The sequence below is a fragment of the Nicotiana tabacum genome, chromosome 22 (assembly GCF_000715075.1).
Source record: "Nicotiana tabacum cultivar K326 chromosome 22, ASM71507v2, whole genome shotgun sequence".
In the NCBI taxonomy this organism is placed as follows: Eukaryota; Viridiplantae; Streptophyta; class Magnoliopsida; order Solanales; family Solanaceae; genus Nicotiana; species Nicotiana tabacum.
Genome location: NC_134101.1, coordinates 2214642 through 2286730, shown reverse-complemented (window position 1 = coordinate 2286730; position 72089 = coordinate 2214642).

The following is a 72089-nucleotide window of genomic DNA, read 5'->3' as shown; positions in this document are numbered from 1 at the left end:
GAAGGAACCTCCACACTAGAATCGCAGACATAAGCCAAATAAGCTAGACACCCCTTCTCGACCATATGCCGAGCCTACACATAAGAGATAACCCTGTTGGCAGAATGGCCAAGATTCCCTCTCCACTCTAATCGAGGCAACCCCTGCAAGGCTAAGGTCACTATCTTGGCGAGACAATCTAATATAGCATGATAAGGTGATAGTCAATGCATACCAATATGACATCAAAATCAACCATGTCGAGAAGTAGAAGATCTACACGAGTCTCAAGACTCCCAATGGTGACCACACACAAATGATAAACACGATCTACAACAATAGCATCTCCCACTGGTGTGGACACATACACAAGAGCACATAAAGAATCACGGGGAACAACCAAATAGGAAGCAAAATAAGATGACACATAGGAGTAAGTAGATCCCAGATCAAATAGAATTGAAGCATCTCTACTGCAAACTGAAACAATACCTGTGATAATAGCGTCAGATGACTCAGCCTCAGGCCTGGCTAGGAAAGTATAACACCGGGGCTGGGCCCTACCACCCTGAACTACGTCCCTGGGATGGCCTCTAACTGGCTGGTCTCCACCTCTAACGGCCTGACCTCCACCTCTAACAGTCTGGCCTCTACCTCTGGCTGCCTGACCCTGAAACTGACCATGTCGACCTGAATAACCACTCTGATAACTCTGGAGTGGAGGTGCACTAATAGGAGCTGGAGGTGCATTGTAGGCTAGCTGATCGGAATAATGCATCTGAGGGCCACGAGCACCTGAGGCACCGTGGGATGCCTGGAGCGCTGAATGAAATTGCCTGGGAGGATGGCCTCTACCAAAAGTACTCTTGCCTATAGATGAGGCACCGCTGAACTCACCGGAATGACGAGGTATTTTGTCAGACCCCTGACCTCCCTAAGTAAGAACCATTTCGCCTCGTCTGGCGACATTAGCAGCCGCCTAAAAAGAAATCTTACTCCCAGTCTCCTTAGCCATCTGCAATCTGATAGGCTAAGCAACTCCATCAATAAAACTCCTCACCCTCTCTCTCTCGTGGGAAGCAGAAGAATAGCATGACGGTCCAAATCTAAAAAACGGGTCTCATACTGAGTAACAGTCATACTGCCCTATTGGAGACGCTCAAACTGACGGCGACGCTCCTCTCTCAATGTGATAGGTAGAAACTTCTCTATGAAGAGCTGAGAGAACTGGTCCCAAGTAAGAGCAGGCGACCCAGCTGGTCTGGTCAACAATTAATCTCTCCACCACTTCTTGGCGGAACCAGCCATCTGAAATGCAGCAAAATCGACCCTATTGGTCTCCACTATACCCATGTTTCGTAGAACCTCGTGACAACTGTCAAGATATTCCTGGGGGTCCTCTGAAGGGGCACCACTGAAGTGAACAGGAAAGAGCTTGGTAAACCTGTCTAATCTCCATAAAGCCTCAGAAGACATAACTGGCCCATCTCCGACCTGTGCCGCAATAACCAGCTGAACTAATCCGACTGGCTGAGCTGCTGGAGCTTGATACTGGGGAGCTATTTGCTCCGGAGCAGGAGTGGTGGGAGTCTGGGCTCCTCCTCTAGCCTGAGAGACTACTGGTGCCATGGGAAATATGCCAGTCTGGGCCACACTCTCCATAAGGCCCACCAAACAGACCAAAGCGTCCTGAAGTACTGGGTGGCAATGAACCCCTACGGAATCTGAGCTGGTCTGGTAGGAACAGTCTGGGCTGGAACCTCCTCGTCAAGCTTTATATTAGGCTCCACTGCTGGGACTGCTGCTCGGGCTCTAGGCTGAGCCCTGCCCCTGCCTCGGCCTCTGGCATGGCCTCGGCCTCGACCTCTGCCCCGCGTAGGACCTGCCACTGGAGGCTCTGGCTGATGCTCAGCTGAATAAGCGGTACGTGGTCTCGCCATCTGTGAGAGAATAAGAGTAGAAGAGTTCAATCAGTATTGAGAAAGCGAAAATTGCATGACAGAGAAGAATAGAAGTGAAACTTGTTCCTAAACTTCATAGACTCTGGAAGATAAGCACAGACGTCTCCGTACCGATCCTACAGACTCTACTAAGCTTGCTCGTGAATCATGAGACCTAGGACACCTAGGCTCTGATACCAACTGTCACAACCCGAAATTTCCCACCGACGGGACCGTGATGGCGCCTAACATTTCACTTGCTAGGCAAGCCAACACTAGAGAATCATTAAACCAATTCCTTATTTCCATTCAGTAAATAACAATAATTAACTAAGATGAAATATAAAAGGTGCGGAATTTTATAAAACTGTATTAATTACTAAAACCCGGATCTGGAGTCACAATTCACGAGCATTCTAAAATTTGCTACAAGTAATAGTCTGAAAGAAATAAAACTGTCTGAATGAAAGAAACAATAGAACAGAAAAGATAGACGGGGACTTCAAGGTCTGTGAACGCCGACAGATCTACCTTGAGTCTCTGGACAACGGACCAATAGAAAAATCTCGATCAACCCGAGCCGATATCAAAATTTGCACAGAAAGTGCAGAATGTAGTATCAGTACAACCGACCCCATGTACTGGTAATTGTCGAGCCTAACCTCGACGAAGTAGTGACGAGGCTAAGGCAAGGCACCTACAAATCAACCTTTACAAATTAACAGTGTATATACACATAACAGAAATGAAGAACTAAACATGAAATGTCGGGAGGGGAACATACTGGGGGGAATACAAGATAAAGAACTACAACAGAATAATCACCAGAGCAGTCAATATACCATGAATCAACAGAAATAGTGAATACAATAAGGAAAAATGCACGGCATCACCTTTCGTGCTTTTACTCTCAATCTCACCATAAAATTAATAGAAACGGCACGACATCACCCTTCGTGCATTAACTCTCATATCATGGCACGACATCACCCTTCATGCATTAACACTATCATATCATGGCACGACATCACCCTTCGTGCATTAACACTCACAATATGGCACGACATCACCCTTCGTGCATTAACTCTCATATAATGGCACGACATCACCCTTCGTGCATTAACACTCACAATATGGCACGACATCACCCTTCGTGCATTAACACTCTCCCCTACCATAATGTATTGCATAAATAATAACAGGGAGATAGAATAACAAGTACAAACCTTACTTCAACATTTGGTTCCATAATATCAATCTCAACTTTGAAATAAAAACTCAATTATCACCAGAAAATCCGTAAACATGATAAGAACGATAAATTAAACAACACTAGTATAACACATAGCAATTAGGCATAAGAATGAGACAATATAAGAAAAACAGAAAACATGGAAAACAGGTAAATTGGCGGCGCATAAGTACTCGTCACCTAACATATATGCCGCTCACATGAATTTCACTTAGCAAGTAATCTAAGGTTCCTAATTCCCTCAAGTCAGGGTTAGACATAACATTTACCTCGCTCTGAAGGCTACTTAATTCTCAATCATAGCTTTTCCTCTAGAATTCACCTCCAAACCACTCGTATCTATTCAAAAATGACTCAATAATATCAAATACTGCTAAAGGAATCAATTATATACCATAAATTAAATTTCCCAAATTTTCCTCCAAAAGGTCGAAAAGTCAACCCCGGGTCCACTTGGTCAAAACCGGAGGTTCGGACCAAAATCCATTTACCCATTCACCTGAGCCCGAATATATAATTGGTTTTGGAATCCGACCTCAAATTGAGGTCTAAATCCCCAAATTTCCAAAATTCCTAGTTTCTACCCTAACCCTTAATTCTACCATAAAAACTCTAGATTTTAGGTTGATAATTCAAGAAATGTAATGGGTAATTGAAAGAAAATGGTCTTTAGAATCACTTACCAACACTTTGGGGAAGAAAATGACTCCTAAAAATCGCCTCTACCCATTTGGTTCTTGAAAAATATTGAAGAAATGGCTTAAACCCGTGTTTGATTCTGTTTTATGCACTGGGCGACAGTGTGCATCGCGTTCGCGAGGCCACTGTCGCGTTCGCGAAGGGTACTGGCTGCCAAGCCTTCGCGTTCATGAGATCCTGCTCGCGTTCACAATGGCTACTCCCCCCTGGCCTTCGCGTTCGTGAGGCATTGCTCCCGTTTGTGAGGCATTTCTCGCGTTCGCGATGAAGGAATGACCAACCCTCCCCTAGGTGTGCCTAATACTACGCGTTCACGAGGAGCTTGTCGTGTTCGCGAAGGGTAACGCCCCCATCGCTTTGCGTTCGCGACGAAGCCTTCGCGTTGGCGAAGAAGAAAACTTCAGCTACCCAGTTTACTCTTCGCGTTCGCGAGAGTACCTTCGCCAACACAAAGAAGGACATGCCAGAACACATGCTGCAGCAAAATACCAGATTTTCAAAGTCCAAAACATCTCGTGGCCTATCCGAAACTCACCCGAGCCCTCGGGGCTCCAAACCAAACATGCACACAAGTCTAAAAACATCATACGAACTTGCTCGCGCAATCAAATTGCCAAAATAACACCTAGAACTCTAAATTTAGCACCAAATCAAATGAAATTCTCAAGAACCCTTTAAAGTTCATATCTACTCAACTGGACGTCCGAATTACGTCAAATCAACTCCGTTTCTCACCAAATTTCACAGACAAGTCTTAAATATCATAATGAACTTGTATCGGGCTCCAGAACCAAAATACGGACCCGACACTAACAATGCCAAACATCAATCAATTCTTAAAAATAATTAATTTTCAGACTTTTAAATTTGCATAAAAAATTCATAACTTGAGCTAGGGACCTCCGAATTCGATTCCGGGCATACGCGCAGGTCCCATAATTCGATACGGACCCACCAGGACCGTCAAAACACGGATCTGGGCCCGTTTACCAATAATAGTGACCGAAGTCAACTAAAATCAACTTTTAAGGCATAAATTCTTATTTTCATCAATTTTCAACATAAAAGCTTTCTGGAAACATGACCGGACTGCGCACGTAAATCGAGGAGGGTAAAAAAATGAGATTTTTAAGTCTTAAGAGAGCAGATTTGAGTTCTAAAACATAAGATGACCTTTTGGGTCATCACAAAACACCCGACTGTCTCACTTTCCCTGTGCATTACATCTACCCGAAGCATAAACTCTGAGTCTTCCCAAAGCCCGAACATGAATCGATAAGGCCAAATATGGCACACATTCCTCAAATCCTTTTCTCATATTACCGCTGATGTTTTCTTTTCTTAGTCGTGATGACCCACCAATACACCAATAACCAGAAACCACAGAAGTTGACACTACGTAATCCAATCATAGACGGTGGGGCTCTCCCACTTAGCTTGAAGCTACAATTACAAAATTCCGAAATCCACCGAGATTCTTTCTTCATCGTTGACATGATCCTGCACAAGCAACTCGCCCAAATTTCTCTAAATCCTTCTATTAACCTTTAATAAACACTCCGAACCACTAGCCACATTTACATATTAAATCTCTTACTGGGTAGCCAGTAAAATTCTTCGCAGAAGCTTCGTCAACCCCACGCGATCGCTAACCTGCTCATAGGAGATAACCCACCTGTGGAAATTACATGTCTCCATAATCCAACGTAGCTGCACTAGGTGCAATTACTACAAAATCAGTAGATCATCCTGAGTCCGAGCTTATTCACCAGTTGCACCAGTCCGTTCACTCCTCATGGACGTCAACTAAAAGTGCGACAATACATTCCAATCCAAAGTCATGTTGTATCCTTCTTCATATCAAGAAAATCCCTCCTATTGTATCCAATCTTCCTCAATATAGCAGCTAATATTACAACTTAAGTCTGTAGACCTAGTCACTGTCCATCCTAAATACCAAATTACTTCAAACTTTCCTCAAGCCGTGTAGTTATCCTACCACATAACTCATATGCTACCTTGCCACTCTCCCACTTTAGTCAACCATCTCCTTTAAGAAACTACTCAACTTCTATTTTCTTACACTTGGCCTTCTCGGAACCTAACCACCACAAGAGACCTTCCACATGTCCTTCCTCATCCTTCGCTGCCCAGTTGTTGCCTTAACTAAAAATCCGTCTCTGTAGCACTCGAACCAATAGGTCGTTACCAGCTTTAAACCTTTCCGAGGATCATCCTTCTTGAGCCATCAATACTAGGAACACCGCTTCGATCCTGAACCACTGCACACCGTGACCTCTAACAACTGCTTCACCTACACTAATTCCTAACACCCTGCCATTAAGGCGAGTTGAAGAAAACTATAGCACCGGCAAACCTTAACGCATTTAACAAGGCGATGACACCACATCAAACTTGAGAACCCTACCACGCTCGAAAATATCAGGCTTCGTTACTCCATCAATCCCAAACCTAAAAATTCATAGTCCGATTGCCTTTTCTCTGCTAGAAATAAAACATGGAACCTCTGAGTCATGTACTGAGAAAAACCTTCTTTCAAGTCGTTTACTACCCCGACACATAGACATGCATTTTACTATTTCATAAAAATTGTGCGATAACAATGCACGAATCATCATAACAATCAATGCCAAATCTCAAAATCTTAGGTAGTACTGATACTTAATTTGAAATGACAGAGCGGCCTTTCGCAAGGCAACAACAATAGCCCAATTAATTACACAAGGAGAAGCATCCTGCACTACATCTGTAGTACCATTAAAAATTTCCTCGATCCCCAATTTATAACAAGCGCTTCACGTCGCATAAGATTGAATAGGAAGGAAATGAAGGCATAAGCCTCAAAGGAATCGAATCACACGATGAGGAATCAAAAAGGGAAGTATTCCTAACAATCCTGTAGCCTCTCGAAGATAAGTACAGACGTCTCCGTACCGATCCGCAAGACTCTACTACATTTGCTTATGACTCGCGAGACCTAAGTGAACCTAGTGCTCTGATACCATGTTATCACGACCCAAAATCTATTAAAGCTCGTGATGGTGCCGGACACCACTGTCAGGCAAGCCAACAATACATACTTAGCTTAATTACCCATTTTAATGGATTTAAAATCAAAATTTCTTCAATGAAATAATAAAAATAAAACTCATAGAGTAAATGATAAATATTTTTAGCAGTTAAATTTCTAAACAACTCACAACCATTCCCAAAACCCGGTGTCACAAGTGCATGAGCATTTACTAGGGAATTAAAATTTAAAATACAGCATCTGTCCAGAATATAAATTTGACAGAAAAATATAATATCTCTGAAGGAGACTCTGTTTGTTGCGAATCGTAATACAGAATGCAGCTCGCCTATGTCCCCACAATTATTAACCACACCTCTGCGCCCACAAGGCCGCTAGACATATATGTACATGCACAATAAAATGTGCAGCAAGTGCAGTATGAGTACGAAAACAACGTGTACCCAGTAAGTATCAAGCCTAATCTCGAAGAGGTAGAGATGAGATGGATGACTTTGATACTCACTATGGATCAATAGTATTAAATAATCATAAAAATAGAAATAATTATATCAGCGTGATTTACAGAGTTAACAATAATTTTATTAATCCTGCAGAAGTAATTAAATTCCTTAAATTCCAATAAATTTTTAATTTATCAATTAGCCTCATTTACAGAAATAACAATAATTTCCTTAACAAGCAGAGATAAATAAATTCTTTAAATTCCAATAATTTCCAAATTTCAATTAGCTTCACAAGCTGAAATAAACTATCAACTGATGGTAGCCAGATCTCAAATCAATCTTTGAAAATACCTTGGCACCCTGAAGCTGATCAAATAATTCATCAATCTTCAGCAATGGATATTTGTTCTTGATGGTGACTTTGTTCAACTGCCGATAATCTAGACACATCCTCATCGATCTATCTTTCTTCTTCACAAATAACACAGGTGCACCCCAGGGCGAGACACCAGGTCTAATGAAGCCCTTATCAAGCAAATCTTGCAACTGCTCTTTCAATTCTTTCAACTCTGGCGGGGCCGTGCGATATGGCAGAATGGAAATAGGCTGAGTGCCCGAAGCAAAATCAATGTAGAAATCAATATCCTTTTCGGGTGGCATTCTCGGCAGGTCTGCAGGAAACACCTCTAGAAACTCACGAACTACCGGCACCGAATCCATGGAAGGAACCTCCACACTAGAATCGCAGACATAAGCCAAATAAGCTAGACACCCCTTCTCGACCATATGCCGAGCCTACACATAAGAGATAACCCTGTTGGCAGAATGGCCAAGATTCCCTCTCCACTCTAATTGAGGCAACCCCTGCAAGGCTAAGGTCACTGTCTTGGCGTGACAATCTAATATAGCATGATAAGGTGATAGTCAATGCATACCAATATGACATCAAAATCAACCATGTCGAGAAGTAGAAGATCTACACGAGTCTCAAGACTCCCAATGGTGACCACACACAAATGATAAACACGATCTACAACAATAGCATCTCCCACTGGTGTGGACACATACACAAGAGCACATAAAGAATCACGGGGAACAACCAAATAGGAAGCAAAATAAGATGACACATAGGAGTAAGTAGATCCCAGATCAAATAGAATTGAAGCATCTCTACTGCAAACTGAAACAATACCTATGATAACAGCGTCAGATGACTCAGCCTCAGGCCTGGCTGGGAAAGTATAACACCAGGGCTGGGCCCTACCACCCTGAACTACGTCCCTGGGATGGCCTCTAACTGGCTGGTCTCCACCTCTAACGGCTTGACCTCCACCTCTAACAGTCTGGCCTCTACCTCTGGCTGCCTGACCCTGAAACTGACTATGTCGACCTGAATAACCACTCTGATAACTCTGGAGTGGAGGTGCACTAATAGGTGCTGGAGGTGCATTGTAGGCTAGCTGATCGGAATAATGCATCTGAGGGCCACGACCACCTGAGACACCGTGGGATGCCTGGAGCGCTGAATGAAACTGCCTGGGAGGATGGCCTCTACCAAAAGTACTCTTGCCTATAGATAAGGCACCGATGAACTCACCGTAATGACGAGGTCTTTTGTCAGACCCCTGACCTCCCTAAGTAAGAACCATTTCTCCTCGTTTGGCGACATTAGCAACCGCCTAAAAAGAAATCTTACTCCCAGTCTCCTTAGCCATCTGCAATCTGATAGGCTGAGCAACTCCATCAATAAAACTCCTCACCCTCTCTCTCCCGGTGGGAAGCAGAAGAATAGCATGACGGTCCAAATCTAAAAAATGGGTCTCATACTGAGTAACAGTCATACTGCCCTATTGGAGACGCTCAAACTGACGGCGACGCTCCTCTCTCAATGTGATAGGCAGAAACTTCTCTATGAAGAGCTGAGAGAACTGGTCCCAAGTAAGAGCAGGCGACCCAGCTGGTCTGGTCAACAATTAATCTCTCCACCACTTCTTGGCGGAACCAGCCATCTGAAATGCAGCAAAATCGACCCTATTGGTCTCCACTATACCCATGTTTCGTAGAACCTCGTGACAACTGTCAAGATATTCCTGGGGGTCCTCTGAAGGGGCACCACTGAAGTGAACAGGAAAAAGCTTGGTAAACCTGTCTAATCTCCATAAAGCCTCAGAAGACATAACTGGCCCATCTCCGACCTGTGCTGCAATAACCAGCTGAACTAATCCGACTGGCTGAGCTGCTGGAGCTTGATACTGGGGAGCTATTTGCTCCAGAGCGGGAGTGGTGGGAGTCTGGGCTCCTCCTCTAGCCTGAGAGACTACTGGTGCCATGGGAAATATGCCAGTCTGGGCCACACTCTCCATAAGGCCCACCAAACGGACCAAAGCGTCCTGAAGTACTGGGTGGCAATGAACCCCTACGGATTCTGAGCTGGTCCGGTAGGAACAGTCTGGGCTGGAACCTCCTCGTCAAGCTCTATATTAGGCTCCACTGCTGGGACTGCTGCTCGGGCTCTAGGCTGAGCCCTGCCCCTGCCTCGGCCTCTGGCATGGCCTCGGCCTCGACCTCTGCCCCACGTAGGACCTGCCACTGGAGGCTCTGGCTGATGCTCCGCTGAATAAGCCGTACGTGGTCTCGCCATCTGTGAGAGAATAAGAGTAGAAGAGTTCAATCAGTATTGAGAAAGCGAAAATTGCATGACAGAGAAGAATAGAAGTGAAACTTGTTCCTAAACTTCATAGACTCTGGAAGATAAGCACAGACGTCTCCGTACCGATCCTACAGACTCTACTAAGCTTGCTCGTGAATCATGAGACCTAGGACACCTAGGATCTGATACCAACTGTCACGACCCGAAATTTTCCACCGACGGGACCGTGATGGCGCCTAACATTTCACTTGCTAGGCAAGCCAACACTAGAGAATCATTAAACCAATTCCTTATTTCCATTTAGTAAATAACAATAATTAACTAAGATGAAATATAAAAGGTGCGGAATTTTATAAAACTATATTAATTACTAAAACCCGGATCTGGAGTCACAATTCACGAGCATTCTAAAATTTGCTACAAGTAATAGTCTGAAAGAAATAAAACTGTCTGAATGAAAGAAACAATAGAACAGAAAAGATAGACGGGGACGTCAAGGTCTGTGAACGCCGACAGATCTACCTTGAGTCTCTGGACAACGGACCAATAGAAAAATCTCGATCAACCCGAGCCGATATCAAAATTTGCACAGAAAGTGCAGAATGTAGTATCAGTACAACCGACCCCATGTACTGGTAATTGTCGAGCCTAACCTCGACGAAGTAGTGACGAGGCTAAGGCAAGGCACCTACAAATCAACCTTTACAAATTAACAGTGTATATACACATAACAGAAATGAAGAACTAAACATGAAATGTCGGGAGGGGAACATACTGGGGGGAATACAAGATAAAGAACTACAACAGAATAATCACCAGAGCAGTCAATATACCATGAATCAACAGAAATAGTGAATACAATAAGGAAAAATGCACGGCATCACCTTTCGTGCTTTTACTCTCAATCTCACCATAAAATTAATAGAAACGGCACGACATCACCCTTCGTGCATTAACTCTCATATCATGGCACGACATCACCCTTCATGCATTAACACTATCATATCATGGCACGACATCACCCTTCGTGCATTAACACTCACAATATGGCACGACATCACCCTTCGTGCATTAACTCTCATATAATGGCACGACATCACCCTTCGTGCATTAACACTCACAATATGGCACGACATCACCCTTCGTGCATTAACACTCTCCCCTACCATAATGTATTGCATAAATAATAACAGGGAGATAGAATAACAAGTACAAACCTTACTTCAACATTTGGTTCCATAATATCAATCTCAACTTTGAAATAAAAACTCAATTATCACCAGAAAATCCGTAAACATGATAAGAACGATAAATTAAACAACACTAGTATAACACATAGCAATTAGGCATAAGAATGAGACAATATAAGAAAAACAGAAAACATGGAAAACAGGTAAATTGGCGGCGCATAAGTACTCGTCACCTCACATATATGCCGCTCACATGAATTTCACTTAGCAAGTAATCTAAGGTTCCTAATTCCCTCAAGTCAGGGTTAGACATAACATTTACCTCGCTCCGAAGGCTACTTAATTCTCAATCACAGCTTTTCCTCTAGAATTCACCTCCAAACCACTCGTATCTATTCAAAAATAACTCAATAATATCAAATACTGCTAAAGGAATCAATTATATTGCATAAATTAAATTTCCCAAATTTTCCTCCAAAAGGTCGAAAAGTCGACCCCGGGTCCATTTGGTCAAAACCCGAGGTTCGGACCAAAATCCATTTACCCATTCACCCGAGCCCGAATATATAATTGGTTTTGGAATCCGATCTCAAATTGAGGTCTAAATCCCCAAATTTCCGAAATTCCTAGTTTCTACCCTAACCCTTAATTCTACCATGAAAACTCTAGATTTTAGGTTGATAATTCAAGAAATGTAATAGGTAATTGAAAGAAAATGGTCTTTAGAATCACTTACCAACACTTTGGGGAAGAAAATGACTCTTAAAAATCGCCTCTACCCGTTTGGTTCTTGAAAAATATTGAAGAAATGGCTTAAACCCGTGTTTGATTCTGTTTTATGCACTGGGCGACAGTGTGCATCGCGTTCGCGAGGCCACTGTCTCGTTCGTGAAGGGTACTGGCTGCCAAGCCTTCGCGTTCGCGAGATCCTGCTCGCGTTCACGATGGCTACTCCCCCCTGGCCTTCGCGTTCATGAGGCATTGCTCCCATTTGTGAGGCATTTCTCGCGTTCGCGATGAAGGAATGACCAACCCTCCCCTAGGTGTGCCTAACACTACGCGTTCACGAGGAGCTTGTCGTGTTCGCGAAGGGTAACGCCCCCATCGCTTTGCGTTCGCGACGAAGCCTTCGCGTTGGCGAAGAAGAAAACTTCAGCTGCCCAGTTTACTCTTCGCGTTCGCGAGAGTACCTTCGCCAACACAAAGAAGGACATGCCAGAACACATGCTGCAGCAAAATACCAGATTTTCAAAGTCCAAAACATCTCGTGGCCTATCCGAAACTCACCCGAGCCCTCGGGGCTCCAAACCAAACATGCACACAAGTCTAAAAACATCATACGAACTAGCTCGCACAATCAAATCGCCAAAATAACACCTAGAACTCTAAATTTAGCACCAAATCAAATGAAATTCTCAAGAACCCTTTAAAGTTCATATCTTCTCAACTGGACGTCCGAATCACGTCAAATCAACTCCGTTTCTCACCAAATTTCACAGACAAGTCTTAAATATCATAATGAACTTGTACCGGGCTCCAGAACCAGAATACGGACCCGACACTAACAATGCCAAACATCAATCAATTCTTAAAAATAATTAATTTTCAGACTTTTAAATTTGCATAAAAAATTCATAACTTGAGCTAGGGACCTCCGAATTCGACTCCGGGCATACGCGCAGGTCCCATAATTCGATACGGACCCACCAAGACCATCAAAACACGGATCTGGGCCCGTTTACCAATAATGTTGACCGAAGTCAACTAAAATCAACTTTTAAGGCATAAATTCTTATTTTCATCAATTTTCAACATAAAAGCTTTCTGGAAACATGACCGGACTGCGCACGTAAATCGAGGAGGGTAAAAAAATGAGATTTTTAATTCTTAAGAGAGCAGATTCGAGTTCTAAAACATAAGATGACCTTTTGGGTCATCACAAAACACCCGACTGTCTCACTTTCCCTGTGCATTACATCTACCCGAAGCATAAACTCTGAGTCTTCCCAAAGACCGAACATGAATCGATAAGGCCAAATATGGCACACATTCCTCAAATCCTTTTCTCATATTACCGCCGATGCTTTCTTTTCTTAGTCGTGATGACCCACCAATACACCGATAACCAGAAACCACAGAAGTTGACACTACGTAATCCAATCATAGACGGTGGGGCTCTCCCACTTAGCTTGAAGCTACAATTACAAAATTCTGAAATCCACCGAGATTCTTTCTTTATCGTTGACATGATCCTGCACAAGCAACTCGCCCAAATTTCTCGAAATCCTTCTATTAACCTTTAATAAACACTCCGAACCACTAGCCACATTTACATATTAAATCTCTTACCGGGTAGCCAGTAAAATTCTTCGCAGAAGCTTCGTCAACCCCACGCGATCGCTAACCTGCTCATAGGAGATAACCCACCTGTGGAAATTACATGTCGCCATAATCCAACGTAGCTGCACTGGGTGCAATTACTACAAAATCAGTAGATCATCCTGAGTCCAAGCTTATTCACCAGTTGCACCAGTCCGTTCACTCCTCATGGACGTCAACTAAAGGTGAGACAATACATTCCAATCCAAAGTCATGTTGTATCCTTCTTCATATCAAGAAACTCCCTCCTATTGTATCCAATCTTCCTCAATATAGCAGCTAATATTACAACTTAAGTCTGTAGACCTAGTCACTATCCATCCTAAATACCAAATTACTTCAAACTTTCCTCAAGCCGTGTAGTTATCCTACCACATAACTCATATGCTACCTTGCCACTCTCCCACTTTGGTCAACCATCTCCTTTAAGCAACTACTCGACTTCTGTTTTCTTACACTTGGCCTTCTCGTAACCTAACCACTTCAAGAGACCTTCCACATGTCCTTCCTCATCCTTCGCTGCCCAGTTGTTGCCTTAACTAAAAATCCATCTCTGTAGCACTCGAACCAATAGGTCGTTACCAGCTTTAAACCTTTCCGAGTATCATCCTTCTTGAGCCATCAATACTAGGAACACCGCTTCGATCCTGAACCACTGCACACCGTGACCTCTAACAACTGCTTCACCTACACTAATTCCTAACACCCTGCCATTAAGGCGAGTTGAAGAAAACTATAGCACCGGCAAACCTTAACGCATTTAACAAGGCGATGACACCACATCAAACTTGAGAACCCTACCACGCTCGAAAATATCAGGCTTCGTTACTCCATCAATCCCAAACCTAAAAATTCATAGTCCGATTGCCTTTTCTCTGCTAGAAATAAAACATGGAACCTCTGAGTCATGTACTGAGAAAAACCTTCTTTCAAGTCGTTTACTACCCCGACACATAGACATGCATTTTACTATTTCATAAAAATTGTGCGATAACAACGCACGAAACATCATAACAATCAATGCCAAATCTCAAAATCTTAGGTAGTACTGATACTTAATTTGAAATGACAGAGCGGCCTTTCGCAAGGCGACAACAATAGCCCAATTAATTACACAAGGAGAAGCATCCTGCACTACATCTGTAGTACCATTAAAAATTTCCTCGATCCCCAATTTATAACAAGCGCTTCACGTCGCATAAGATTGAATAGGAAGGAAATGAAGGCATAAGCCTCAAAGGAATCGAATCGCACGATGAGGAATCAAAAAGGGAAGTATTCCTAACAGTCCTGTAGCCTCTCGAAGATAAGTACAGACGTCTCCATACCGATCCGCAAGACTCTACTACATTTGCTTATGACTCGCGAGACCTAAGTGAACCTAGTGCTCTGATACCATGTTGTCACGACCCAAAATCTATTAAAGCTCGTGATGGTGCCGGACACCACTGTCAGGCAAGCCAACAATACATACTTAGCTTAATTACCCATTTTAATGGATTTAAAATCAAAATTTCTTCAATGAAATAATAAAAATAAAACTCATAGAGTAAATGATAAATATTTTTAGCAGTTAAATTTCTAAACAACTCACAACCATTCCCAAAACCCGGTGTCACAAGTGCATGAGCATTTACTAGGGAATTAAAATTTAAAATACAGCATCTGTCCAGAATATAAATTTGATAGAAAAATATAATATCTCTGAAGGAGACTCTGTTTGTTGCGAATCGTAATACAGAATGCAGCTCGCCTATGTCCCCACAATTATTAACCACACCTCTGCGCCCACAAGGCCGCTAGACATATATGTACATGCACAATAAAATGTGCAGCAAGTGCAGTATGAGTACGAAAACAACGCGTACCCAGTAAGTATCAAGCCTAATCTCGAAGAGGTAGAGACGATATGGCCTACTTTGATACTCACTATGGGTCATAATATTAAGTAATCATAAAAATAGAAATAATTATATCAACGTAATTTACAGAGTTAACAATAATTTTATTAATCCAGCAGAAGTAATTAAATTCCAATAAATTTTTAATTTATCATTTAGCCTCATTTACAGAAATAACAATAATTTTCTTAACAAGCAGAGATAAATAAATTCTTTAAATTCCAATAATTTCCAAATTTCAATTAGCTTCACAAGCTGAAATAAACTATCAAAGTATCGTGTAATTATTATTATTACGCACGATTTCTGCCGAGGTCGTACGGCTCGATCCAGAGTTTCGTGTACACTGCCGAGAGACGTGCGGCACGATCCATAGATACATCTATCCTGCCGAGGCGTTCGGCCTGCTCCACAAGAAAGGAGGACATTTTCTTATGTACCTCCGGAAGGAGAGTATATTTATTATAAGATAAATTCGGGAGGAAGAACAATTTCTCTTAACAATTAATTAATTTAAACAGAAAATCAAGTATATGAGATTTTCATCCTTTAATATTTTTATCTAACAATTCACAATATATGTATATATCAAATAATATTAATTAAATAAAGAATATAATTTACATATAAGATAAAAATATTAAAGGATGGAAATCTCATATACTTGATTTTCTGTTTAAATTAATTAATTTTTAATATATATATATATATATATATATATATATATATATATATATATATATATATATATATATATATATATATTAAACAAGGAATGCAATTTACACAAGAAATTCATGCTTTGAGTCCTAAACTACTCGGACTTTAGCATTAATAATAGCTACGCATGGGCTCTCATCACCTCGTGCGTACGTAGCCCCCGCAATTAGCAACAATTATTCAATTTAATCCCTATGGGGTAATTTCTCCCTCACAAGATTAGACAAGAGACTTACCTCAATTTGCTCCAATTTAATCCACTAGAAGGCCTTTTCCACGATTATCTAACTCTGTTTGGCTCGAATCTAGCCAAAATAATTCGATACGATCACTAAAAATTATAGAAATAAATTCTATAAGAAAATGCTACATTTTTCAATAAAAGTCCGAAATTAATTTAAAATCATCAGTAGGTCCCACATCTCGAAATCCGGTTAAAGTTATGAAATATGATCGCCCACTCAACCACGAGTCTACCCATATCAAAATCACTAAATTCCGATAACAATTCAGCCCTCAAATCCTCAAATCTATCCAAGAGGGTTTTTAAACTTTTTCCAACTTAATTCACCAATTAATTGATAAAAACAGTGATTGATTCGGGTAATTTAACCAATATTGAGTAAGAACACTTATCCCATTATTTTCTCTGAAAATCTCCCAAAAATCGCCCAAATCCGAACTCCAAATCGTTAAAAATGGAAAATGGGACGAAGTCCCATTTTCAGAACTTAAACTCTCTGCCTAGTGATTCCTTCTACGCGATCGCGAACTTCCTCACGCGATCGCGTAGCACAAATTTTATTGCCCAGAAGATAACCCTACGCGATCGCATAAAGTCCCACGCGATCGTGAAGCACTGACTCCACAAACCTACGCGATCGCAAACCTCTTCACGCGATCGTGAAGCATTAAGCGCGTGGCCCAACTTCTGTCCAGTTTTCCCTTACGCGATCGCAAACAACGACACTCGATCGCGATGCACAAGCTGTCCTAACCTACGCGATTGCGGACGTGCCCACGCGTTCGCATAGAATAAATTTTCAGCTGCCTAAATTAAGCCTACGTGATCGCAGACCAACTTACGCGATTGCGTATAAGGAAGTTAGAAGAAAAAATACCAGCAGCTAGCAGCCATCTCCCAAAGGCCAAAAGTGATCCGTTAGTCGTTCGAAACTCACCCGAGACCCTCGGGACCTCAACCAATTATACCAAAAAGTCCCAATACATCATACGATCTTAGTCGAACCTTCAAACCATACAAAACAACGCTAAAACTATAAATCATCCTCCAATTCAACCTTAATGAAACCTAATATTTCCAACTTCTACATTAGGTACCGAAACCTATCAAATCAAGTCCGATTGACCTCAAATTTTAAACACAAGTCATAAATGATTATACGGAGCTATGAAATTTTTCGGAACTAGATTTCGACTCCGATATTAAAAAGTCAACTCCCCGGTCAAACTTCCAAACTTAAATTTTTATTTTAGCCATTTCAAGCCTACTTTAACTATGAACTTCCAAATAAAAATTTCGAACACGCTCCTAAGACCAGAATCACCATACGGAGCTATTCCCAGGCTCGAAATTCCAAACGGACCTTGATTACTCCAAAACCTACTCCAAACCAAATTTAAAGAACATTAAACCTTCAAATAGTTGATTTTTACTATTAATCGCCAAAACGCTCTTGGGTTATCCAAAACCCGATTCGAACATACGCCCAAGTCCGAAATTACCATAAGAACCTATTGGAACTGTCAAATCCCGATTCCGAAGTCGTTTTCTAAAAATGTTGACCGAAGTCAAACTTGCCTTTTAAGGCTAACTTAAGGAACCAAGTGATCCGATTTCAACCCGAACACTTCCAAATCCCGAACCAACCATCCCCGCAAGTCGTAAATCATTAAAAATATATACGAAAAGTTTTATTTTAGGGAACGGGGTTTCAAAAGTTAAAATGACCGGTTGGGTCGTTATAACAACCAACCGATCGGCCTTATCCCTCCGCAATGGATGTGGAGCATAGTACACTTGCCTAACTCTTTCTGTAATTATAAAAGGATCATAGTGATCATACTCCCTCTTTTTATTAACCTCAATTATGTTGTACTGCGAGTGTACATTTGTACCTCTTCTAGGTGTTGGGTCAAACTACTTGCATCGGAAAAGTATGATCTTCTTATTTGGCCAACCTGAATATGACAATTCTAGAATCTCTTTGATCACACCATAATAATCATTTTTCCCATCCTGGTTGTCTTCACCACCTTTGACACACACCCCACTGTTATTGCTTTTTTTTTTTATACTTGGAGCATTCCTCGGTGTGAAATTTGTAACCATTCACATAATACTTAGACATAGTCGTAACCGTAGGTGCAGGTCCCCAAGATATGTCTTTCAAAAATTGATTAACACCATTGTTTGAATTATTGACCTATATGTAGGGGTAAATAAATCACAAGTGAGCAAGTATATTTACAAGTATGTATATTCACATGTGAGAAAGTATGTAAGATGCACTTACACTATAATGACCCAAAATGTCATCTTTAAATTTAATAATTAATTTTGTGTTCTAAGACCTTGAAAAGTACTATTTATCATTCATCGACTTGCGTGCACAATCCGTAAAATGTTCTGGAAAGTTTTTATGTGAAAAATGGATTAAAATGTGAATTAGAGCTTTACATATCAATTGAGTTAACTTTGGTCAATATTTTGAGCAAACAGACTCAGATCAGTGTTTTTACAGTTTCGGTAGGTCCGTATCGTGATTTGGGACTTGGGAGTATGCCCGAAATCAAATTTCGAAGTCCCTAGCCCGAGATATGGAATTTTGATGAAAAATTAAAAGTTTAAGTTTAAATAGTGACCGAATGTCGAATTATGTGCAAACGACCCCAGAATAGAATTTTGATGATTCCAACAGCTCCATATGGTGATTTTGGACTTAGGAGCATGTTCGAAATTTTATTTGGAAGTCCGTAGTTAAATTAGGCTTGAAATGGCTAAAAATAAGAATTTAAGTATGGAAGTTTGACCGGGGAGTTGACTTTTTGATACCGGAGTCAGAATCCAGTTACGAAAATTTTCATAGCTCTGTTATGTCATTTATGACTTGTGTGCAAAATTTGAGGTCAATCAGAGTTGATTTGATAGGTTTCGACATCGAATGTAGAAGTTGGAAATTTTAAGTTTCATTAAGCTTGAATGGGAGCATAATCCGTGGTTTTAGCATCGTTTTATGTGATTTGAGGTTTCAAATAAGTTCGTATGATATTTTAGGACTTATTGGTAAATTTGGTTGAGGTCCCGAGGGCCTCGGGTGAGTTTCAGATGGTTAACAGATCAAAAGTTGGACTTAAAACAACTACTGCAAGTTTTCTTTCTGCTGGAAATTCTGGGCCAAGATCGAGCCCAAGATCGAGACCCATGATCGAAGCCACGATCGAAGCCACGATCGAGGCCGAGGATCGAGGCCATGATCGAGGTCGAGGATCGAGGCCATGATCGAAGCCACGATCGAGGCCGAGGATCGAGGTCATGATCGTAGCCACAATCGAGGCCGAGGATCGAGGCCATGATCGAGGCCATGATCGAGGGCTGCCTGGGCAGAATTATAAAAGAGGGCATTTGTCCCATTCGCCATTTTTAACAAATTGGAGCTTGAGCAGAGGCTATTTTTGATAGATTTTCAAGGAAAAAACATTGGGATAAGTGATTCTAACTTGGATTTGGTCTATAAACACAAATATATCATTGTTCTCATCATTTAATTAGTGTTTTGAGATTGAAATTTGAGAAATTTTTAGAAGTCTCATAGAAACGAATTTTTGAGATTTCGGTATCGATTCGGAGTCGGATTTGAGTGAAACTGATATGGTTGGACTCATAATTGAATGGGTTATCGGATTTCATAACTTTCGCCGAATTCCGAGACGTGGGACCCACAGACGAAGTTTTAATTAATTTCAGAATTTTTATTAAAAATGTAGTATTTTCTTATAGAATTGATTCCTATAATTTTTAGTGATTGTATCGAATTATTTTGGCTAGATTCGAGCCAGATAGAGTTGGATAATCGTGGAAAAGGTCTTCTAGTGGATTAAATTAGAGCAAGACGAGGTAAGTCTCTTGTCTAATCTTGTGAGGGGGAAATTACCTCATAGATGATTAAAATTAAATAATTGTTGCTAATTGTGGGGACTACGTACGCACGAGGTGACGAGAGTCCATGCGTAGCTGCTATTAATGCTAAAGTCCGGGTAGTTTAGGACTCAAAGCATGGATTACTTGTGTAAATTATATTCTTTGTTTAATTAATATTATTTGATATATATATATATTTATATATTGTGAATTGTTATATAAAAAAATATATATTTATATTGTGAATTGTTAGATAAAAATATTAAAGGATGAAAATCTCATATACTTGATTTTTCTGTTTAAATTAATTAATTGTTAAGAGAAATTGTTCTTCCTCCTGAATTTATCTTATAACAAATATACTCTCATTCCGGAGGTACATAAGAAAATATCCTCCTTTCTTGTGGAGCGGGCCGAATGCCTCGGCAGGATAGATGCATCTATGGATCGTGCTGCACGTCCCTCGGCAGTGTACACGAAACTTTGGATTGGGTCGTACGACCTCGGTAGAAATCGTTCTTGATAATAAAAAACAATTTCACGATACTTGGACAGTTTATTGCAGCTAGTAAAGCTATTTGATTAATTGGAAATTTATTGAAATGGAATTGCAGCTTGTATATGTAACGACTCGGCCGGTTTTGAATATTATCACCCCGTTCCCCCATTTATTTCTCTATGTATGCCTTTCAATTGATTAATGACGTATCGAGTTAGTTGGTTCGGGTACGGAAGGAATTCGGAATGAAATGAGACACTTAGTCTCATAATTGAAAAATTTAAGTTAGAAAAGTGGACCGGATATGGACCTATGTGTAAATGACATCAGATTTGAATTTTAAAGATTCCAATAGCTCCGTATGGTGATTTTGGACTTTGGAACGTGTCTGGAAAAATATTTGGAGGTCCGTAGAGGAATTAGGCTTGAAATGCCAAAAGTTAAATTTTTGGAAAGTTTGATCGGGGGGTTGACTTTTTGATATCGGGGTCGAAATCCGATTCTGAAAATTTTAATAGGTCTGTTATATCATTTATGACTAGTATGAAAAATTTGATATCAAAATCGGACGTGATTTGATGTAACGACCCGGCTAGTTGTTTTGAGAGTAATAGCCTCGATCCCCTATTAACTGCTTTCCCCATATCTATTTCTGCTATGGTGACTTGCCGGGATGATTGGTTTTGAGTTTCGGAGTGTTTTGGGACACTTAGTCCCTAAATGTGAGCTTAAGCCTTAGGATTTGGGCCGTAGTTGGAACTATGTAAAGATGACTCCGGAATGAAATTCTGTCGGTTCCATTAGCTCCGTTAGGTGATTTTGGGTTTAGGGGCGTGTCCGAATTGTGTTTTGGAGGTCCGTAGGTCATTTAGGCTTGAAATGGCGAAATTTGATTTTTTTGGAGTTTTGGGCCGGTAGTGGAACTTTTGATATCGGGATCGAAATCCGATTCTGGAAGTTGGAATAGGTCCGTAATATTGAATATGACCTGTGTGCAAAATTTGGGATCAATCGGACGTGGTTTGATAGGTTTCGGCATTGGTTGTAGAATTTTGAAGTTTTAAGTTCTTTAAGTTTGAATTGGAAGGTGATTCGTGATTTTAGCATTTTTTGATGTGATTTGAGAGGTCGAGTAAGTTCGTATGGTGTTTTAGGACTTGTTGGTATGTTTGGTTGAGGTCCCGGGGGCCTCGGGTGAGTTTCGAATGCTTAACGGATCACTTTTGGACTTTGGAAGATAGCAGATTTCTGGTGTTCTGTTGCAGGCATTTTCTTCATCGCGTTCGCGAGGGAGCCCTCGCGTTCGCGTAAGGTATCTGGGAAGGTCAGTGGAATTACTCTTCGCATCCGCGATGTCGCTCTCGCGTTCGCAAAGGTGTGGAACCTCGAAGCTACGCATTCGCGACATGGTCCTCGCGTTCGCGAAGAAGAACTGGAGGCAGGCGAGATTTCGTGCTTCTCGTTCGCGATGGAGATCTCGCATTCGCGAAGGGTCAAGCTGAGTGGTCTTCGCGTTCGTGACATGTTCATCGCGTTCGTGATGGAGGATTTTTGGGCTGAAGTAAATTGTACTTCGCGAACGCGAGAGTGTGGCCGCGTTCACGAATAAGGACGCGTCTGGGCAGTATTAAAGTTTCCAAAATGGGGGTTATGCCATTTTTATCAAAAACTTGAGTTGGGAGCTCGGATTTTGGACGAGGGATTAAGGGATTTTCAGAGATATCGATTGGGTAATGATTCTTAACTCATTTATGGTTATATTCCACTAATCTATGCTTGAATTCATCGTTTAATTTCGGATTTGGGGTGAGAAATTGAGAAAAGTTCTTAGGCCGAATTTTGGGGTTTTGATCGAGATTTTGGTATCGGATTTTAACAATTTTGGTACGAGTAAACTCGGGAATGAATGGGTGTTCGTATTTTGTGACTTTTACTCGATTCCGAGACGTGGGCCCCACGAGCGATATTTGAGTAAATTTTGGAATTTTTGTTAAAATGTTGATTTCATTAATTAGATGAGTCTATTATGGTTGTATTTATGATATGTAATTGCTTTTGGCTAGATTTGGGCCATTCGGAGCCGAATATTTGTGGGAAAGGCATTGTGACCGATTGATTGAGCTTGGTTCGAGGTAAGTGGCTTGCCTAACTTTGTGTGGGGGAAACCCCCTTAAGATTTGGAACTATTGTTTTATGTGAGCGCCGTGTACGTGAGGTGACGAGTACGTACACGGGCTAGTTGTGGAAAACCCGATTTTCTTACTGAGCAGCAACATGTTTTCCTGTTATTTTGAGTTATACCATTTTAATGAGTACTAATCTATTTTCAGTTCTTAATTGAGTTATTCCAATATGTGTATCTATCATGTTTAGTCTAATACAACATGTCTACGTGTTTTAATTGTTTATGTGAATTATGTGCAGTATGCTTAATGAATTTCCTGCTTCTTCCCTGACTAGTACTTATTCTAAATTGTAAGAATTTCGTGATTTAGTTGTATTTCTATCATTCGCGCTGCATATTTATTTTGGGACTATGGAACGGTATTTCGGGAGATTCCCCCGTACTGCATATTTACTTTGGGACTACGGAACGGTATTCCGGGAGATCCCCCTGCACATTTACTTTGGGACTACGGAGCGGTATTCCGGGAGATCCCTCTGCACATTTACTTTGGGACTACGGAACGGTATTCCGGGAGATCCCCCATGCACATTTATTTTGGGACTACGGAATGGTATTCCGGGAGATCCCCCTGCACATTTACGTTTGGGACTACGGGACGGTATCTCGGGAGATCCCCTGCTGTGTTTCTGTGTACTAAGCTGTTACCTTCTATGATTTCATTGTTATTAAATTTCAGCTTTTATTTTATTGCGGTATTACATTCTATATTGTTTTATTATATATTTGCCAGTAGGGCTCTGACCTGACCTCGTCACTACTCGACCGAGGTTAGGCTTGGCACTTACTGGGTACCGATTGTGGTGTACTCATGCTACTCTCTGCACATGTTTTTCGTGTGCAAATCCAGGTGCACCTTATCAGTCGCACTATCAGTGAGCCGGGACAGCTTTGGAGACTTCAAGGTATATCTGCTGTGTTTGCAGACCTCAGAGTCCCCTTCTACTCTTTCTCATGTCCATTGTCTTCTGTATTTTTCTTTGTTAGATTCTGATGTATAGAGATACTAGATTTTTCCTTCTGTAGTTTGTGATTCACGATGTTCCGGGTTTTGGGATTTGTTGTGTATTTTTGAATAGTTGGTTAAATTTATATTTTTATTTCATTATTCCGCAAATGTTAGGCTTACCTAGTTGTAGAGACTAGGTGCCGTCACGACATCACACGGAGGGGAAATTGGGTCGTGACAAGTTAGTATCTGATCTCTAGGTTCGTAGGTGTCGTGAGTCACAAACCGTTTTATTAGAGTCTCGCGGATCGGTACGGAGACGTCTGTACTTATCTTCGAGAGACTATGGAACTATTAGGAAAAAACAATTCACTACTTTGATTCCCTGTCGTGCGAAAATTGTTGACTTCAACGATTCTAAACTTCTGTATTCTATTCTCTCACAGATGGTGAGGACACGTACAAGCGGATCTGATGACCAGGCACCCGCGCCCCCTGCTAGAGCCGCGAGAGGCCGCGGCCGAGGTAGAGGCCGAGGAAGTCCACGTGGTGCAGCCAGAGCACCCACACGAGCTGCTACAGAAGAGCCCCCAGTAGCTTAAGCTGGAGGGCAGACACCTGAGATACCTATTGCTGCACCAGCCCTCTAGGAGACTCTAGCCCAGTTTCTGAGCATGTTCAGCACCTTAGCTCAGGCTGGATTGATTCCACTTGCTCCTGCCACATCTTAGGCCGGGGGAGGATCACTGACTCCCGTCGCCGGTACTCTAGAGCAGTCGGTTGAGGTCGACCAGGTTCCAGAGGTTGTACCAATGCAGCCGATAGCTCCAGCTCAGCCCGAGGTTAGGGAAGCAACTTCTGAGGCGGAGCAGCTCAGACTTGAGAGGTACAAGAAGTACCACCCACCTACCTTCAGCGGATTGGCTACAGATGATGCTCAGAGTTTTCTGGAGGAGTGTCATTGTATTCTTCGTACTATGGGCGTAGCGAAGACGAGCAGGGTTTCTTTTACCACATTCCAGCTTAGAGGAGCAGCCTATCAGTGGTGGCGTGCTTATGAGTTGAGTAGTCCGACTGAGGCAGCTTCACTTACATGTGACTCAGTTTTCGGATATGTTTTTGGGAGAGTATGTCCCTCAGAGCCTCAGGGACTCATGGCGTGCGGAGTTTGAGCAGTTACGCCAGGGTGCTATGACTGTGTCAGAGTATGCAATTCGTTTCAGTAATTTGGCCCAACATGAACCGGCCTTAGTTGCCACAGTTCGAGAGAGGGTTCGACGGTTATTGAGGGTCTCCATCCTAGCATCTGGAGTAGTATGGCCAGGGAATTAGAGATGGATATTTCTTATCAGTAGGTTGTGGGTATTGCCAAGAGATTCGAGGGCTTGTTTGCCCGGGATAGAGAGGAGAGGGAGGCCAAGAGGTCTCGAGAGGCTGGTTATTATTCTGGAGCTCGTGCCCCAGCAACTCTCCATGGTAGAGGTTATGTGAGCCGTCCCGTTCATTCAGCTCTTCCAGCCTCCAGTGGTGTTCCAGCTCCTTCTAGACCCTAGGAGCCTTATTATGCACCGCCAATATCTAGTGTGCCTCCTGTACGGGTGTTCCTAACGGCCAGTCCAGCAGACCTGGCCCGAGCCAGTCACAACATCCACACCCTCCTAGAGCCTGTTTTGAGTGTGGTGACACTCGCCACATGGTGAGGGATTGCCCCCGGATTAGGAGGGGTGCACCTCCACAGACTTTTCAGCCACAGCGTGCTCCACCGAGTCCTCAGGCTATGATTACAGCACCAGCTGCCACCCCACCTGCTCAACCATCTCGAGGTGGAGGTCGGGGAGGTAGAGGTCGCCCTAGAGGGGGAGGCCAGGCTAGATATTATGCACTTCCTGCTCGTACAAAGGCAGTTGCTTCTAATTCTGTCATTACAGGTATTGTTCCGGTCTGTCATAGAGATGCGTCAGTATTATTTGACCTAGACTCTACATATTCTTATGTGTCCTTTTATTTTGCTCCGTATTTGGGCGTATATCGGGATTCTTTGAGTTCCCCTATTTATGTATCTACTCATGTGGGAGATTCTCTCATTGTGGACCGCGTGTATCGGTCATGTTTGATTGCTCTTAGTGGTTTTGAGACCAGAGCCGATTTATTATTGCTCAGCATAGTAGACTTCGATATTATTTTGGGCATGGACTGGTTGTCGCCTCATTATGCTATTCTTGATTGTCACGCTAAAACCGTGACGCTGGCTATGCCAGGTTTACCACGATTAGAGTGGAGAGGTACCTTAGAGTATACTCCCAGCAGAGTTATTTCTTTTCTTAAAGCTCAATGAATGGTTGAGAAGGGGTGTGACGCGTATCTAGCTTATGTGAGAGATGTCAGTATATATACCCCGACAGTTGAGTCATTTCCAGTAGTGAGGGACTTTCCAGATGTGTTTCCAGCTGATCTTCCGGGCATGCTGCCCGACAGAGATATTGATTTTGACATTGATTTGTTACCGGGCACTCAACCCATCTGTATTCCTCCATATCGTATGGCTCCTCCTGAATTGAAGGAGTTGAAAGAGTAGTTACAAGAATTGCTTGATAAAGGATTCGTTCGGCCCAGTGTGTCACCTTGGGGTGCTCCTGTCTTATTTGTGAAGAAGAAGGATGGTTCTATGCGGATGTGTATTGATTACCGCCAGTTGAACAAAGTCACAGTGAAGCACAAGTACCCATTGCCTCGTATTGATGACTTATTTGATCAGTTACAGGGTGCCAGGGTGTTTTCCAAGATTAACTTGCGTTCTGGCTATCATCAGTTGAAGATTTAGGAGTCGGACATCCCGAAGACTACTTTCAGGACCAGATATGGTCACTATGAGTTTCTTGTCATGTTATTTGGGTTGACCAATGCCCCAACATCCTTTATGCATTTGATGCACAGTGTGTTCCTGCCTTATCTTGATTCCTTCGTCATTGTGTTTATTGACGACATCCTGGTATATTCCCGGTCTCAGGAAGATCATGAGCAGCACCTGAGGACCGTGCTTCAGACTTTGAGGGAGAAGATGTTGTATGCAAAATTTTCTAAGTGTGAATTCTGGCTTGATTCAGTGGCATTCTTGGGCCACATAGTGTCTTGTGATGGGATCAAGGTAGATCCAAAGAAGATTGAAGCAGTATAGAGTTGGCCCAGACCGTCCTCAGCTACAGAGATCCGGAGTTTTCTTGGTTTGGCGGGGTATTACCGCCGATTCGTAGAGGGTTTCTCATCTATTGCAGCACCTATGACCAGGTTGACCCAGAAGGGTGCTCCGTTTAGGTGGACAGAGGAGTGTGAGGAGAGCTTTCAGAAGCTCAAAACCGCTTTGACTACCGCCCCAGTATTAGTATTGCCTTCAGTTTCAGGGTCTTATACAGTTTATTATGATGCGTCGCGAGTTGGCCTAGGTGCGGTGTTGATGTAGGACCATAGGGTGATTGCCTACGCGTCCAGACAGCTGAAGGTGCATGAAAAGAACTATCCTGTCCACGACTTTGAGCTAGCAGCTATTGTTTATGCCTTAAAGATTTGGAGGCATTATTTGTACGGAGTTCCTTGTGAGATTTACACTGATCACCGGAGTTTGCAGCACTTGTTCAGGCAGAAGGACCTTAATTTGCATCAGCGGAGGTGGTTGGAGCTACTTAAAGACTATGATATCACTATATTGTACCACCCGGGGAAGGCCAACGTAGTGGCTGATGCCTTGAGTCACCGAGCAGAGAGTTTGGGGAGTTTGGCATATCTTTCGGCAGCCGAGAGACCCTTAGCCTTGGATGTTCAGGCGTTAGCCAGCCAGTTCGTGAGCCTGGATATTTCAGATCCTAGCCAGGTATTAGCTTGTGTGGTTGCTCGATCTTCTCTTTATGACCGTATCAAGGAGCGCCAGTATGATGATCCTCATCTTCTAGTTCTTCAGGACAGGGTTCGACGAGGTGATGCCAGAGATGTGACTATTGGTGATAACTGTGTGATGAGGATACAGGTCCGGATCTGTGTATCCAATGTAGATGGGCTTCGGGAGTTGATTCTCGAGGAGACCCACAGCTCGCGGTACTCCATTCATCCTGGTGCCGCGAAGATGTACCAGGATTTGAGACAACACTATTGGTGGAGGAGGATGAAGAAGGATATAGTTGGGTTTGTGGCCAAGTGTCTAAACTGTCAGCAGGTCAAATATGAGCACCAGAGGCCGGGTGGATTACTTCATAAGTTAGAGATCCCAGAGTGGAAGTGAGAGCGGATCACCATGGACTTTGTAGTTGGACTTCCACGGACTTTGAGAAAGTTCGATGCTATTTGGGTGATCGTGGATCGGCTGACCAAGTTAGCTCGTTTTATTCCAGTATTGACCACTTATTCTTCTGAGAGGTTGGCTGAGATTTATATCAGAGAGATTGTCTGCCTTCATGGTATTCCAATATCCATCATTTCAGACAGAGGTACACAGTTCACATCACGGTTCTGGAGAGCCGTACAGCGGGAGTTGGGTACTAGGGTGGAGTTGAGCACAACCTTTCACCCTCAGATGGACGGGCAGTCCGAACGCACAATTTAGATTCTTGAGGATATGCTCCGTGCCTATGTGATGGAGTTCGGTATGTCATGGGACCAATACTTGCCTCTTGTAGAGTTTGCTTACAACAACAGTTACCAGTCCAACATTCAGATGGCACCGTATGAGGCTTTGTATGGTAGGCGATGCCTGTCCCCAGTGGGATGGTTTGAGTCGGGCGAGGCCCGATTGTTAGGTACAGACTTGGTCCAGGTTGCCCTGGATAAGGTGAAGGTGATTCAGGAGAGACTTCGCATAGCCCAATCCAGGCAGAAGAGTTATACGGACCGGAAGGTTCGTGATTTGGCATTTATGGTTGGTGAGCTGGTCTTGCTTCGGGTATCACCTATGAAGGGCGTCATGAGGTTCGGGAAGAAGGGCAAGCTGAGCCCGAGGTTCATTGGTCCTTTTTAGATATTGCGGCAAGTTGGGGAGGTTGCTTATGATCTTGCCTTGCCTCCCAGCCTAGCAGGAGTTCACCCGGTATTCCACATGTATATGCTCCGAAAGTATCACGGTGATCCGACTCATGTATTGGATTTCAGCTCAGTCCAGTTGGACAAGGATCTATCTTATATTGAGGAGCCAGTAGTTATTTTGGACAGGCAGGTCAGAAAGCTCAGGTCAAAGAATATTGCTCCAGTAAAGGTCTAGTGGAGAGGTCAGCCGGTCGAGGAGGCGACTTGGGAGACCGAGTAGGATATGCGCAGCCAGTACCCTCATCTTTTCACAATTTTAGGTATGTTTTTATACTCGTTCGAGGAAGAACGATTATTTTAAGAGGGGGAGAATGTAACGACCCGGCCGATCGTTTTGAGAGTAATAGCCCATATCCCCTATTAACTGCTTTCCCCATATTTATTTCCGCTATTGTGACTTGCCGGGATGATTGGTTTTGAGTTTCAGAGTGTTTTGGGACACTTAGTCCCTAAATGAGAGCTTAAGCCTTAGGATTTGGGCCATAGTCAAAATTGTGTGAAGAAGACTCTGGAATGGAATTCCGTTGGTTCCGTTAGCTCCGTTAGGTGATTTTGGGTTTAGGGGCGTGTCCGGATTGTGTTTTGAAGGTCCATAACTCATTTAGGCTTGAAATGACGAAAGTCGAATTTTTTGGAGTTTGGGCCGGTAGTGGAACTTTTGATATTGGGGTCGGAATCCGATTCCAGAAGTTGGAATAGGTCCATAATATCGAATATGACTTGCGTGCAAAATTTGGGGTCAATCGGACGTGGTTTGATAGGTTTCGGCATCGATTGTAGAATTTTGAAGTTTCAAGTTCTTTAAGTTTGAATTGGAAGGTGATTCGTAATTTTAGCATTTTTTGATGTGATTTGAGAGATCGACTAAGTTCGTATGGTGTTTTAGGACTTGTTGGTATGTTTGGTTGAGGGCTCAGGGGCCTCGGGTGAGTTTCGGATGCTTAACGGATCACTTTTGGACTTTGGAAGATAGCAGAGTTTTGGTGTTCTCTTGCAGGCATTTTCTTCATCGCGTTCGCGAGGGGGCCCTCGCGTTCGCGTAAGGTATCTGGGAAGGGTAATAGAATTGCTCTTCGCATCCACGATGTCTCTCTCGCATTCGCGAAGGTGTGGAACCTCGAAGGTATGCGTTCGCGACATGGTCCTCGTGTTTGCGAAGAAGAACTGGAGGCAGGCGAGATTTCGTGCTTCGCGTGATGGAGGATTTTTGGGCCAAAGTAAATTGTACTTCGCGAACACGAGGGTGTGGCCGCGTTCGCGAAGAAGGACATGTCTGGGCAGTATTAAAGTTTCCAAAACGGGGGTTATGCCATTTTTATCAAAAACTTGAGTTGGGAGCTCGGATTTTGGACGAGGGATTGAGGGATTTTCAGAGATATCGATTGGCTAATGATTCTTAACTCCTTTATGGTTATATTTCACTAATCTATGCTTGAATTCATCATTTAATTTCGGATTTGGGGTGAGAAATTGAGAAAAGGTCTTAGGCCAAATTTTGGGGTTTTGATCGAGATTTTGGTATCGGATTAGAACAATTTTGGTACGAGTAAACTCGGGAGTGAATGGGTGTTCGTATTTTGCGACTTTTACTCGATTCAGAGATGTGGACCCCACGGGCGATTTTTGAGTAAATTTGAAAATATTTGTTAAAATGTTGATTTCATTAATTAGATGAGTCTATTATGGTTGTATTTATGATATGTAATTGCTTTTGGCTAGATTTGGGCCATTCAGAGCCGAATATTTGTGGGAAAGGCATTGTGACCGATTGATTGAGCTTGATTCGAGGTAAGTGGCTTGCCTAACTTTGTGTGGGGGAAATCCCCTTAAGATTTGGAACTATTGTGCTATGTGAGCGCCGTGTACGTGAGGTGATGAGTACGTACACGGGCTAGTTGTGGAAAACCCGATTTTCTTATTGAGCAGCAACATGTTTTCCTGTTATTTTGAGTTATACCATTTTAATGAGTGCTAATCTATTTTCAGTTCTTAATTGAGTTATTCCAATATGTGTAGCTATCATGTTTAGTCTAATACAACATGTCTACGTGTTTTAATTGTTTATGTGAATTACGTCAGCATGCTTAATGAATTTCCTGCTTCTTCCCTAACTAGTACTTAGTCTAAATTGTAAGAATTTTGTGATGTAGTTGTATTTCTATCATTCGCGCTGCATATTTATTTTGGGACTACGGAACGGTATTCCGGGAGATCCCCCTGTACTGCATATTTACTTTGGGACTACAGAACGGTATTCTGAGAGATCCCCCTGCACATTTACTTTGGGACTACGGAACGGTATTCCGGGAGACCCCCCTTCACATTTACTTTGGGACTACGGAACAATATTCTGGTAGATCCCCCTGCATATTTACTTTGGGACTATGGAAAGGTATTCCGGGAGATCCCCCTACACATTTATTTTGGGACTACGGAACGGTATTCCGGGAGATCCCCCCTGCACATTTACGTTTGGGACTACGGGACGGTTTCTCGGGAGATCCCCTGTTGTGTTTCTGTGTACTAAGCTGTTACCTTCTATGATTTCATTGTTATAAAATTTCAACTTTTATTTTATTGCAGTATTACATTCTATATTGTTTTATTATTTATTTTGCCAGTGGGGCCTTGACCTGACCTCGTCACTACTCGACCAAGGTTAGGCTTGGCACTTACTGGGTACCGATTGTGGTGTACTCATGCTACTCTCTGCACATGTTTTTCATGTGTAGATCCAGGTGTACCTTATCAGCCACACTATCAGTGAGCCAGGACAGCTTTGGAGACTTCAAGGTATATCTGCCGCGTCCACATATCTCGGAGTCCCCTTCTACTCTTTCTCATGTCCATTGTCTTCTGTATTTTTCTTTGTTAGATTCTGATGTATAGAGATACTAGATTCTAATGTGTAGATCCAGGTGTACCTTATCAGCCACACTATCAGTGAGCCAGGACAGCTTTGGAGACTTCAAGGTATATCTGCCGCTTCCACATACCTCGGAGTCCCCTTCTACTCTTTCTCATGTCCATTGTCTTCTGTATTTTTCTTTGTTAGATTCTGATGTATAGAGATACTAGATTTTTCCTTCTATAGTTTGTGATTCACGATGTTCCGGGTTTTGGGATTTGTTGTGTATTTTTGAATAGTTGGTTAAATTTATATTTTTATTTCATTATTCCGCAAATGTTAGGCTTACCAAGTTGTAGAGACTAGGTGCCGTCACGACGTCACACGGAGGGGAAATTGGGTTGTGACATTTGATAGGTGTTGGCGTTGTTTGTAGAAATGGAAAGTTTCAAAGTTCAATAGGCTTGAATTGGGGCGTAATTCATGGTTTTTGCATTGTTTGAGATGATTTGAAGATTCGACTAAGTTAGTATGATGTTTTAGGACTTGTTGGTATATTTGGTTGAGGTCCCGAGGGCTTCGGGTGAGTTTCAGATGGTTAACGGATCAAAAATTGAACTACAACAGCTGCTGCAATTTCCTTCTGTTGGAAATTTCTTCTGCCAGAATCAAGCCCAGAAATTCGAACCCAGAATCGAGCCTAAATAAATCGAGCCCATAAAAAATTGATCCCAGAATCGAGCCCAAATAAATTGAGCCCAGAATCAAGGACGATCGAGCCCAGGGTTGAGGGCCTTGATCGAAGGCAGGGTCAAGGATTAGGCTCAAAGCCATGATCGAGCCCAGGGTCGAGGGCCACGATCGAAGGCAGGGTTGAGGATCAGGCTCGAAGCCACGATCGAGCCCAGGGTCGTGGGCCACGATCGAAGGCAGGATAGAGAGCCATGATCGAGGGCCAAGATTGAGGGCCAGGATCGAGGACCAGGATCGAGGCCTAGGATCGAGACCCAGGATTGAGGACCTCGATCGAAGGCCAAGATCGAGGCAGTCTGGGCAGAATTATAAAAACAGGGACTTCGTCCCATTCGCCATTTTTGACAAATTAGAGCTTGAGGAAAGGCGATTTTTGATATATTTTCAAGGAAAACTTGAGTTAAGTTCCTTATGATCATTTCTACTCCATAATATTGAATTATCATTGAATAATCTGACTAGATTACATGATTTTCAGATGTAAATCGGAGATTGGAACTTAGAAATTTGGAAATAAGATTTGTAGATTTGAGGGTCGAGTTGAGGTCGGATTTTTGTAAAATTGGTATGAGTAGACTCGTGGTTGAATGGGCTTTCGGATTTTGTAACTTTTGTCGGGTTCCGAGATGTGGGCCCTACGGACGATTTTTGAGCTAAATTTTGGATTTTTATGAAAATTTAGTATTTTCTTATGGAATTAATTCCAATAAATTTTATTGACTGAAACGAATTATTTGTGACTAGATTCGAGACATTCGGAGGCCGATTTGCGAGGCAAAGGCATAGCAGAGTAAAGAGTTTCACGTTTTGAGGTAAGTAATAATTTAAAATCTTGTCCTGAGGGTTTTAAACCCCGGATTTTGGTATCATATGATTATTTGTAGGTGACATACATGCTAGGTAACAGGCGTGTGGGCGTGCACCGAGGGGATTATGACTTGGTCCATCCCGAGAAACTGTAAATTTGAATAATTTATTGTTAGCTATATGCTCTCTATGTGTTGATAAAAATTTTACTGTAAATCATCCTTAGGCTATGTGATAGTACTGTTGGGACCCACAGAGGTCGCGTACTTGTTGAATTGCCTGCTAAATGCTATATGTACTCAGTCTTAGTTTTTACTTGCACATTTTATTTCAGTCTCTGTTATTATTATTGATACATCATATCATTGTTGTTTGGGCTGATTTCATGATTAATGAGAGCCCGAGAGACTGGAGAGATTTATGACTGAGAGAGGCCGAGGGCCTGATTGTGAGATATTGATATCATAGCACGTGAGTTGTCCATGCAGCACGTGAGTTGGCCGTGCAGATCCTTATATTATACTATAGCACGTGAGTTGACCGTGCAGATCCTTATATTATACTATAGCACGTGAGTTGGCCATGCGGATCCTTATATTATACCATAGCACGTGAGTTGGCCGTACGGATCCAGATATTTAAATTATGGCACGTGAGTTGTTCGTGCAGATTATAGCGCTTGGGCTGTAGGAGCCCCTCCGGAGTCTGTACACCCCTAGTGAGCGTGGGTACCCATTGAGAGTGAGTGATGAGGGCTGGGAGCCCAGGGAGTGATGAGGGCTGGGAGCCCAGTGAGTGATTGTTTTCCTAAGAGGTTGTACTTGATTTCCATTTGTTTTTGCACTTAGTTGCTATCTGTCATTGTTGTGAAATCTCTGAAAGATTGTTTATATACGGATTACATGAACATGAACTGTATAAAAAATGATTTGACATTAAACTGCCAGATTTGATAGCATGTCTATTCTTTGTTGGAATTACTCGAAATGAACCATAACTGTGTAGCCCGTTACTATCTTCAGTTCCTTATTTATTGTTGTTACTTGTTGAGTTGGTTGTACTCATACTACACCCTGACTTCATGTGCAGATCCAGGTTTTCCCGGACATAGGGGGTGTTGATCCTTTCGCGCGGTTGATTTTCAGGAGATTTTGAGGTAGCTACCGTGTTCCGCAGACCTTGTCTCTCCTTCTCTATCTCTTTGTTTACTGTATTTGGTCTCAAACTATTATAGACTCTATTTTCCAGTCTTGTATTCATATTAGATGCTCATGTACTCAGTGACACCAGGTTTTAGGGAGTGTTTGTATTATATTTAAATATTATATTTTCAATCTTAAAGAGAAGTTTTGAATTATTGAGATTTTTGGCTTGCCTAGTATCGAGATAGGCGCCATCATGATAGGTTGGGATTTTGGGTCGTGAAAAGTTGGTATCAGAGCCTAGGTTACATAGGTCTCACGAGTCATGAGCAGGTTTAGTAGAGTCTTGCGGATCAGTACGGAGACGTCTGTACTTATCTTCGAGAGGCTGCTGAACCCTTAGGAAAATTTCACTTTCTTGTATTCTGTCATGCGAATTTGTTGATTCTAGAAACTAAATTTCTGTTATTCTATTCTCTCACAGATGGTGAGGACACGTACTACCGAATCGTACGGTCAACCACCAGTGCCACCAGTTAGGGCCGCGAGAGGCCGGTGCTGAGGTAGAGGTCGAGATATAGCTCGTACCACAGTTGGAATAGAACCTATAGTACCACTAGTTGTTCCAGCGCAGGAGTAGATTCCAGTTATAGTTGAGCCGACAGGATCAGCTCAGGCACCATCTGTGCCCATTGAGATTGCAGGCATTCAGGAGACTTTGGCCCAGATATTGACAGTCTGCACTGGCCTTGCTCAGGTGGTTTCGGCTCAGGCCGCACCTGCCACTTCTCAGGCTGGGGGAGGTACTCATACCCCCGTTTCCCGTACTCCGGACCAGGTAGTACAGGGACTTCAGATACCGGGGGCACTACCGGCCCAGCTGATTGCAGCTGCTCATGCCCCGATAGTTCCTGTTATGGCAGATGATGAGCAGAGGAGACTTGCGAGATTTGAGAGGTTTCGACCTCCACTGTTTAGCGGTACTGAGTCAGAGGATGCTCACGATTTTCTGGATAGGTGTTAACGGATGCTTCAGACAGCGGGTATTCTGGAGACCAGTAGAGTCTCATTCACTACTTTTCAGTTTTTTGGGTCTGCACTTAGATGGTGGGAGACTTACGAGAGACGTAGGCCTATTGGCACAGCACCCCTTACTTGGCATCAGTTCTCCGTGGTCTTTTTGGAGAAGTTCGTACCTCAGTCCCGCAGAAAAAAGCTGTGCAGACAGTTTGAGCAGCTTCACCAGGGTGATATGTCCGTGACGCGGTACGAGATGACATTTTCTAAGTTGGCTCGTCACGCAGTCTGGTTGGTTCCCACTAATAGGGAGAGGATTGGGAGGTTCATTGATGGCCTCACATATCAGTTGCGGTTACTTATGACTAGGGAGAGAGTATCTGATGCTACTTTTGATGAGGTAGTGGACATTGCTCGGCAGATAGAAATGGTTCATAGCCAGGAACGTGGAGAGAGAGAGAGGCTAAGAGGCCTCGTGGTTCGGGTGATTACATCGGTGTTCCTTCTGGGGGTCAGTTTCACCGTGGTAGGGTTCTTTCTTATAGACATGCTCAGACGGGTCGTCCAGTTCATCGTGGTGCATCAGCTAGCCTTGGTTCTTACAGTGCTCACTTGGGCCAGTCTTCATTCAGTGCACTACCAGCGCAAAGTTCTCATCATGCCTCGTCCGTACAGGCTTCTGTAGGGCATCCCTCGGGTTATTAGGAGCAGCAATTCCATCAGAGGAAGGTTTGTTTCGAGTGCGGAGAATTTGATCATTTCAAGAGAGAGTGTCCTAGGCTGTTGAGTTGGGTTTCATAGCGGAGTTCTCGACCGATGGCACTAGCACTAGCAGTTACACCACCCGCCCTGCCATCTAGGGGTGGGGGTCAGGTAGCTAGGGGTCGCGCAAGAGGGGGAGGCCGATCAGGAGGCGGGCATGCTCGATTCTATGCTTTTCCTACCAGGCCAAATGTTGTTGCCTCAGACGCAGTGATCACAGGTATTGTTTCAGTGTGCCACAGGGAGGCTTCTATATTATTTGATCCTGGTTCCACTTATTCGTATGTATCATCATATTTTTCTCATTATCTAGATATGCCCTGTGAGTCCTTAGTTTCACCTGTTTGTGTATCTACACCGGTGGGCAATATTATTATTGTGGATCATGTGTATTGGTCGTGTGTGGTAACTATTGGGGAACTGGAGACTAGAGTTGATCTCTTATTACTCGGTATGGTTGATTTTGATGTAATCTTGGGTATGGATTGGTTGTCTCCATGTCATGCTATTCTGGACTGTCACGCAAAAATCGTGACATTGACGATGCCGGGGTTGCCAAATGTTGAATGGAGGGGTTCTCTAGATCTTGTTCCTAGCAGGGTAATTTATTATTTGAAGGCCCAACGTATGGTTGAAAAGGGATACTTGTCATATTTGGCCTTTGTGAGAGATGTTGATGCATATGCTCCTATTATTGATTCAGTACCGATCGTGCGAGACTTTTCAGATGTATTTCCTGCAGACCTGCCAGGTATGCCACCCGACAGGGATATTGATTTTGGTATTGAGTTGGTGCAGGGCACTCAGCCCATTTCTATTCCTCCGTATCGTATGTCACTAGCTGAGTTAAAAGAATTGAAAGAGCAACTTCAGGAACTCCTTGAAAAGGGATTTATTAGGTCTAGTGTGTCACCTTGGGGTGCACCAATTCTGTTTGTGAAAAAGAAAGATTGTACTATGCAGATGTGCATTGATTATAGGCAGTTGAACAAAGTTACAATCAAGAATAAATATCCATTGCCGCGTATTGAGGATTTATTTGACCAGCTTCAGGGAGAGAGGGTGTTCTTCAAAATTGATTTGAGGTCTGGGTATCACCAATTAAAGATTCGGGATTCAGATTTTCTAAAGACCACATTCAGGACTCGTTATGGCCACTATGAATTTCTTGTGATGTCTTTTGGGCTAACCAATGCCCCAGCATCATTTATGCATTTGATTAATAGTGTATTTCAGCCATATCTTGATTTGTTTGTCGTGGTATTCATTAATAATATTCTGGTGCACTCACGTAGCCAGGAGGAGCATGCACAACACTTGGGTATTGTATTACAGAGGCTGAGAGAGGAGAAACTTTATGCCAAATTCTCTAAGTGTGAGTTCTGGCTTAGTTCGGTGGCATTCTTGGGACATATAATGTCCAGTGAAGGTATTAAGGTGGATCCGAAGAAAATAGAGGCAGTTTAGAATTGGCCCAGACCATCCTCAGTTACTGAGATTCAGAGTGTTCTCAGCTTGGCCGGTTATTTTCGTTGTTTCGTGGGGGGTTTCTCATCTATTGCATCGCCTATGACTAAATTGACCCAGAAAGGTGCTCCATTTAGGTTGTCAGATGAATGTGAAGAGAGCTTTCAGAAGCTCAAGACAGCTTTGACTATAGCTCTAGTATTGGTGTTGCCTACCGGTTCAGAGTCTTATACTATGTATTGTGACACGTCGTGGATTGGTCTCGGCACAGTACTTATGCAAGACGGTAGGGTGATTGCCTATGCATCCAGACAGTTAAAGGTACATGAGAAGAATTATCCAGTCCACGATCTTGAGTTAGCAGTTATTGTTCATGCCTTGAAAATTTGGCGGCATTACTTGTACGGTGTCTAGTGTGAAGTATATACCGATCATCAGAGTCTACAACATTTGTTTAAATAGAAGGATCTTAACTTGCGGCAGCGAAGGTGGTTGGAGTTGCTTAAGGATTATGATATCACCATTCTCTATCATCCCGGAAAGGCTAATGTGGTGGCCGGTGCCTTGAGTCGTAAGGCAGAGAGTTTGGGCAGCTTAGCATACTTACCGGTAGAAAAGAGGCCTTTATCCTTGGAGGTTCAGGCCTTGGCTAATCAGTTTGTTAGATTGGATGTTTTCGAGCCGAATCGAGTTTTGGCCTGTGTAGTTTCTCGGTTTTCTTTATATGATCGCATCAGAGAGCGTCAGTATGATGATCCACATATTCTTGTCCTTAAGTTCATGGTTCAGCACTGTGATGCCAAGGAAGTCACTATTGGAGATGACAGTGTATTACGGATACAGGGCAGGCTATGTGTACATAATGTAGATGGGTTGCGTGAGCTGGTTCTCCAGGAAGCTCACAGTTTGCGGTAATATATTCATCCAGGCACCGCGAAGATGTATAAGGATTTGAGACAGCACTATTGGTGGAGGCGGATGAAGAAAGATATATTTGGGTTTGTATCTCGGTGTTTAAATTGTCAACAGGTAAAGTACGAGCACCAGAGACCGGGTGGATTGCTACAGAGACTTGAAATTCCGGAGTGGAAGTGGGAGCGTATTACCATGGACTTCGTAGTTGGACTCCCACGGACTTTGAGAAAGTTTGATGCTATTTGGGTGATAGTAGATCGGTTGACCAAGTCTGCACATTTTATTCCAGTCGGTACCAATTATTCTTTGGAGCGGTTGGCTGGGATTTATATTCGCGAGATTGTTCACCTACATGGTATGCCGGTGTCCATTATTTCAGATCGGGGTACGCAGTTTACCTCACAGTTTTGGAGGGCAGTGCAGCGAGAATTGGGCAAACAGGTTCAGTTGAGTACAACATTTCACCCTCAGACGGACGGACAGTCCGAGCGCACTATTCAGATATTGGAGGATATGCTACGCGCTTGTGTCATTGATTTTGGGGGTTCTTGGGATCAATATTTGCCACTCGCAGAGTTTGCTTACAATAATAGCTACCAGTCAAGCATTCAGATGGCTCCGTATGAAGCTCTATATGGGAGACAGTGTCGGTCTCCGGTGGGTTGGCTTGAGCCTGGTGAGGTTAGACTATTGGGTACTAACTTGGTTTAGGATACTTTAGAGAAGGTCAAAGTAATTCAGGAACGGCTTCGCACGGCACAGTCTAGACAGAAGAGTTATGCCAACAGGAAGGTTCGTGATGTTGTTCAAATGGTTGGGGAGAAGGTTCTTCTCAAGATTTTACCCATGAAGGATGTGTTGAGGTTCGGGTAAAAGGGCAAGTTGAGCCCTCGGTATATTGGGCCTTTTGAGATACTTAAGAAAATTGGGGAGGTGGCTTATGAACTTGCTTTGCCACCTAATCTATCAGGTGTTCATCCAGTGTTCCATGTATCCATGCTCCAAAATTATGTAGGGGATCCGTCTCACATTCTGGATTTCAGTACAGTACAACTGCACAGTAATTTTACTTATGATGTGGAGTCGGTGGCTATTTTAGACGGGCAGGTTCGAAAGTTGAGGTCAAAGAACATAACATCAGTGAAGGTGCAGTGGAGAGGCCAGACAGTCGGATAAGCTACTTGGGATATGGAGTAGGAGATGCGGAACAAATATCCACACTTATTTGAGACTCCAGGTATTATTCTAAACCCGTTCGAGGATGAACGTTTGTTTAAGAGGGGGAGAATGTAATGACCCGGACGGTCGTTTTGAATATTATAACCCCGTTTCCCCATTTATTGCTTAATGTATACCTTGTAATTGATTTATGATGTATCGAGTTAGTTGGTTCGGGTCTGGAAGGAATTCGGAATGAAATGAGACACTTAGTCTCATAATTGAAACTTTTAAGTTAGAAAAGTGGACCGGATATGGACCTATGTGTAAATGACCTCGGATTTTAATTTTAATGATTCCAATAGCTCCGTATGGTGAATTTGGACTTAGGAGCGTGTCCGAAAATCTTTTTGGAGGTCCGTAGAGGAATTAGGCTTGAAATGCCGAAAGTTGAATTTTTGAAAAGTTTGACCGGGGGGTTGACTTTTTGATATCGGGGTCAAAATCTGATTTTGAAAATTTTAATAGGTCTGTTATATCATTTATGACTGGTGTGCAAAATTTGAGGTCAATCGGACGTGATTTGATAGGTTTCAGCATTGTTTGTAAAAATGGAAAGTTTCAAAGTTCAATAGGCTTGAATTGGGGCGTAATTCATTATTTTAGCGTTGTTTGAGGTGATTTGAGGATTCGATTAAGTTCGTATGATGTTTTAGGACTTATTGGTATATTTGGTTGAGGTCCCGAGGACCTCGGGTGAGTTTCGGGTGGTTAACGGATAAAACCTTGAACTACAATAGCTGCTGCAATTTTCTTATGTTGGAAATTTCTTCTGCAAGAATCGAGCCCAGAATCGAGCCCAAATAAATTGAGCCCAGAAAAAATTGATCCCAGAATCGAGCCCAGAATCAAGGACGATCGAGCCCAGGGTCGAGGGCCACGATCGAAGGCAGGGTTGAATTCGTCCCATTCGCCATTTTTGACAAATTGAAGCTTGAGGAGAGGTGAGTTTTGATATATTTTCAAGGAAAACTTGAGGTAAGTCCCTTGTGATCATTTCTACTCCATAATATTGAATTATCATCGAATAATCCGACTAGATTACATAATTTTGAAGTGTAAATCGGAGATTGAAACTTAGAAATTTGGAAATAAGATTTATAGATTTGAGGGTCGAGTTGAGGTCGGATTTTGGTAAAAGTGGTATGAGTAGACTCGTGGTTGAATGGGCTTTCGGATTTTGTAACTTTTGTCGAGTTCCTAGATGTGGGCCCTACGGGCGATTTTTGAGCTAAATTTTGGATTTTTATGAAAATTTAGTATTTTCTTATGGAATTAATTCCAATAAATTTTATTGACTGAAACGAATTATTTGTGACTAGATTCGAGGCATTCGGAGGCCGATTTGCGAGGCAAAGGCATAGCAGAGTAAAGAGTTTCACGTTTTGAGGTAAGTAACAGTTTTAAATCTGGTCCTGAGGGTATTAAACCCCGGATTTTGGTATCATGTGATTATTTTGGAGGTGACGCACATGCTAGGTGACGGGCGTGTGGGCGTGCACCGGAGGGATTGTGACTTGGTCCGTCCTGAGAAACTGTAAAGTTGAATAATTTATTGTTAGCTATATGCTCTCTATGTGTTGATAAAAATTTGACTGTAAAGCATGCTTAGGCTATGTGGTAGTACTGTTGGGACCCACAACGGTCGCGTACTTGTTGAATTGCCTACTAAATGCTATATGTACTCAGTCTCAGTTTTTACTTGCACATTTTATCTCAGTCTCTGTTATTATTATTGATACATCATATCATTGTTGTTTGGGTTGATTTCATGATTAATGAGAGCCCAAGACTGGAGAATTTTATGACTGAGAGAGGCCGAGGGCCTGATTGTGAGATATTGATATCATAGCATGTGAGTTGTCCGTGAAAGACGTGAGTTGTCCATGCAGCACGTGAGTTGGCCGTGCAGATCCTTATATTATACTATAGCACGTGAGTTAGCCGTGCATCATGTGAGTTGGCCGTGCGGATCCTTATATTATACTATAGCATGTGAGTTTGCCGTGCAGCACGTGAGTTGGCCGTGCGAATCCAGATATTTATATTATGACACATGAGTTGTCCATGCAGATTATAGCGCTTGGGCTGTAGGAGCCCCTCCGGAGTCTGTACACCCCCAGTGAGCGCGGGTACCCATTGAGAGTGAGTGATGAAGGCTGGAAGCCCAGGGAGTGATGAGGGCTAGGAGCCCAGTGAGTGATTGTTTTCCTAAGAGGTTGTACTTGATTTCCATTTGTTGTTGCACTTAGTTGCTATCTGTCATTTTTATGAAATCTCTGAAAGATTGTTGATATACGGATTACATGAACAGGAACTGTATAAAAACGGATTTGACATTAAACTGCCAGATTTGATAGCATGTCTATTCTTTGCTGGAATTACTCGAAATGAACCATAACTGTGTAGCTAGTTACTATCTTTAGTTTTTTATTTATTATTGTTACTTGCTGAGTTGGTTGTACTCATACTACACCCTGACTTCGTGTGCAGATCCAGTGTTCCCGGACATAGCGGGTGTTGATCCTTTCGCGCGGTTGATTTTCAGGAGATTTTGAGGTAGCTGCCGTGTTCCGCAAACCTTGTCTCTCCTTCTCTATCTCTTTGTTTACTGTATTTGGTCTCAGACTATTATAGACTATATTTTTCAGACTTGTATTCATATTAGATGCTCATGTACTCAGTGACACTAGGTTTTGGGGAGTGTTTGTATTATATTTAAATATTATATTTTCAACCTTAAAGAGAAGTTTTGGTTTATTGAGATTTTTGGCTTGCCTAGTACCGAGATAGGAGCCATCACGACAGGTTGGGATTTTGGGTCGTGATAGTATAGCTATTTGTTAAATTGGAAATTTTATTGAAATTGAAGGATTTAATTAATATATTGGAAATTGTTGCATTTGAAGGATTTTTATTATTTCTGCTAAATGAATAAAATTATTGTTTAACTCTGTGAATCATGCTGATTTGAATAATTTTAATTTATTCCATTTATTATTGTTGACCCTTAGTGAGTGTCAAATTCGGTCATCTCGTCTCTACCACTTCGAGATTAGGCTTGATACTTACTGGGTACACGTTATTTATGTACTCATACTACACTTGCTGCACTTTTTGTGCAGGATCTGAGACAGATACTAGTGGAGGACCTATCATTGCATATCCTCGTTATCCAGAGGCGTAGTGCTGAGCTACCTTTCTAAGCCGTCCTGCAGCTACCGGTGCCTCTTCTTGTATTTTTAATTCTGTCTATTTTTATTTCAGACAGTATTTCATTTCAGACAGTATTTAAAGTTTATTGATATATGTTTAATTTATAGTTGGCTTGCCTAGCTATAGTGTTGGGCGCCATCATGACCTATAGGTGAAATTGGGTTGTGACATACACACTCTTTAAACCATGCCTCAAATGTATAATATACAGCACCATCACCAAATTGACTCACGAAGTCACTGAGCGACGCATTGAAAATTATTTGTTAGTTGTATCAACCAAATTAAATAGTAGCCCATGTAAATTAATCTTACGTCAACACTTACTTAAGAAAGGGTTGAACTTCCGGACAATTTAGCAACACATGATTTGAAGCTGATTTGTACTCCATACTACTTAGGCCCCTTTTTGTTCGATCTTTAGAACCCCGGCCTGGTTGATTGAATACGGACATTGGTGGATATAATGGATCAATCTCAATCACCACATTGTGCCGATTGGGCCTATTTCTAGCACATGGCACATGACTGTCAAAGTAGTAAGAACAAAAATGGGCAGTTTCCTTTGCAAGATAGGCTTCGCATATGGATCCTTCAATTCTATTCCTCTATTTAACAAATCGTTTACACTTGCCGATAGTCCTGCACATTGTCATATTAGACAATAACGTTAAAGAAAATTACAAGAATAAATCAAGGTTTGATCATTACCTCTCGAATGGATACATCTACCTGCATTGAACCGGGCCTCCAAGTCGCGCCTCGTGTACAAGGTGAATTGGAGGGTGTTCCATCACATCAAAGAAACCACATGGAAAATCCTTTCCAGTTTATTACTGATTGCAGGAATGTTCCGATTCATTTGAAATAGGTTTTGTTCCCTTCATATGGTAGAACATAAGTCTTTGAAGAACAAACTTATCTCTGTGATGGGTTTTCATATATATTTTCAGGCAATCCACAAAATGCAATAGGGATTAAGGTTTCCATGAATATATGACAGTCATGACTTTTCATATGAGTCAGCTTTCCCTCAACCATATCGGCACGTTTTCCCAGGTTCGATGCATAGTCCTTGGGCATCTTTAGGTTTGTAACCCACTCACAAATCTGTCGTCTTTGTTCCAAAGTGAATGTGTAGCTGGCCTTGGGCTTGAACACCTTACCATTGTTCCCAGACTGCAAATGTAATTCAGGTCGCCTGCAATATTCTTGTAAGTTCAGTCTAGCCTTCGGGTGGTCTTTTGTCTTATTCTTATCATCCATCACTGTGTTGAACAAATTGTCAAAATAGTTCTTCTCAATATGCATGACATCAAGATTGTGCCGGAGAAGATTATCCTTCCAATATGGCAACTCCCAAAATATGATTTGTTTTGTCCAGTTATGAGTAACACCATATCTAGGAAATCTAGAAGGTGCGGCCTCGGTAACTTTAGCGAAGTTCTGAACCCTTTCCCAAATTTCCTCACCGGAATAAATTGGAGGTGGCAAATCATGTTCAACTGTATTCTTTTTAAATTCGTTCTTCATCCTTTTGAACTCATGATCAACTGGCAAGAACTGACGATGACAATCAAACCACGACTGCTTTCGGCCATGTCTTAAAGTGAACGCTTTACCATTTTCCATGCAGTAAGGACATGCTAACTTTCCGGCAGTCATCCACCCAGACAATATTCTATATGCAGGAAAATCATTAATGGTCCACATTAAGTTAGCACGCAAGTTGAAATTTTGTTTAGTTGATATATCATATGTCTCAACTCCATCATACCACAATTGTTTAAGCTCATCAATCACAAGTTGCAAATATACATCAATCAAACTCTTTGGATTGCGGGGACCGGGAATAACACAATTTTAAAAGATATATGGACTAGTCATACACATTTCAGACGGAAGATTATTGCAGAAATAGAAAATGGCGTGAAACCATCAGCACACAAACCCAACCGAACATTCCTCGGTTCACTAGCATAATCCGGATACGTTTATCAAAATGCTTTCATGTTTCCCCATCTGAAGCATGACACATAACACCAGGCGGCCTTTTATTTTCATAGTGACATCTCATATGAGTCGCAGAACTCATCGATGCGTACAACCTCTTTAATCTAGGAATAAGAGGTAAGTAATGCATCGACTTCACAGCATCCTTCTTCCCGCTGGAAAGCCGCTTAAAACGAGGTTTTTCACAAAATTTACAACTTTCTAAATCTGCATCACCCTTATAATACAACATGCAACCATTTTCACAACAATCGATTCTCATATATGAGAGTCCTAACTTAGAAATCAATCTTTTAGCCTTATAGAAATCTTCAGGTATGTTGAAAGTTGGGTCAACTAGTTCACTCATAAGGCCAATGAAAGAATCCATTCCCGCTTGAGAAATATTGGTATCTGATTTGATACTTAATAATCTAACCGCAACAGACAACTGAGAGTGCATAAAAATATTCTATGGAGTACTCCCTTCCCTTAGTGGACGACTAACGGCCTCTAACTATTCATAAAAATATTTTGCCTCTTCGTTAGGAGGTTGTTCAACACTTTTATGGGTTTCAAAATCGAAGTGCATCCCAAAAGCATCCGCAATCATTTTATGGTATCTAGGATGTTAAATGTTATTCCCCACCGACCTACTACTTTCACCAATAACTACGTTATGAAATACACCATCACTACCATCAATCTCTCCATGACTAGTCCACACAAAATAATTATCCATAAACCCTTTTTTATAAAGATGAGCCTTAATATCCTCCGATCCAAAAAAATGCAAACACTTGCACTTCACACAAGGACACCTAATCAACCCTCCAATCCGAAACGGTTCAAGTTACATTGCATGCGTAATAAATTCCTTAACCCCTTCTATAAATTCCTCCCTAAAAAACCGACGATTAGGATAATTCCTATTATACATCCAACTACGATATTCCATCTACATAAAGAACGAATAAATTATATTAATCATAGTTCAAATTAATTTATAAAATTAAGTTACATAATAAACTTTAGTTACAATATAATTAATTTAAATAATTTGAGTGCCGACTAATTTGAAAGTTCATATATATCCCTAAATAAGGCCTTTTAAATTCAATTAGACCATTAAAGGGAAATATAATTAAATGAAATAAAATTAGATAACCCTAGCATTAATCATAATTAAAATTAGTTAAATTAAAAGAATTAAACCCTAGCATTAATCATAAATCATAATTAAACTAATAGAACAAATAATTGAAAGAATTAAATTGAAAGAATTAAACCCTAGCATAATCATAATCAATATAATTGAAAGCTATAAAATTATCTAACCCTAGCATAATAATAATCTTCTAACATAGATAATGCTAGCATAAGCACAATCAATAGGAGTAAACCCTAAATCTAATTAATCATTAACTAAACCCTAGTTTATACAATATAAGAATTAAAATTACTTAAATTAAAAAATGTAGATAACTAACCTTGAAAGAGAAGAGAGGGGGTTTCATTTTGGGTGCTAAAAGCAGTGGGTGGTGGTGGCAGTGTCACGACCCAAAATCCCACCACAGGCGTCGTGATGGCACCTAGTCTCTAAGACTAGGTAAGCCGATTTCTATCACATTTTGAAGCCATTTATTTTTTTTAATTAAATAAATAACCAAAAATAACAGAGGAACAAATATGAATGTACAATCTCCCAAGACTGGTAGTACTGAGTGTTCTGATGAAATCCACCCCTCCCAAGTCTGGGACAATTTCTCTTGATGTGCCTAGTATCACCACACTCAAAACAATCCCTCTGCAGGTTCGGCTGCTCACACTGAGTCTGTGCCGGATAACTGGAATAACCATTATAGGAACCCCATGCCGGTAGTGCATTAAAATAACTTGTTGGAACAACCCGAGTATTCTGAAATGTAGAATTATTAAGGACGTGGGAATACCGCAAGTCCCAGCATCATCCCATAAAAATCTCAGCTCTTAATCATATACAAGTTTTGGAGAACCTTTCAATACCACATAAATACATCTCAGGCCAAAACTCATATAACACATGATCCCGCAATCTGATCGTTAATAGTGGACTCCCTCACTTGGCGCGAAGCCAAATGACACATTTTGATGATCCACAATACTAACCTTCATTGCTCGTAGGACACCGGTCATAAGACACCTTGGGCCATTTATTTGGCGCATGTCATCCTCGTGACAGTTAAACTCGCTTCCTCCATTGCCTTGGTTGCGTATGTACCCTTCGCTAAATAGAAATCCCATACGAACTACATAGTCTCTAATACCACCAACTATTTCAGATCTACATCCACCTCGTGACCCTACCACAATTGTGATGATTAGGCAATTAATTAAACCTTCTTAAGATCATACTTATTAACTGGATGTCAGAACCTGCTGCACCCCCATGTGCACAACTGAATGATCTCTAAATACTTCCGCATCCTCGATCTGGATGACACGTTGTAACAATGGTTGAACAACCCTGACGCCCTTATAACCCCTCTGTAGTATCATAAACCGTTGGCGCATAGTTGATACCGAGTGCGCAATTTCGTACACGAGTGGATGCAAAAGAACATAAGATATATCCTTCAAGCTGAATAAATGCCGCACGATAAGGAATGAAAGAAGTGAATTCTTCCTACTAGCTTTGTAGCCTCTCGAAGATAAGTACAGACGTCTCCGTACCGATCCGCAAGACTCTACTAAACTCGTTCGTGACTCGTAAAACCTATGAACCTAGAGCTCTGATACCAACTTATCACGACCCAAAATCCCACCACAGGCATCGTGATGGCACCTAGTCTCTAAGACTAGGTAAGCCGATTTCTATCACATTTTGAAGCCATTTGTTTTTTTAATTAAATAAATAACCAAAACTAACAGCGAAACAAATATGAATGTACAACCTCCTAAGACTGGTAGTACTGAGTCACGAACTCTAACTAAATACATGGAATGATAACGAGGACCGAATATACAATATTGTTTGATTAAAAATTAACAGTACAATGAAATGAAAAGACTACAAGGGACTGCGACGACCAAACAGCTCTACCTTGAATCCTTACAATCCCGCTTTAACTCTGCTCAAGTCCGATATCTCCAATACCTGGTTCTGCACAAATATGTGCAGAAGTGTAGTATGAGAACACCACGGTCAGTACCCAGTAAGTATCAAGACTAACCTCAATAGAGTAGAGACGAGGTACAGTCAAGACACTCACTAGTCTAATAACCTGTGCAATATAGCATGCAAAAATAATAGAAAACAAATAGCAGTAATAGCAACATCAATCAACTAGTGATTTAAACAGCAAGGTAACAGGAACACCATAAATATTGCTCAAACGAGTAATAAACATAGGTACAGCCAATTAATCAGGTCCTTCAGAATATACATTTTTTATCTAAGTTATTCAATAAAAATCTCTGGAATATAATCCTTTTCAATAAATATATTTTCGAATATAATTCTTTCAAGTAAATATCTTTCGAATATAATTCTTTCAAGTAAATATCTTTCGAATGTAATTCTTTCAAGTAAATATCTTTCAAATATAATTCTTTCAAGTAGATATCTTTCAAATATACTTCTTTCAAGTAAATATCTTTATAATATAATTATTTCAAATAAATATCTTTCTAATATAATTTTTTCGAATAAATATCTTTCAAATATACTTCTCTCAAGTAAATATCTTTATAATATAATTCTTTCAAATAAATATCTTTCTAATATAATTCTTTCGAATAAATATCTTTCAAATATACTTCTCTCAAGTAAATATCTTTATAATATAATTCTTTCAAATAAATATCTTTCTAATATAATTCTTTCGAATAAAAGACACCATGTGACGCCTCATTTAACTTTCCTGGCGTGAGGAATACATTCAACATATCACATCAAATGGCACGGCAATACCTTCGTGCACTTAGCTCATTCTCACCCAATATATATATATTTGATTCAAATCAATTGGCACGGCAACACCCTTCGTGCATTTATATCTTCCTCACTGTGCATACATATAATAGTACCAACTAGATAGGAGAAATGCCAATAACAATAAAAAAAATAAAGTGGAGGCACACATGAAGCAACAACGACTACAAGTCACACAGAAAACATAGGTGCACAATAACATCTCAAGATAAAGGCATGAATGTATACACATAAAAATGATATCACAATATAATATATGTCTCTCGTCCTCGCCTGCACGGAAACACCCTTCGTGCCATGAATATATGATAACATAAAGATAATTGCACGGCATCACCCTTCATGCTTTTACTCTCATCCTCACCTGATAATATAAATGAAATAGCACGGCATCATCCTTCGTGCTTTACACTCTCAATGGCACGGCATCACCCTTCGTGCTTTACACTCTCAAATGGCACGGCATCACCCTTCGTGCTTTACACTCTTAAATGGCATGACATCACCCTTTGTGCTTTACACTCTTCCTTACCAAGCACATGTATATCATTAACAAGCAAGGTAGGAAGCATAAATAATATCAAGGAGAGTGTTTAAACCACAACACAATACAACAATTCATATCGCAATTTCCACTGACCACAACCAAATTCCAAATATGTAGCAGAATCAATAAATTTGTCAACAAATAGCCTAAGGCTCCACACAACGTATAATAAACCTCAAAACAATCAACAGAGGTGAGAAATACTCAGTATAGGGCAACGCCTTCATTAATCCAAATTCTTGATAATTATATTAACTCCTCAATTTAAACTCATTAATAAATATTTGCAGATAAGGGTTCCATCATGGATTTAATTCCAAGAAAATATCAAATCAATAAACACACGGAATTCACGTAAAATCCAAGTGACAATAACACTAAATTTATTATATAAAATACAAATTTGACAAACAAGGAACGAGGCGTGATAATTCAAGGATTTACTAATGCCAACAATTATCTAATTTAATACATAAGAATGCCTAAAACTTTAAACCAAGAAAATTTGCACATATAAGCCCGAGTACGTACTCGTCACCTCGCGTACTCGGCTTTTCACATTTTACAAATAGCACATAAGACTCGATGCCTAAGGTATAATTCTCACACTCGAGGTTAAGCAAGACACTTACCTTTTTGAAGTTATGCCGATATTCCAAAATCGCATTCTTTCTTGAATTGACCTCCAAACCGCCCAAATCTATCCAAATTAATTGTATAACTTCATTAAAATTCATCGAAAATAATTCCGGATAATAATGCGTCGACTTAAAAATTTATTTCAAAAAGTCAACAAAAGACAACGCGGGACCCGCCTCTCGAAACCCGACATAATTTTCATGAAATCCGAACACCCATTCCGATACGAGTTCAACCATACCAATTTTATCGAATTCCAATAATAAATCGACCTCCAAATCTTAAATTTAAACCAAGAGGGTTTTCTAAATTTTTCAACCCAATTCACTAATTTAATGATAAAAACAACAATAGATTCATGTAATTTAACCAAAATCAAGTTAGGAATTCTTATCCCAATGTTTTCCTTGAAAACCTCTCGAAAAATCACCTCACCCGAGCTTCCTTGGTCCAAAAATGGAAGAATGACATGAATTTGGACTTTATTCTGCTGCCCCAGGGGTTTGTTCTTCAAGTTTACGAGACTCCCCTCGCGTTCGCGATGAACAAATTCTTCAAAAGTCATTTTCAAACTCTTCTCAGACAGCCTTTAGTATAATAGTCATAACGTTTTGTACAAAACTCCAAATGATGAATGGTTTGACTTTCTGAAAACTAGACTCCAAGGGCTATAACTTTCATTTGTTGCTCATCTCTCAATTCCTTATAGATTATGAGTATAAGCTTCTAAAGACAGCCCTGTGCAACAGAGATTTCCAAACTCTTCCCGGACAGCCTATAGTGTATCCACCATAATGTTTTGTACACAACTCCAAATGACAAATAGTTTACCTTTATGAAACCTAAACACAAAGAGCTACAACTTTCATTTTTGGATCATCTCCAAATTCCTTATAGATTGCGAGATATGAGCCTCTAAAGTCAGACGACGAACAACACAATTTCCTTCTTCGCGAACGCGAGAACCTCTTCGCGAACGCGAAGAACAAAGTCCTACCAGCAAAATCCTTCTTCGCGAATGCGAGAGGCTCCTTGCGAACGCGAAGAACAACACCAGAACCAGCAACCATCAGCATTATAACACCCAAACTTGGTTCGGAACCACCCCGAATCAAACTCGAGGCCCCCGGGACCCCGTCCAATCATACCAACCAGTCCCAATACATAACACGAACCTGCTCGAGGCCTCAAATCACATCAAACAACATCAAAGCCACGAATCATACCCCAATTCAAGACTAATGAACTTTGAAATTTTAAATTCTATATCTTGTGCCGAAACACATCAAATCAATCTGGAATGACTTCAAATTTTGCACATAAGTCATAATTGACATAACGAAGCTATTCCAATTTTCAGAATCAGATTTCGGCCTCTATATCAAAAAGTCAACCTCCCGGTCAAACTTTCCAAAAATTCGACTTTCGCCATTTCAAGTTTAATTCCACTACTGACCTCCAAATAATTTTCCGGACACACTCCTAAGTCCAAAATCACCCAACAAAGCTAACGGAATCGATGGAACTCCATTCCGGAGTCGTCTTCACACATTTCCGACTATGATCAAAATCCTAAGACTTAAACATCCGTTTTAGGGACCAAGTGTCCCAAATCACCCCGAATCATCCGGTAACTGAATTCAACCGCGCACACAAGTCAATACACATAATACAAAGCTGCTCAAGACCTTAAGTCATTGAACGGGGTGTTAATTCTTAAAACGACAAGTCGGGTCATTACATAAGAAGCAGTGGTGGCAGCCGGCGGCCGAAGAGTGGCGGAGGAGGGGAGGGAGATGATGAGGGGTTTTAATTTTGGGTGAGGAGGGAGATGAGAGTTGATTTTGGGTGTGGTTTTGGGTGAAAATGCAACTAAAGAGGAGAAGATGAGAAATGGAAGAGAGATAGAGAAAATGGGGAAATGGGGAAGAAGCCCGTCTCTGGGAGAACTAAATTGGAAATTTCCGGCCGAAATTGGTCGGAAAATTCGGTCAGAAATATTAAGTGACATTTGACCGTTTGACCATGCCGTTTCCGACCGAAATCGGTCGGAAATGTTTAGTTAATATTTAATAATTAGTTAACTACTTATTGTTTATTATAGAGTAATATATCTTTCGTAAATATCGAACTTTTGATGTTGTCACGACCCGAAATTTCCCACCGACGGGACCGTGATGGCGCCTAACATTTCACTTACTAGGCAAGCCAACGTTAGAGAATCATTTACCAATTTCTTATTTCCGTTTAGTAATTAACAATAATTAACTACGATGAAATATAACAAGTGCGGAATATCATAAATCTGTATTAACTACTACCACCCGGATCTGGAGTCACAATTCACGAGCATTCTAGAATTTGCTACAAGTAATAGTCAGAAAGAAATACAACTGTCTGAATGAAAGAAACTGTAGAACATAAAGGATAGACGGGGACTTCAAGGTCTGTGAATGCCGACAGATCTACCTTGAGTCTCCGGACAACGTACCAATAGCAAAATCTCGATCAACCCGAGCCGGTATCAAAATTTGCACAGAAAGTGCAGAGTGCAATATCAGTACAACCGACCCCATATACTGGTAAGTGTCGAGTCTAACCTCGACGAAGTAGTGACGAGGCTAAGGCAAGGCACCTATAAATCAACCTGTACAATTTAACAATGTATATGCAAATAACAGAAATGAAGAACTAAACAGAAAATGTCGGGAGGGGAACATACTGAGGGGAATACAAGATAAAGAACTACAACAGAATGATCATCGGAGCAGTCAATATACCATGAATCAATAGGAATAGTGAATAAAGTAAAGAAGAATGCACGGCATCACCCTTCGTGCTTTTACTCTCAATCTCACCATAAAATTTATAGAAACGGCACGGCATCACCCTTCGTGCTTTTACTCTCATATCATGGCACGACATCACCCTTCGTGCATTAACACTCACAATATGGAACGACATCACCCTTCATGCAGTAACACTCACAATATGGCACGACATCACCTTTCGTGCATTAATACTCACAATATGGCACGACATCACCCTTCGTGCATTAACACTCTCCCTTACCATAATGCAATGCATAAATAAAAACCGGGAGAGAGAATAACAAGTACAAACCTTACTTCAACATTTGGTTCTATAATATCAATCTTAACTTTGAAATAAAAACTCAATTATCACCAGAAAATTCCGTAAACATGATAAGAACGTTAATTTGAACAACACTAGTATAACACGTAGCAATTTCGCATAGGAATGAGACAATATCAGAAAAACAAAGAAACATGAAAGAAAAAAAAAGGTAAATTGGTGGCGCATAGGTACTCATCACCTCACATATACGCCGCTCACATGAATTTCACTTAGCAAATAATCTATGGTTCCTAATTCCCTCAAGTCAGGGTTAGACACAACACTTACCTCACTCCGAAGGCCACTTAATTCTCAATCACAGCTTTTCCTTTGGAATTCACCTCCAAATCACTTGTATATATTCAAAAATGACTCAATAATATCAAATATTACTAAAGGAATCAATTATATTGCATAAATTAAATTTCCCAAATTTTCCTCCAAAAAGTCGAAAAACGACCCCGAGCCCGCTTGGTCAAAATCCGAGATTCGGACCAAAATTCTTTTACCCATTCACCCCCGAGCCCGAATATGTAATTAATTTTCGAATTCGACCTCAAATTGAGGCCTAAATCCCAAATTTCCGAAATCCCTATTTTCTACCCTAACCTCTAATTCTACCATGAAACTCTAGATTTCTAGGTTGAATTCTAGTGAAATGAAGTAAAAGATTGAAATAAACGAGTTAAGGAACACTTACCTATGATTTGGGGAAGAAAATGTCTTTGAAATATCGCCCTAGGCCTCCTATCCTTTTGAAAACGAGAAGAAAAATGGCTGGAGTCCGAATTAAATGCTCACTGCCTAGCGACCTTCGCACCTGCGGTGCTTTGGTCGCACCTGCGCATCCGCATGTACGGACGAGGTGTGCGCTTCTACGAAAAAGGGCCAACTGGGGCCGCACCTGCGGAGAAAAGTCCCGCTCCTGCGAAGAAAAGTCCGCATCTGCGTAAAACCGATGTCCAGGCCTGGGTCACATCTGCGGGGCTTTCGCTCGCACCTGCGACCAAAGGCTCGCAGGTGCGGGCACACCAGATTTGGTGCACCAGGAGCCTTGTTGAGGTTTGATCTCAACTCGTGCATCGCCCGAATGGCACCCGAGCCCTCGAGGCTACAAACCAAACATGCACTAACGTCTAAAAGCATCATACGGACCTACTCGCGCAATCAAATCGCTAAAATAACACCTAGAACTCTAAATTTAGCACCAAATCAAATGAAATTCTCAAGAACACTTTAAAATTTTTATTTTCTCAACTGGACGTCCGAATCACGTCAAATCAACTCTGTTTCTCACCAAATTTCACAGACATGTCTTAAATATCATATTGAACCTGTACCGGACTTTAGAACCAAAATACAGACCCGGTACTAACAATGCCAAACATCAATTCTTAAAAATAATTAAATTTTAGACTTTTAATTTTCATCAAAAATTCATAACTTGAGCTAGGGACCTCCGAATTTGATTCCGGGCATACGCCTAGGTCCCATAATTCGATACGGACCTACCGGGACTGTCAAAGCACGGATCCGGGCCCGTTTACCAAAAAAGTTGACCGAAGTCAACTAAAATTAACTTTTAAGGCAAAAATTCTTATTTTCATCAGTTTCAACATAAATGCTTTTCGGAAACCTGCCCGGATTGCGCATGCAAATCGAGGAGGGTAAAAATGAGATTTTTAAGGCTTAAGAGCGCAGCTTCGAGTTCTAAAACATAAGATGACCTTTTGGGTCATCACATTCTCTACCTCTAAAACAATCGTTCGTCCTCGAACGGACATAGAAAAGTACCTGGGCCGGTGAAAAGGTAGGGATATCTACTCCGCATATCGGACTCGGACTCCCAAGTAGCTGCCTCAATAAGCTTACCGCTCCACTGCACTCGAACTGAAGGGTAACTCTTTGACCTCAACAGACGAACCTGACGGTCTAGAATGGCCACCGGCTCCTCCTCGTAAGTCAAATCCTTGTCCAACTTGAGAGAGCTTAAATCTAACACGTGGGACGGGTCACCATGATATTTCCGGCGCATAGACATATGGAATACCGGATGAACTGAGGATAATCCTGGAGGCAACACAAGTCTATAAGCTACCTACCCCACTCTCTCGAGGATCTCAAATGGCCCGATATACCTAGGGCTCAACTTGCCCTTATTCCCAAATCTCATAACACCCTTCATGGGCGATACCCAAAGCAATATTCTTTCTCCAACCATGAATGCAATATCACGAACTTTACGGTCAACATAACTCTTTTGCCTGGACCAAGCTGCACAAAGTCGATCCTGTATAATCTTGACCTTGTCCAAGGCCTCCTGAACTAAATCTGTACCCAATAACCGAGCCTCCCCCGGCTCGAACCACCCAACCGGCGACCTACACCGTCTACCATATAATGCCTCATAGGGAGCCATCTGAATGCTCGATTGGTAGTTGTTATTATAGGCAAACTCTGCTAACGGCAAAAACAGATCACAAGAACCTCCAAAGTCAATAACACAGGCATGGAGCATATCCTCCAAGATCTGAATAGTACGCTCGGACTGTCCATCCGTCTGAGGATGAAATATTGTGCTCAACTCAACCCGCATACCCAAGGATGAATAGAATACCGGGAACTGTGGGACTCCTCAAGGATCAACTCACGAAGTCCATCCACATTAGGCACACAAATACGACCATGCATCCTCAAAACTCCGTCATCTCCAACAGTAACCTGCTTGGCACCACTGTGCCACACTGTGTCTCTAAGGACAAGTAAATGAGGATCGACGTCCTGCCGATCTCTGATGTGCTCAAATAAAGAAGACAGAGCAACTGTACAAGCTAGAACACGGCTGGGCTCAGAGACATCTAACCTCACGAACTGGTTGGCCAAGGACTGAACATCCAATGCAAGCGGTCTCTTACTAACTGGAATCTATGCAAGGCAACCCATACTGACTGACTTTCTACTCAAAGCATCGGCCACCACATTGGCCTTCCCGGGATGATACAATATGGTGATATCATAGTCTTTCAATAGCTCCAGCCACCTCCTCTGCCTCAAATTGAGTTCCTTCTGCTTGAACAAATACTGAAAGCTCCGATGATCACTGAATACCTCACATGGCATGCCGTAGAGATAGTGCCTCCAAATCTTCAGCGCGTGAATGATGGCTGCCAGCTCTAGATCATGAACATGGTAATTCTTCTCGTGAACCTTCAGCTACCATGAAGCATATGCAATAACCTTGCCACCCTGCATCAATACCGCACCCAGACCAATACGATATGCATTACAATATACTATATAAGATCCTGAACCTGTGGGTAACACCAATACCGGTGCCGTAGTCAAAGTAGTCTTGAGCTTCTAAAAGCTCGCTTCACACTCGTCTGACCACCTGAATGGGGCACCCTTCTGGGTCAATCTGGTCAACGGGGCTGCTATGGATGAAAACCCCTCCACAAATCGACGGTAATAGCCCGCCAAACCCAGGAAACTACGGATCTCTGTAGCTGATGTGGGTCTAGGCCAGTTCTGGACTGCCTCAATCTTCTTAGGATCCACCTGAATACCCTCTGCTAATACAACGTGACCCAAGAAAGCAACTGAACTCAACCAAAACTCGCATTTTGAGAACTTAGCATATAACTGGCTATCTTTCAGAGTCTGAAGAACGATCTGAAGGTGCTGCTCATGCTCCTCGCGACTGTGGGAGTAGATCAAGATATCATCAATAAACACAACCACAAAGGAATCCAGGTAGGGTTTGAACACCCGGTTCATCAAATCCAAGAATGCTGCTGGGGCATTTGTCAGCCCAAATAACATCACTAGAAACTCATAATGCCCATACCGAGTCCGAAAAGCTGTCTTAGGAACATCGGATGCCCTAATCCTCAACTGATGGTAGCCAGATCTCAAATCAATCTTTGAAAACACCTTGGCATCCTGAAGCTGATCAAATAAATCATCAATCCTCAGCAATGGATACTTGTTCTTGACGGTGACTTTGTTTAACTGTCGATAGTCTATACATATCCTCATCGATCCATCTTTCTTCACACAGGTGCACCCCAGAGCGAGACACTAGGTCTAATGAAGCCCTTATCAAGCAAATCTTGCAACTGCTCCTTCAATTATTTCAACTCTAGCGGGGCCATGCGGTATGGCGGAATGGAAATGGGCTGAGTGCCCGAAGCCAAATCAATATCCCTGTCGGGTGGCATCCCCGGCAGGTCTGCAGGAAATACCTCTGGAAACTCATGAACAACCGGCACTGAATCCATGGAAGGAACCTCCGCACTAGAATCGCGGACATAAGCCAAATAAGCTAGACACCCCTTCTCGACCATATACCGAGCCTTTACATAAGAGATAACCCTACTGGCAGAATGACCAAGATTCCCTCTCCACTCTAATCGAGGCAACCCCTGCAAGGCTAAGGTCACCGTCGTGGCGTGACAATCTAATATAGCATGATAAGGTGACAGCCAATCCATACCCAGTATGACATCAAAATCAACCATGTCGAGAAGTAGAAGATCTACACGAGTCTCAAGACTCCCAATGGTGACCACACACGAATGATAAACACGATCTACAATAATAGCATCTCCCACTGGTGTGGACACATACACAGGAGCACTCAAAGAATCACGGGGAACAACCAAATAGGAAGCAAAATAGGATAACACATAGGAGTAAGTAGATCTCGAATCAAATAGAACTGAAGCATCTCTACTGCAAACTGAAACAGTACCTGTGATAACAACGTCAGATGACTCAGCCTCAGGCCTGGCTGGGAAAGCATAACACCGTGGCTGGGCCCCACCACCCTGAACTACGTCCTTGGGATGGCCTCTAGCTGGCTGGTCTCCACCTCTAACGGCTTGACCTCCACCTCTAACTGTCTGGCCCCTACCTCTGGCTGCCTGACCCCTGCCTCTAGCTGGCTGAGCAGGTGGTGCAGTAACTGGTGCTGGAACCATGGCACGAGAACTATGATGTTGTGAGCTGCCCGTTTCCCGAGGGCAAAATCTAGCAATGTGCCTCGGATCACCACAAGTATAACATAACCTCGTCTGTTATGACTAATGACCCTGAAACTGACCATGTCGACCTGAATGACCACCCTAATAACTCTGGAGTGGAGGTGCACTAATAGGAGCTGGTGGTGTACTGTAGGCTAGATGGTCGGAATAATTCATCTAAGGGCCACGACCACCTGAGGAACCGTGGGATGCCTGGAGTGATGAATGAAACGGCATGGGAGGATGGCCTCTACCAAAAGTACTCTTGCCTCTAGATGAGGCACTGCTGAACTCACTAGAATGACGAGGCATCTTGTCATACCCCTGACCTCCCTCAGTAAGAACCATCTTGACTCGTCTGGCGACATTAGCAGCCGCCTGAAAAGAAATCTCACTCCCAGTCTCCTTAGCCATCTGCAATCTGATAGGCTGAGCAAGTCCATCAATAAACCTCCTCACCCTCTCTCTCTCTCGGTGGGAAGAAGAAGAATGGCATGATGGGCCAAATCCACAAAACGGGTCTCATACTGAGTAACAGTCATACCGCCCTACTGGAGACGCTCAAACTGACGGCGACGCTTCTCTCTCAATGTGATAGGTAGAAACTTCTCTATGAAGAGCTGAGAGAACTTGTCCCAAGTAAGAGAAGGCGACCCAGCTGGTCTGGTCAACAAGTAATATCTCCATCATTTCTTGGCGGAACCAGTCATCTGAAATGCAGCAAAATCGACCCCATTTGTCTCCACTATACCCATGTTCCGTAGAACCTCGTGACAGTTGTCAAGATACTCTTAGGGGTCCTCTGAAGGAGCACCACTGAAGTTAACAGGAAAGAGCTTGGTAAACCTGTCCAATCTCCATAAAGCTTCAGAAGACATAGCTGGCCCATCTCCGACCTGCGCCGTAATAACCGGCTGGACTAATCCGATTGGCTGAGCTGCTGGAGCTTGATACTGGGGAGCTATCTGCTCCGGAGCGGGAGTGGTAGGAGTCCGGGCTCCTCCTCCAGCCTGAGAGCTTGCTGGTGCCATGGGAAATGCGCCAGTCTGGGCCACACTCTCCATAAGGCCCACCAAACGGACCAAAGCGTCCTGAAGTACTGGGGTAGCAATGAACTCCTCCGGAAACTGAGCTGGTCCGACAGGAACAGTCTAGGCTGGAACTTCCTCGTCAATCTCTATATGAGGCTCCACCGGTGGAGCTGCTGCTCGGGCCCTAGGCTGAGCCCTGCCCCTACCTCGGCCTCTGGCACGGTCTCGGCCTCGACCTCTGCCCCGCGTAGGAGCTATATCTGGAGGCTCTAGCTGCTGCTCAGCTGAGGAAGTGGTACGTGGTCTCGCCATCTGCGAGAGAATAAGAGTAGAAGAGTTCAATCAGTATTGAGAAAGCAAAATCGCATGACAAAGAAGAATAGAAGTGAAACTTGTTCCTAAACTTCATAGCCTCTGGAAGATAAGCACAGACGTCTCCGTACTGATCCTCCAGACTCTACTAAACTTGCTCGTGAATCATGAGACCTAGGCAACCTAGTGCTCTGATACCAACTGTCATGACCAAAAATTTCCCACCGACGGGACCGTGATGGCGCCTAACATTTTACTTACTAGGCAAGCCAATGTTAAAGAATCATTTACCAATTCCTTATTTCCGTTCAGTAATTAGCAATAATTAAATACGATGAAATATAACAAGTGCGAAATATCATAAATCTATATTAACTACTACCACCCGGATCTGGAGTCGCAATTCACAAGCATTCTAAAATTTGCTACAAGTAATAGTTAGAAAGAAATACAACTATCTGAATGAAAGAAACAATAGAACAGAAAAGATAGATGGTGACTTCAAGGTCTGTGAACGCCGACAGATCTACCTTGAGTCTCCGGACAACGGACCAATAGCAAAATCTCGATCAACCCGAGCCGGTATCAAAATCTGCACAGAAAGTGCAGAGTGCAGTATCAGTACAACCGACCCCATGTACTGGTAAGTATCGAGCCTAACCTCGACGAAGTAGTGACGAGGCTAAGGCAAGGCACCTATAAATCAACCTGTACAATTTAACAGTGTATATGCAAATAATAGAAATGAAGAACTAAACAGGAAATGCCGGGAGGGGAACATACTGAGGGGAATACAAGATAAAGAACTACAACAGTTTGATCACCGGAGCAGTCAATATACCATAAATCAACAGGAATAGTGAATACAGTAAAGAAGAATGCACATCATCACCCTTCGTGCTTTTACTCTCAATCTCTCCATAAAATTTTTAGAAATAGCACGGCATCACCCTTCGTGCTTTTACTCTCATATCATGGCACGGCATCACCCTTCGTGCATTAACACTCACAATATGGCATGGCATCACCCTTCGTGCATTAAAACGCACAATATGGCACGACATCACCCTTCGTGCAGTAATACTCACAATATGGCACGGCATTACCCTTCGTGCATTAACACTCTCCCTTACCATAATGCAATGCATAAATAACAACGGGGAGAGAGAATAACAAGTACAAACCTTAATTAAACATTTGGTTCCACAATATCAATCTTAACTTTGAAATAAAAACTTAATTATCACCAGAAAATTCCGTAAACATGATAAGAACGATAATTTGAACAACACTAGTATAACACGTAGCAATTTGGCATAGGAGTGAGACAATATCAGAAAAATAGAGAAACATGGAAAAAAATAGGTAAATTGGCGGCGCATAGGTACTCGTCACCTCACATATACGCCGCTCACATGAATTTCACTTACCAAATAATCTAAGGTTCCTAATTCCCTCAAGTCAGGGTTAGACACAACACTTACCTCGCTCCGAAGGCCACTTAATTCTCAATCACAACTTTTTCTCTGGAATTCACCTCCAAATCACTCGTATCTATTCAAAAATGACTCAATAATATCAAATATTACTAAAGAAATCAATTATATTGCATAAATTAAATTTCCCAAATTTTCCTCCAAAATTTCAAAAAATTGACCCCGAGCCTGCTTGGTCAAAACACGAGGTTCGGACCAAAATCCTTTTACCCATTCACCCCCGAGCCCGAATGTGTAATTAATTTTGGAATCTGACCCTCAAATTGAGGTCTAAATCCCCAAATTTCCGAAATCCCTATTTTCTACCCTAACCCCTAATTCTACCATGAAACTCTAGATTTCTAGGTTGAATTCTAGTGAAATGAAGTAAAAGATTGAAAGAAACGAGTTAAGGAACACTTACCTATGATTTGGGGAAGAAAATGTCTTAGAATAATCACCCTAGGCCTCCTATCCTTTTGAAAACGAGAAGAAAAATGGCTGGAGTCCGAATTAAATGCTCACTGCCTAGCGACCTTTGCACCTGCGGTGCTTTGGTCATACCTGCGCATCCGCATGTGCGGACGGGGTGTGCACTTCTACGAAAAAGGGCTGGGCCAACTGGGGCCGCACCTGCGGACATGGTTCCGCTTCTACGGTCCCGCTCCTGCGGAAAAAAGTCCGCATCTGCAGAAAAACGAAGTCTAGGCATGGGTCGCATCTATGGGGCTTTCGCTCGCACCTGCGACCAAAGGCTCGCAGGTGTGGGCACACCAGATTTGGTGCACCAACAGCCTTGTTAAGGTTTGAACTCAACTCGTGCATCGCCCGAATGGCATCCGAGCCCTCGAGGCTCCAAACCAAACATGCACGCAAGTCTAAAAATATCATACGGACCTGTTCGCACGATCAAATCATCAAAATAACACCTAGAGCTCTAAATTTAGCACCAAATCAAATAAAATTCTCAAGAACACTTTAAAATTTTTATTTTTTCAACTGGACGTCCGTACCGGGTCCATATTTTGGTTTCGGAGCCCGGTACAGGTTCATTATGATATTTAAGACATGTCTGTAAAATTTGGTGAGAAACGGAGTTGATTTGACGTGATTCGGACGTCCAGTTGAGAAAATAGAAATTTTAAAGTGTTCTTGAGAATTTCATTTAATTTGGTGCTAAATTTAGAGTTCTAGGTGTTATTTTGGCGATTTGATCGCGCGAGCAGGTCCGTGTGATGTTTTTAGACTTGTGTGCATGTTTGGTTTGGAGCCCCGAGGGCTCGGGTGCCATTTGGGCGATGCGCGAGTTGAGTTCGAACCTCAAAAAGGCTGGTGGTGCACCAAATCTGGTGTGCCCGCACCTGCGAGCCTTTGGTCGCAGGTGCGAGCGAAAGCCCCGTAGATGCGACCCAGGCCTAGACTTCATTTTTCCGCAGATACCGGACTTTTCTCCGCAGGAGCAGGACTGCAGAAGAGGAACCCTGTCCCCAGATGCGGCCCCAATTGGCCCAGCCCTTTTTCTGCAGAAGCGCACACCCCGTCCGCACATGCGCAGGTGCGACCAAAAGCACCGCATGTGCGAAGGTCGATGCGCAGTGAGCATTTAATTCGCACTCCAGCCATTTTTCTTCTCGTTTTCAAAAGGATAGGAGGCCTAGGGCGATTTTTCAAAGACATTGTCTTCCCCAAATCATAGGTAAGTGTTCCTTAACTCGTTTCTTTCAATTTTTTACTTCATTTCACTAGAATTCAGTTTAGAAATCTAGAGTTTCATGGTGGAATTAGGGGTTAGGGTAGAAAATAGGGATTTCGGGAATTTGGGGATTTAGACCTCAATTTGAGGTCGGATTCCAAAACTAATTACATATTCGGGCTCGCGGGTGAATGGGTAAAAGGATTTTGGTCCGAACCTCGGGTTTTGACCAAGCGGGCCCGGGGTCGATTTTTCGACTTTTTGGAGGAAAATTTGGGAAATTTAATTTATGTAATATAATTGATTCCTTTAGTAATATTTGATATTATTGAGTCATTTTTGAATAGATACGAGTGATTTGGAGGTGAATTTCAAAGGAAAAGCTGTGATTGAGAATTAAGTGGCCTTTAGAGCGAGGTAAATGTTGTGTCTAACCCTGAATTGAGGGAATTAGGAACCTTAGATTATTTGCTAAGTGAAATTCATGTGAGCGGCGTATATGTGAGGTGATGAGTACCTATGCGCCGCCAATTTACCTGTTGTTTTCCATATTTCTCTGTTTTTCTGATATTATCTCATTCCTATGCCAAATTGCTACGTGTTATACTAGTGTTGTTCAAATTATCGTTCTTATCATGTTTACGGAATTTTCTGGTAATAATTGAGTTTTTATTTCAAAGTTAAGATTGATATTATGGAACCAAATGTTGAAGTAAGGTTTGTACTTGTTATTCTCTCTCCCTGTTGATATTTATGCATTGCATTATGGTAAGGGAGAGTGTTAATGCACGAAGGGTGATGCCGTGCCATATTGTGAGTGTTAATGCACGAAGGGTGATGCTGTGCCATATTGTGAGTGTTAATGCACGAAGGGTGATGTCGTGCCATGATATGAGAGTAAAAGCACGAAGGGTGATGTCGTGCTGTTTCTAAAAATTTTATGGAGAGATTGAGAGTAAAAGCACGAAGGGTGATGACGTGCATTCTTCTTTACTGTATTCACTATTCCTGTTGATTTATGGTATATTGACTGCTCCGGTGATCATTCTATTGTAGTTCTTTATCTTGTATTCCCCTCAGTATGTTCCCCTCCCGACATTTCCTGTTTAGTTCTTCATTTCTGTTATTTGCATATACACTGTTAAATTGTACAGGTTGATTTATAGGTGCCTTGCCTTAGCCTCATCACTACTTCGTCGAGGTTAGGCAAGACACTTACCAGTACATGGGGTCGGTTGTACTGATACTGCACTCTGCACTTTCTGTGCAGATTTTGATACCGGCTCGGGTTGATCGAGATTTTGCTATTGGTCCGCTGTCCGGAGACTCAAGTTAGATCTGCCGGCGCTCACAGACCTTGAAGTCCCCATCTATATTTTTTGTTCTACTGTTTCTTTCATTCAAACAGTTGTATTTCTTTCTGACTATTACTTGTAGCAAATTCTAGAATGCTCGTGAATTGTGACTCCAGATCCGGGTGGTAGTAAGTTAATACAGATTTATGATATTCCGTACTTGTTATATTTCCTCGTAGTTAATTATTACTAATTACTGAACGTAAATAAAGAACTCTAAATTTAGCACCAAATCAAATGAAATTCTCAAGAACACTTTAAAATTTCTATTTTCTCAACTGGACGTCCGAATCATGTCAAATCAACTCCGTTTCTCACCAAATTCCAAAATACGGACCCGGTACTAACAATGCCAAACATCAATCAATTCTTAAAAATAATTAATTTTCAGACTTTCAATTTTCATCAAAAATTCTTAACTTGGGCTAGGGACCTCCGAATTTGATTCCGGGCATACGCCGAGGTCTCATAATTCGATACGGACCTATTGGGACCGTCAAAGTACGAATCTGGGCATGTTTACCAAAAATATTGACCGAAGTCAATTAAAATCTACTTTTAAGGCAAAAATTCTTATTTTCATTAGTTTTCAACATAAAAGCTTTCCGGAAACCTGCCCAGACTGTGCACGAAAATTGAGGAGGATAAAAATGAGATTTTAAAGGCTTAAGAGCGCAGATTCGGGTTCTAAAACATAAGATGACCTTTTGGGTCATCACAGTATAGTATATATATATATATATATATATATATATATATATATATATATATATATATATATATATATAAGCTATATTCGATACGTTATATTCGATATAACATTAGCTATATTAAGATGTCTATATATATATATAGTATAGTATAGTATAGTATATATATATATACTAAGTGTATAGTATATAAGCTATATTCGATATAACATTAGCTATATTAAGATGTCTATATATATATATATATATATAGAATGTAACGACCCAACCGGTCGTTTTGACTTTTAGAACCCCGTTCCCTTAAATAAAACTTTCCGTATGTGGGTTCGTAATTTGGAAGTGTTTGGGTTGAAATCGGTACACTTGGTTCCTTAAGTTGGCTTTAAAAGGCCAAGTGTGACTTTGGTCAATATTTTAAGTAAACGGACTCGGATCAGTGTTTTGACAGTTTCAGTAGGTCCGTATCGTAATTTGGGACTTGGGCGTATACCCGGAATTAAATTCCGAGGTCCCTATCCCGAGATATGGAATTTTGATAAAACAATAAAAAAATTTAAGTTCAAATAGTGACTGGATGTCGAATTATGTGCAAACGATCCTGAAATAGAATTTTGATGATTCCAACAGCTCCGTATAATGATTTTGGACTTAGGAGCGTGATCGAAATTTTATTTGGAAGTCCGTAGTGAAATTAGGCTTGAAATGGCTAAAACAAGAATTTAAGTCTGGAAGTTTGACCGGGGAGTTGACTTTTTGATACCGGAGTCGGAATATAGTTCCAAAACTTTTCATAGCTCCGTTATGTCATTTATGACTTGTGTGCAAAATTTGAGGTCAATCAGAGTTGATTTGATAGGTTTCGACATCGAATGTAGAAGTTGGAAATTTTAAGTTTCATTAAGCTTGAATTGGAGCATAATTCGTGGTTTTAGCGTCGTTTTATGTGGTTTGAGATTTCAAAAAAGTTCGTATAATGTTGTAGGACTTGTTGGTATATTTGATTGAGGTCCCGAGGGCCTCAGGTGGATTCCGGGTGGTTAACGGATCGAATTTGGAATTTGAAGAAGAGTTGAGGCAGCTGATATCTGGTGTGATCGCGGGTGCGAAGCCGCAGGTGCGAAATGATTTTGCCGCGGGCACGATGATCGCTGGGCAGTGAGTATTTAATGCGGAGATTTGAGCATTTTTGCTCATTTCTTCATTCTTGGACGATCTTGGGAGCTTCTTGAGAGTAGCATTCCCCTAGCAACTTGGAGGTAAGTTAATTCACACCTATTGCAAGTTAAATACATGGTTTATATATGAATTTAGACATGAAAATTTATAGAAATTACGAGTTTTGAAAAAAAACCTAGAAATTGGTATTTTTGATTTTTCACCACGGAAATGGTTATAGAATTGGATGGAAATTATATATTTGAGTTCTTGAGATTATGGGTAACGATTCCCTTCGGAAATTTCTGAAATTTGGGCACGTGGGCCCGGGGTGAATTTTAGAAATTTTACCATTTTGGATAAGGTAATTTATTTAATAGATAAATTTCAAATCATTTAGCATATATTAATTATTTTGTATAATATTTGGATAGTTTCGGATTTTCGGCGTCGAATCGAGAATTCAACGTGACGTGGTAATCGGAAAGTGGACTTTGAGACGAGGTAAGTCTCTTGTCTAATCTTGTGAGGAGTAAATTACCCCATAGGGATTAAATTAAATAATTATTGCTAATTGCGGGGGCTACGTATGCACGAGATGACGAGAGTCCGTGCGTAGCTACTATTAATGCTAAAGTCCAGGTAGTTTAGGACTCAAAGCATGAATTACTTGTGTAAATTATATTCTATATTAATTAAATTATTTGATGTGTATATTGTGAATTGTTATGAAAGTAGTAAAAGATAAAATTTTCATATGCTTAATTTTTGTTTAGATTAAATAAATTGTTAAAAGAAATTGTTCATCCTCTTGAATTTATCTTATAATAAACATACTCTCATTCCCGTAGATACATAAGAAAAATGTCCTCCTTTCTTCTGGAGTGAGCCGAACGCCTCGGCAGGATAGATGCATCTATGGATCGTGTCGCACGTCCCTCGACAGTGTACACGATACTTTGGATCTGGCCTAACGACCTCAGCAGAAATCGTGCTTAATAATAATAATTACACGATACCTTAATAGTTTATTTTAGCTTGCGAAACTAATTGATAAATTGGAGAATCCTTGGAATTTCATGAATTATTATTCCTGTAAATGAGATTAATTGATAAATTAGAAATTATTTGAATTGAATGAATTTAATTAATATATTGAGAATTGTTGCATTTGAAGGAATTTGATTATTTCTGCTGGTTAAATAAATTAATGTAAATTCTGTGAATCATGTTGATTTAGATATTCTAGTTTTATTTCAATTATTATTATTGACCCATGTCGGCTATCTCGTCTCTACCACTTCGAGATTAGGCTTGATACTTACTGGGTACACGTTGTTTTCGTACTCATACTGCACTTGCTGCACATTTTATTATGCAGGTACATATATGTATAGCGGCCTTGTGGGCGCAGAGGTGTGGTTAATAATTGTGGGGACATAGGTGAGCTGCATTCTATATTATGATCTGCAGCTAACAGAGTCTCCTTCAGAGTTATTATATTTTCATGTCTAATTTGTGTTCTGGACAGATGCTGTATTTTATTTTTAATTCCCTAGTAAATGCTCATGCACTTGTGACACCGGGTTTTGGGAATGGTTGTGAATTGTTTAAAAATTAAGTTGCTAAAAATATTTATAATTTACTCTATGAGTTTTATCTTTACAATTTCATTGAAGAAATTTTTATTTCAAAAATACTAAAATGGGTAATTAAGTTAATTGATTATGATTGGCTTGCCTGACAGAGGTGTCCGGCGCCATCACAGCCCTTTTGGATTTTGGGTCGTGACAACATGGTATCAGAGCACTAGGTTCACTTAGGTCTCACGCATCATGAGCAAGTCTAGTAGAGTCTTGCGGATCGGTACAGAGACGTCTGTGCTTATCTTCGAGAGGCTACAGGGTTGTTAGGAATACTTCCCTTCTTGATTCCTCATCGTGCGATTTGATTCCTTTGAGGCTTATGCCTACATTTCCTTCATATTCAATCTTATGCGATGTGAAGTACTTGTTATGCATTGAGTATCGAGAAAATTTTTAATGGTACTACAGATGTAGTGCAGGATGCTTTTCCCTATGTAATTAATTGGGCTATTGTAGTCGCCTTGCGGAAGGACGCTCTGTCGCTTCAAGTTAATTATCAATACTACCTAAGGTTTTGAAATTTGGCATTGATTGTTACGACGATTCGTGTGTTAATATCGCACAGTGTTTATGTTATGGTAGAATGCCTGTCTATGTGTCAGGGTAGTAAACCACTTGAAAGAAGGTTTTCTCAGTACATGACTCAGAGGTTCCATGTTTTAATTCCAGCGGAGAAAAGTCAATCGGACTATGAATGTTCAGGTTTAGGGTTGATGGAGTAACGAAGCTTGATATTTTCGAGTATGGTAGAGTTCTCAATTTTGATGTGGTGTTGTCGCCTTGTAAAATGCGTTAAGGTTCGCCAGTGTTATGGTTTTCTTCAACCCGCCTTCACGGGGTGTTAGGAATTGGTATAGGGGAAGCAGGCGTTAGAGATCGCGGTGTACAGTGATTCAGGATCGAAGCAGCGTTTCTAGTATAGATGTCTCGAGAAGGATGATCGCCAGAAAGGTTTAAAGCTGGTAACGAGCTATTGGTTCAAGTGCTACAGAGACGGATTTTGAGTTAAGGCAACAACTGGGTAGCGAAGGATGAGGAAGGACATGTGGAAGGTGCCTTGCGGTGGTTAGGTTCCGAAAAGGCCAAGTGTAAGAAAATAGAAGCAGAGTAGTTGCTTAAAGGAGATGGTTGACCAAAGTGGGAGAGTGGCAAGGTAGCACATGGGTTACATGAAAGGATGATTACACGTCTTGAGGAACGTTTGGAGTGATTTGGGATGTAAAATGGACAGTGACTAGGTCTACGAACTTAAGTTGTAATATTAGCTGCTATATTGAGGAAGATTGGATACAACAGGAGGGAGTTGCTTGATATGAAGAAGGATACAACATGACTTTGTATTGGAATGTATTGTCGCACCTCTAGTTGACATCCATGAGGAGTGAACGGACTGGTGTAGCTGGTGAATGAGCTCGGACTCAGGATGATTTACTGATTTCGTAGTAATTGCACCCAGTGTAGCGACGTTGGAATATGTCAGCATGTAATTTTCACAGGTGGGTTATCTCCTGTAAGCAGGTTAGCGGTCGTGTGGTGTTGACGAAGCTTCTGCGACAAATTCTACTGGCTACCTGGTAAGAGATTTAATATGTAAATGTGGCTAGTGGTTCGGAGTGTTTATTAAAGGTTAATATAAGGATTTCTAGAAAATTTGGCGAGTTGCGTGTGCAGGATCATGTCAATGATGAAGAAAGAATCTCGGTGGATTCCAAAATTTTGTAATTGTAGCTTCAAGCTAAGGGGGAGAGCCCACCGTCTATGATTGGACCAAGCCGATTCTATGCTATGAGTGGTCGATAGAGTGTGGACGCTTCCCCAGATGTCTTCACAGGTATATTGACTGTTCAATCTCATGATGTGTATGCCCTTATTGATCCGGGATCTTCTTTGTCCTATGTTACTCCTTATGTTGCTACGAGATTCGGGATAGAACCGGAACAGCTTCATGAGCCGTTCTCGGTATCTACTCCGGTTGGCGAGTCTATTATGGTCGCACGGGTTTATAGGGATTGTGTTGTCACGGTGCGTGGTCGGGATACCATGGCCGATCTTATTGAACTAGGGATGATTGATTTTGACGTAATAATGGGAATGGATTGGCTTTATTCATGTTTTGCCAAACTCGATTGCCGAGCCAGAATCATGAGGCTTGAGTTTCCTAACGAGCCAGCTGTTGACTGGGAGGGGAATAATGTTATGCCAAAAGGTAGGTTTATTTCTCACCTTAAGGCTACGATTAGGAAGGGGTGTATTTATCATTTGGTCCGAGTTACGGACACCACTACTGAGGTGCCTACCCTTGAATCTGTATCAATTATGAATGAATTCCCCGATGTATTTCCGGATGAGCTCCCTGGAATTCCTCCAGACAAGGAGATTGATTTTGGGATTGATGTGATGCCAGGCACGCAACCTATATCCATTCCACCATATAGAATGACATCGGCAGAATTAAAAGAGCTAAAGGAACAACTAAATGATTTTCTAGAGAAAGGTTTCATTCGACCGAGTGTATCGCCTTGGGGCACACCGGTTCTCTTTGTTAGGAAGAAAGATGGATCACTGCGGATGTGTATTGATTACCGGCAACTCAACAAAGTCACAATGAAAAACAAATACCCATTGCCTAGAATAGATGATTTGTTTGATCAATTACAAGGTGCTAAGTTCTTCTCCAAAATTGATTTGTGGTCCGGGTACCATCAATTGAAGGTAAGGGAGTAGGATATTTCGAAAACAGCTTTCAGAACTCGGTTTGGGCACTTTGAATTTTTGGTAATGTCTTTCGGGCTAACAAATGCCTCGGCAGCTTTCATGGATCTTATGAATCGAGTCTTTAAGTCGTTCCTCGACCCCTTTGTGATAGTATTCATTGACGACATCCTTGTGTATTCGCAAAGTCGAGAGGATCACGCTGATCACCTCAAGGCAGTTCTGCAAACTCTTCATCAACACCAATTGTATGCAAAGTTCTCGAAATGTGAATTTTGGCTTGAATCTGTTACATTCCTGAGTCATGTCGTCTCCGGAGAAGGAATTAAGGTTGACCCTTAAAAGATTGCAGCGGTGAAAGATTGTCCTAGACCTACTACTCCAATAGAGATTCACAGTTTCTTGGGTTTGGCCGGGTATTATAGGAGGTTCGTGGAGGGGTTCTCCACTCTTGCCTCCCCATTGACTAAATTGACGCAGAAGACGGTTAAGTTCCAGTGGTCCAATGCTTGTGAAAGGAGCTTCCAGGAATTGAAATCAAGATTGAATTCGGCGCCAGTATTGACCCTGCCAGAGGGTATCGAGGGGTTTGTGGTGTATTGCGATGCTTCAAGGATCGGTCTTGGGTGTGTATTAATGCAACATGGTAAGGTTATATCATATGCTTCAAAGCAACTTCAGAATCATGAAAAGAATTATCCAACTCATGACTTAGAGCTTGCGGCGGTGGTTTTTGCATTAAAATTTTGGCGTCATTATTTGTATGGAGTCCATATAGATGTATTCACGGACCACAAGAGTCTTCAATACATCTTCAAACAGAAGGAATTGAACTTAAGGCAGAGAAGGTGGCTTGAATTGCTCAAAGATGATGACATCAACATTTTGTATCATCCAGGAAAGCTAATGTGGTGGCGGATGCTCTTAGTCGGAAGTCTATGGGTAGTTTGGATCACTTGGAGGCATGTCAAAGGCCCTTGGCCCGGGAGGTTCACCAGTTGGACAGTTTGGGAGTTCGTCTTGCGGACTCTAATGAAGGGGGAGTGATTGTGCGGAATAGGGCGGAATCATCGCTTATGACAGAGGTCAAGGAGAAGTAATATAATGATCCAGTGTTGGTGCAGATGAAGGAGGGGATTCATAAACACAAGACTACGGCCTTTTCTCTTGGCTTTGATGACGGTACATTACGGTACCAAGGGCGACTATGTGTTCCAAACGTAGATGGTCTTCGGGAAAGAATCATGGAAGAAGCTCATACTTCTGGATATTCTGTGCACCCAGGTTCTACAAAAATGTATCATAATCTCAAGGAAGATGATTGGGTGTTCTTGAAGGTATCTCCCATGAAGGGGATCAGGCGGTTTGGAAAGAAAGGAAAATTAAGTCTGAGGTATGTCGGGCCGTATAGAATCATTCAAAGGATAGGTCAGGTGGCGTACAAGCTTGAGCTACCACCTGAGCTGTCATTA